Below are 60,948 nucleotides of genomic sequence, written 5' to 3'. Positions count from 1 at the left end.
TGTTATCAAACATGTAAAACCTTAATAAGCCCCTGAGCACCACTGCTGTAACCCACACGGATTGCCGGTTCCTCCCCCTCCATTACGGCCAGGTTGAAGCCAATGACGTTGCTAAAGTAAAACAAATCAAGCAGGGAAGAGGGGAATCAGGTACTGACTGTGTTCCTGTAAGTTACTAGAGCAACGGCGTGGCTTTGGAGACAGCTTAACAGCTGTTTTCCTCCACAAGGGAGAATCTCTCCGGCGGAGAACCGCTTTCATGCTTCGTCCTGATGTTGTAAATTGAGCCGGAGGTGACTGGGGAGCAGAGCGGGGATGATCCTATGGGATCTTTTCGCTGCTGGTGTTGGATTTCCTGGGTGGGAGGAGGAAGAGGAGGAGGGGGAAGGAGATCGCTGCTGAGAGAGGCCTGCCTAAAACCCACGCTACTTTATACAGTCTTTTCTCTCGCGGCGCCCTTCGCACATTTCCTAGCCCCATTTCACAGAAAGATACTCTCTGAGGGCAGGTAAGCTCGGGCTTTGTTTGCTCTGTGAAGCTCTCTAGGAAGGGCACTGGGGAGGAGAGGAAAAGGAGGACTGGAGAGGGGTGGGGCTACGAGCGAGGCTTAGTTCTAGCCGGTTCTCGCTTTCTCTCCCGCGTGCGTACTTATTTGCTTTCCGCTGCTCCGTTCAGCATCGGCAGCTGTTGCTCTTTGTTGTTGAGGGCAAACATCCAAACTTAGAGTTAGGAACCGGTCCGGAAGGAACTCAAATGCGCTCTCCCTATTTATTTGTTGCTCTAGCCCAATCTAGCTGAGCTGGCTTTCTCTGAGAATTATTGTTACTCTCAATCAGAGTTTAAAGCACTGGAGAATTTGGCACTATTGGGGAGATTGAGGTTGTAGCGGGAAGAGGAGAAGCGAGTCGAGCATTCCTCCAACCTTTAGCTTATAAAGCAGCCTGCCAAAAAAGATGACGGCTCGGCTGCTTGTGGCTTTCTCCCTCCCTCCTTCCTTCCCCGCCCCCCGGGCTGTGCACTTGGAGCCTAGGGGAAGCTCAAGTGCTGTGAAGGGCGCCGGGGCCTGCCACGTCCGCGCCCCTCCTGGGGCTCTGGTACGTCATCACGTTTGGAAATCCCGAGCCGACTTGCCAAAGGAGCAAAGGCAGAAGCAGAGGGGCTGCTGGGGGCGGGCTCGCCCCTTGCGGCGAGCGACCGTATAGAGTCATGTTTAATAGGGTTGCCCGAAAAGCAGAACATTAGCAAGTACTGCTTTTCCAGCGTGGAGTAGCAGATGGGGGGGGGGAGTTTCATCTCCAAACCTGTTATGGTAAAACCACTGTAGTAGGAAGCTGCGGAGAGTGGGACCTGTGAACGCAAATGCCTAAACATCCAGGAGGGGTGTGTGCGCACATTCCTTGTATTGGCGAAATACCTCCGCAGGCCGTTAGATAAATAATATAAGATTGCCAGGCAGTCTGCCTTTTCGAGGCTTTCATGTATTGTGTCTCCTCTTAGCTCATTACAAGCCCATTATTTGCGACGGTTAGGTAGGACTCGGAGGTCAAAACTGGTTTGGTGGCCGAATCTGATGCTATTCACTCCTGTGGCAGCGCAAAAAAAAAAAAAAAAAAAAAAAGCACTCTTGTAGACTCTGGTTGGGTGGCTCTGACAAATTTACAGGGATTCTCTTTTTTGTGGGGGAAAGGGTTGAAATGCATTGTGTGCCTGAGCACAGAGTGCAGAGAAAAAACACCACAGTACCCAGAAGCCCTTGGAATATCTCGCCATCACCGTCCCAGTTATATTGATGGGCATTTTCCTAGCATATGAAGCGAGTTCCCAGGGTTCCATAACACTTCCAGCCTCAGAGGGAAGATACCTCTAAATACCCAATGCAGGGGAGCAACAGCAGGAGAGCAGGCATGCTCTTGCCTGTAGGCTTCCCAGAGGCATCTGGTGAGCCACTGTGGGAAACAGGATGCTGGACTAGATAGGCCTTGGGCCTGATCCAGCAGGGTTCTTATGTTTACACTTTAGCAGTGTGTTCTAATATCACCAGAAAGGAAAACCCAGGATGGGATGTGTCGATTTGCAGTTAGGAACAGACTTGATACTGTATTTAATGTCTGGAATCTACCATGGACACAGAGCATTTTTAGATCCCACCCCCAAAGGTGCCTAAAAACCTCTTAATGAGCAGTTTCCTTTGTGAGTGGTTGCCATTCACACCTATGGGGGAATGGCTGCTTTTGGGGACAGTGAGTGATGCAGTCCTTACTGATAGGGATGTTGGCTGCAATGTAGAGGAGATTGAAGATGCACAGAGATATATTGCACCCTTAAGAGTGCTTGCAATAGACAAGCCCTCCCTCTGTGCACATGCTCTGCTCTTCCTTTTCGAGTCTCTCTCTCAAGCAGTTTTCAGAGCTCCATCATGCTCTAGCATGGCCAATTAAACAGAACTGGGGCTATGCAACTGTCAGTGTGGAACTGTGCACATCGGAAGCTTGATTCTCAGTGGCTTGAATTATCACCTACACCCTGCCCTATAGGGGAAAACAAAACACTTCATTTGGCGACACTGTTGCAATATAAGCAACAGAAATGTATTCAAAAGTGCTATCACTCGGTAGATGATCGTTTGCTTTCTACCTTGGCACTTCATGTCTGTCATTCCCTGCAAGGATGCTACAATGGTGTGGAGGGCAATGTGCTTCTGTGTTCATAGCACACAGAGAAGCACTAGCTCCTCCGCTGCAAAGCGGGGGGGGGGGGTGTTGTCTTGCTATATGCAAATCCTTCCTCCATATATGCCATGTTTTTGAAATGGCAGGCATTTTGCTAATTAAGAAATAAGGCATGTCCTTGTGTGCAGATGGATGGGATTAAAAGTGTGCTCAATATACATATTTAGTGTAAGATTAAAAAGAAAGACACTTTAATTGCATGGATTATAGTGGCAGTGGTGATGCTGCAGATCATAACTATATTCTGGTATTCAGTTTGCCCTTTTAGCTTGTAAGTCTAAATATTGCCTGGGTTTGGCGTTTTATGTTAGTGCTTCTGTTTGAATCGTGACACAGAAGTCTTGAATTGGAACCAATAACTGAGCATTAAGCTGTCTTGTTTGTTTTTGCATTGTTTCCTAGCAATAGTGTTGATAAAAGGAAAGGCCTTCTCCCTCATATAATATATTTAGAGCCCATGCTAGGCCTCTGTTACTAGGTCCAGGCTACCTGGCACATTTCTCTTTCTAGCAAGGCAAATTTCATCCAAGGATTATGATGCAACAAGACAAATCTAGCAATTTCAGTGTATTTAGGGATACAAGAAGCAGATTGTTGTAGCCCTTCCAAATGATGAATATTTTAGGTATCATGTATTATATAGTCATGATAGCCAGCAGTCCTGAGTTAGAAGTGAGCCTGTACAATATAGAACTACCAATAAAATGACCATTTCTTTGAGGGCATAGAAGTCAACATAGGAAGGGGAAAACGAAGCACATAAATGGTTTGAATCAGTTGATACTCAGCAAGCCAGATGCTAGCACTAAAAGCCTATGGACCTTACTGCTTCTCTCCTGTGAGTTTCACTATTGACCTTAGTACAGGCCTGCTCAACTTTGGCCTCCCATCTGTTTTTGGACTACAACTCCCATAATCCCCACCCACAGTGGCCAATAGCCAGGGATTATGGGAGTTGTAGGCCAACATCTGCAGGAGGGCCAAAGTTCAGCAGCCCTGCATTAGTACATGACATATGAACAGCCCTGCTGGTTCAGGCCCAAAGTATATCTAGTCCAGCATCCTGTTTCATACAGGGGCCCACCAGATACCCTAGGGAAGCCCACAGGCAAGAGGTGGATGAGGGCATGCCCTCTCTCTTGATGTTGCTCCCCTGCAACTGGTATTTAGAGGTATTTAACCTCTGCTTTAACTGGAATTTACTTTAACTGTGATTTAGAATTTGAATGATTAATAAATGACATCTGCATGCTATAATAATTTCATTTGTGATTCCAGTTTTGAGCAGTGATTTTGTTAGAATAATATAGCAGAGTTCAGTTTTTCTGACACTTACTCAGAAATATTATTACTCAGTTGTCTTGACAATTGTTTGCTCACACTGGAGCCTCAAGTAAATACACACAAAGCAGAAAATGAATTATTTAATCACTTACAGTGTTCTGCTTAGCCATGGTACATTTGTGCTACTGTAGGCAGAACTTTGGAGTCCTGTTACCATCACATAAGACACACCTAGTAACAACACTGTTGTTCAACACAACTGTCTGTTAGGAATATGCAAGGAGTCTTAAAATTATAGAGATATTGTGCTGATCAGAAAACATGGTAGGTATCATTCTACAAACAGTTTTTTCCAGGTCAGTTTGTAATGGGTGTATAACGTTACGGTGGTAATATAATATTAAAAGCAAACATAACAAGGGGACAGTATCAGAAGCATTTATTTTAAAACTTCAGTTATTCTTTGATGTGGAACTTTCTATAATGATATATCAAACTGTTGTGGAACTTTCTATATTGATATATCAAACTGTATTGAACAATAGCATAAATGCTATACAACTTTAGGTAGAGGTTTTCATTTTTGTGCATAATAGAATCTAGCAATACCTCTGGCTACTGTTTAGAATAGGAGGTTGAGTTGACAGTCATTTTGTCTGGAATAACACATTTAAATATATTTTAATCTCGCATAAAATCAAATTGTAAAGTAATGAACTCCATTGTTAAGTGGCTACTGAATGTTGTTAAGCACTTGCATCTGATGTGGAACTCAAGGAGACTTTAAAATGTGGCCTTCTTCAAAGTGTTAAACATGTTAAATTGCAATTTGTGTCCAGTGTTGTGGAACTCTTTCTATAATGAGATATCAAATGTTATTTATTTATTATTTATTAAAAGATTTAATATACCGCCCAATCCACAGACCCAAGGCGGTGTACATAGCAAGAACATCATCTGAGATTTTTAAAAAACTTAAATTAAAGGGCAAACACCATCAGAGAAGAAATGTCTTCAACAAGAATTTAAAGGCTGAAAGGGAGGAGGCAGACCGAATATTCTTATTGAACAATATTCTACACATTTGGGTTTACCTTTAATTATAGAAATTTTCTGTGGCAGATATTTAACTATCAGTTTGTTTTAGCTCTAATTCATTGTTCCCTCTTTTGTTTTTTAGCCTTTTACGTACAATATTTATTACCCATCACCACTACCTGCATCCAGACCTTATAGGTCAGGTATGCCAGGGTCAGTGTTTCCTGTTAATTTCCCAAGCAGTGGAGATCTCTTTGGCAACATGCTAGCCAATCCTAGTGGAATTCCAGCCTTTAAATTCCAGTTGCGCAGAGATACTATTGACTGGAGACGGTTCAGTGCTATTGATGTGGAACGGGTGGCCCGCGAGCTGGATCTTGCCACCCTCCAGGAAAATATCAATAGTATCACCTTTTGCAACCTGGATGCAGAGAAGTGCCCCTACTGTCAGCAGCCAGTAGATCCTGTCCTCTTAAAAGTCCTTAAGATGGCCCAGCTGACCATTGAATACTTGCTGCACTCTCAGGAGTACCTGAGCATGAACCTGGCACTCCAAGAGGAACAGCACCAGACTGCCCTTGAAGATCTCAAGCGTCTCAAACATGACTTGGAGAAGCAAGTGGAAGAGCTAAAGAGTGTTAAAGAAGAGAGCAGAAGACGAAAAAAGATGATTGCCACCCAGCAGCTGCTCTTGCAAGCTGGGGCCAATAACTATCACAAGGTGAATTCTAAAGGGGGAAAGGAAATGTGATGTGTTTTTGTGTGTGCTTTAATTTTTTTAAAAAATTTTTGCTGCTACATAGAGAGCCGAGTCTCATGATCAGTGAAGCCCGGTTTGTACAGCTAAGCAGGGAGAGCGGGCTAAGCCCACTCTCCCCACAGACGAGCAGGGCGGGAGCCCTGGGTGGCCAGATCAGCCACCCACACAACTGCCAGCTCCGCGATGGAGCAAGCGGGGGATGGGGAGTTTGGGGGCCGCATGGCCCCCGGAAGCTCCAGTAAGCCCTGCGCAAGCACACAGGGCATACTGGGGAGACCCCCAGCCGGGAGGTTGCTTTTCAGCCTCCCGCTGGGGGTCTACTCATGAGTAGCTGTGGCACGGAGCCATGCCACGGCTACTCATGATACCAAAAACTGGGTTTGCAGAGCACTCGCTCCGCAAACCCGGTTTAAGGGGCGAACTACATGAGTGGGTTACCCGCTCAGGAACCACTGGGCTCGCAGCCGAGCCTGGTGGTTCTCACGACTGTAGAAAATCGGGCTAGTGGAGGCTAGCCCAATTTTCTACAATCGCGCGAATAGCCTCATATTCTAACATATCACTGATGAAAAAAGGGAAACTGTTGGGTATTATAACATTTTATATTCTCATACCTTGCTGCCTGAGCACAGTCCCTCATAACCACCACTACGTGTTCCTGAATACCTCTTATACACTATATTTGTTTACTCTATAGTAGCCTGTCCTGCACTTGCTTCTGAAGCAGCAGTGCTAATAAACTGAGCTTTAACAGCTCCCCCTTTTAAATTTAAGAATGAATTACTTAATCTCATGATGAGTCCGGTTCTTCTTATGGAATGACTGGACCTCAAACACATTTAACAACGGATGAGTTATTTATTTAATATATTTGTATACTGCCCATTCCCGAAGTTCCTTGGAAGTTTACAACAATAAAACACACCAAGAAATATAACAGTTAGAATTTATAAAATATCAAGTTAAAATACCTATAAAAACTACCAAATAGCTAAAAAGCTTGGCTGAAGAGATGTGCCTTGTTTCCTAAAAGCCAACAGGGAGGGAGCAGTTCTAGTCTCAGCAGGAAGTGTGTTCCATAGCTCTGGAGCAACTACAGAGAAGCCCCATCACTAGACAAACCGGTGGCACCCTCAGACAAACCTCCCCTGAAGATTTTAATAGGTGGTGGGGTTTATAATGAGGAAGGCATTCTCTTAAATACCCTGGGCCTAAGCCAATAAGGGCTTTATAGGTAATAACCAGCACTATGTATTTTTCCCGAAAACCTATTGTTAAAGTAATGAACTACATTGTCGTTTTTTTAAAACCAGAGTGATATGGTCTCTTTGGGATGTCCCAGAGACCAATCTGGCAGCAGCATCCTGCACCAATTTTAGTTTTCAGACTATGTACAGGGGCAGCCCCATGTAGAGTGCATTGTAGTAGTCACTCCTGGAGGTTAACAGCATGCGCACCACTGTCTTAAGGTCACTCACTTCTAGGAAAGGGTGCAGTTAGTGAATCAGCCAAAGCTGATAAAAACACTCATGGCCACTGCCTCCACCTGAGGTATCAGAGAGAGGGTTAATTTAGTCAGGACATCAGCCACTAAAACCAACCAGAGAGAGCTAAAACCTATTTCAGCTTTTTCCCTAGTAAGAAAAGCCAACGGGAGCAAATGCATTTTTCAAAAGGTATTCAAAAGGTGTCAAGTCAAAAGAGAGGAAGCCAACTGAACCACTTGAGGGTAGGGACTTCCACAGGGGGGTGGCCAGTACAAAGAAGGTCCAATCCACTGTGACTGCAAAGTGAGTCTCAGATGGAAGTGGCACACACAGGACGCTCTACCCAGCTCACAGCCAGCATGTAGACATCCCCATGTAATGCCAGGCCCGATGCTATCTAAATGCTAGCCTTTCAGCAGATGTTCCCCAAACAGCCCAGGATTCGGTAATTTTTAGCATGTGGATAGATGATCCTACATTAGGACTAGGGTCGATTAGATAGTCTTTTGGTCCTTTCCAATCCTATGATTCTGTGTAAGGTGGTCAGCTCACATGGGCATACAAAGAGGGAGTATGGGAAGCAAGATGGGAAATTTCTCCTACCCTTCACCTTGATGTGTACACTAAGTGTGTGTTTCATGTTTTCTTCTTTCCCTCTGCCTTGCCCTAGTGCCAGCTCTGTGATAAGACCTTCATGAACTACTCCTTCCTTCAAGCTCACATGCAGCGCAGGCACCCTGAAGCCACCGAGGCTGGTGAGTACTGTGGGTTGCCTGATTTGTTCTCTCTTGAGCTTTCCTGTGAAAGGGATCCAGATCAAGAATGAGTGACTGGAAGAGAAGTTTATTTTCAAAATTGCTTAGTTACTCTTTAATTTCTGGGGTGTCTGTGAGGTTGGAGTTTAGAAAACACTGTGTGGAACTGTGACTAATATATAGCAAATATTACATTTCCTTAAACATGTTTTAAGTAAAAAATCTGAATCATCACATGAAAAAAGCAAAATATTTGGTTCAATACTACTTGGTACTCCCCCCCACCTAAAAATATTTAATTTTAAAATTAAAAGTGTGGAGAAGTGTTGGTGAAGAAAGGTTAAGCTTGAAGCTGTTTGATGTATCAAGTTTTTATTGGCTTTCCATGCACTGTGGTTGATCAGGAATCGGCTTTGCAATCTTTCCATCCAAAGTTTGTCACCTACTCTTAGGTTCGTAAGAAGGATATAGAATCTGTTAATAACGCAGGCATTACATTCCAAGGAAAGCAGAACCAAATGATGACAATAGAGTTGAGCACAACAGAGACCATCACTAATGACCTTCCTTTCTTTTTAGAGAAGGAAAAGAAGAAACAGGTGGTTCTAATGGAAAGAGAAATTGAAGAACTGAAAGTCAAGCTGAAGGACACTCATGCCCAGCTAGAGGCTGAGAGCCAGTCCAGAGTGCAGGTATGACAACATGAATAAGATGGAATGCAAAAACCCCAAGACCTTTTGGGTTGATCAATTATAATCTCTCAGTAGCCATTGTAGAAATAAGTTATGCCAGAAGCAAACATTTTGGTAATGACAGAAGGGGATTTGTACATGAGCGAATGGAATGAAAGAGATTTATTCTTCCGTTTATGTGAGAACTCCTAGAGGGTGTAGTTCAGAAGAAAGAAGGATAAAATGTCTAACCTCAGTTAACAACTGAGCAAAGACGCACCAGCCCTTTAAAGACGTAACTCTCTTATATTTAGCTGCGGGGGAAACTATCCCTATCTAGCCCCAGCATACTATCCTTCCAGTGGCTTTAAGAACTCTTTTTGTTGCTGTCAAAAAGCAGTATATAAATATTCTTAATTAGAACTTAATACTACTACTACTACTACTAATAATAATAATAATAATAATAATAATAATAAATGTTCTCTGAAGTCCCGGTAAGATTCATTTAGCTTTGCAGTAATTTAACAGTAGTATGAATGATCTTCAAGAACAGGCCATAGGCATGAGGCTTCCATAATTTTGTTCCCCAAATCCTTAAGTCAGGGGTTCTCAGACTTGGGTCTACAGATGTTGTTACTGGACTACAACTCCCATTAGCCCCAGCCACAGTGGCTTTGGCCATTGTGGTTGGGGCTATGGGAGCTGTAGTCCAACAACATCTGGGCACTTTCCGGACTGCAAGCTCTACAGCAGTTGGAAGTCCTTCGGCTTGGCAGGATAGTACTTGAAACATAAAGAAAGGCTAGAAGCCATTTGTTGCATCATTCTTGGTAAAGCTGTGGCCGTTTGTATTGACATCCATAACAACATATTTCCAAAGCAGGGACTGTTCATACTGTTTGTGAGATGTGTTCTCCGTGCCCTCCCACTGCCCCATTTTGAGCCAATGGGGTTGCAGAGGGGATGAGGAGCAATGATGCAAAGAAGCCTTATAGAAAAAAAATCTAGGTGGCTTTGCACAAAGCTGCCTGCAGGGGGAGCAAATAAAGAAAAAGCAGGGAAATAGAAACTAAATAGAAAGCAACTAGTTTGACACACGTTATGTGTAGTAAAATATTTTAAAAGCCACTGGCAGAGGCTGAAGGAGGAACAGAAGAAGACAGCTAGTTAATAATAGGCGAAAAGCAAATGAAAATGAGCTTGTACTGTTGCACAAATACCCCAGTGAACAATTTTTAATTTTTTTTTTAAAAAAGATCATTTCAAAAGCTGAGAGGAGACTAAGATATTAACAAATCTGAGGAGCTAGAAAACAAGTTTTTTTAAAAAAAACCTTTAGTAATCTAGCAGAGGCTGAAAGAGAGATGGAAGAACACAACTAATTAAAAATAGGCGAAAAGCAAATAAAAATGAAATTGCATTGCTCCACCATTGCGCAAAAACCAGTGAAACACATTTCAAAATCTGAGAGGAAGTTAAGATATTAACAAATCGTCAAGTTGCTGAATGAACTGTCCATACCACACTACATTACACCACAGAAACAGCAGAACAGCCCTTCAAAAATGGGAAAATACAGCTATTTTTTAACCACATATATGCAATATTATAGCACTGAAATGCAAAGATAAAACCCGAAAGAAGGCATCAGATATGTGAATGGCACCTTGCTGTCAGCGTAGCCACTGTGATGTAAAAACACTGATAGTTCGGAAGCACATTTAGCAGATATGCAGTGAAATTGTTGTAGCATGTAATCTGGAAAGTGCCCTGGACCAAGGATAATATCTGGGTTAGTCCAATAGTCCAAGGATAATATCTGGGTTATGTTACAAAACAAATTGAAAGGCATCCTACTGTCTCAGCCTTCTTTTTTTCTGCCTGGTGTATATCCAGCTTGGATTTCTCATTTCTTTGATAGGAAGCGGAGACTATTCGCCAAAGAGAAGAGGAAGGAAGGAGAACATTTGAGAGATGGAAGGAGGAGGAGAGGATAAAATTTCAAGAGGAAATGGAGAGTCTCAGGCAGCTGTTCCTCACTGAATTCAAGGACATTTCCAGCAGAAATTCCACTTTGGAAGGGGTAAAGGAAAAACATAGCTTACCTTTTTACTTTTGACTTAAGCATGAGATGTTGCCATGTTCTGGAAACTGCTATGCTGCTTTAAATGTCTACCATAAATCAAATTTGAGCAAGAGGGCTTTTCCTTCAAGGGATATTTCTCACAATACAGAAGAAGAAGTTGAGTTCCAGTTGTTAGGAACTAAGCATGGAAGTGAGGAGAGCTTATAAGGGAAGGGTCTGCTTCCTTTGAGGGGCTGGGAATTCTCAGCCATAGATTGCAAGGATGCATACAGACAGCAGTTTTTTGCACTCCTTGCTGTGTGCACTAAACCACAGCTACAAAAGTGGAAGTACGAGATAGCATATAATTTTGCTCAAAGTTTCTCTTTTTATAAGTACTCATTTTGGCTGTGGAAGGCAAACAGACCCTGCTAATCTGAGTCTGGGAGGTCTAGTAGATAGCTGTTAGACACCAGAGTTCAAATCCTACTCAGCGGTGATACTCACTGGGCAGTTGGTATACCTCAGATTGACCTACCTCACAGGATTGCTATGAGGAAAGGAGAGCTAGCATGACTTGTCCCCTTAGCTAAGCAGGGTCCACCCTGGTGGCCTTTGGAAGGGAGACTAGAAGTGTGAGCACTGTAAGACATTCCTGTCAGGGGATGGAGCCGCTCTGGGAAGAGCAGAAGGTTCCAAGTTCCCTCCCTGGCTTCTCTAAGATAGGGATGAGAGAGATTCCTGCCTTCAGCCTTGGAGAAGGCGCTGCCAGTCTGTGAAGACAATACTGAGCTAGATAGACCAGTGGTCTGACTCAGTATATGGCAGCTTCCTAGGTTGATGAAATGTGATGGGGAGAGAGCTGTGTGTGCTGCCCTGAACACTTGGGTGGAAGGGTGGGATAAAGGTGTGATTTAATTAAAAAAAATAACCTCCTTGTGTGCTATTTGGACTAACAAAGAACAGCATGGGGATTGATACAGTTTCTGCCTGGTTTGTAAATGTTGGGTGCAATACAGTGAGGTCATCCACATGACTAGGTCTACCCAGGATAGTGCGGCCCTATGAGTGTTCTCTCTAATTCTTTTCATCTGTGTGCGGAATGAGTTTTGTTCTGGGCGGCCGTATCAAGGCAGTGGGTGTGCACACCTGCATTCAGAGTGGGACCTTCCTGACTCAACCTGAGCGGCATCTAAAATTGACTGAACAAACATCAAAAAACCTGTGAGCTTGCACACACAAGCACACCTTAGAGCAGTAGTTCCCAAACTGGGAGCCTCCAGATGTTGCTGAACTACAACTCCCATCAGCCCCAGCTACAATTTATTGTGCCTGGGGATGATGGGAGCTGTAGTTTAGCAACATTTGGAGGCTCCCAGTTTGGGAACCACTACCTTAGAGGGAACACTGAGCTCTACCCAGGTAGACCTGGTCGTGAGAGCCACAGGGATCGGTCCCAATCCTGGTGCTCAGCCAGGTAGCCTGAGTTCTATACGTGGGCTAAAAGTGAGGTAGGAGGACGTGTGCATGCCCGTGGGTGAGCGGGCTGCTGGCAGCTCCTATTGGGCTGACAGCAGCCATACTCCCCATAGAGTCAGGGGGAAGGAGCTTCCCAGCCTCCAGGCATCCCCACCATGCACCACACTGCTTGTGCGGTGAATTGTGGGCTTCCTGGAGGCCGGACATCCTTTCCCTCAGCTCTCCCACTGCTCCACTTCCTGCCCCAGCACTTGTATGAGCAGCAGAGCTCTAGTTGGGCACCAGATTATGGGGTTCCCTCCCCAGGCCGGGTAGTCCTTACTGTTTGATATCAGAGAAATCTTCCACCTGGAAATACCCTAAGGCAGCGGTTCCCAGCTGTGGTCCTCCACATGTTGCTGAACTACAACTCCCATCATCCCCAGCCACTTTGTGGTTGAGGATGATGGGAGTTGTAATTCAGCAACATCTGGAGGATCACAGGTTGGGAACCCCTGCCCGAAGGTATCATCACAAGACTGTAGTTATTCCCAAGCTATGGCAATTGCTTTTCACAATATTAAGCGTGAATTCTTCTATTGAGTATGAATTTGCTTTTCAACAAAAAGTTCTCAAAGCAAGGTATAGCAAAATGATAAAACCACACAACATATTAAAGAAAAACTATAAATATTAAAGAACACAATTTAACCAGCATCCAGTCAATGCAGCAGCAGAAATTACATCTAGTCCAGAAACTATTTTTGTTGTACTGACATTTTTTTCAGAATAATTATCTAGTTTTGTCCCAGGAAGCTTCCTCAGGTCCAGAAAAAACCAACTTGTACCTTCCCAGCTTAGAACTAAGGGCATCTTAATCACACTATGATGAGATGGGTGGATCAATACAAATCTGAGGGAAGGGTGAGCTGCTTTAGTCTCTGTAAGCAAGTGAAGCAACCCTGGGGGAAAACAAAACTTTTTTCTGAGTATCACTCATCAGTATGGAAAGAAAAGAGCTATGAGGCTGATGATTATATTTGTGGGGGATTTCTATGCTTTATCTTTCCCCCCAGTTAAGATAACACTCAAAACAAGAGAGAATGAAAAACTGCCTAGCCAGAAGCAATGGCTCCATAGAAAGGCCATGCTCACATGGCAGCCTTCCTCAATGCACTCTGCAAGCCTACCTCAGAAATGCCTTGCTCTTTTCTGACTGGTGAGGATGCCCTTGGACAGTGACACGTTGATATGAACCACTTGTTCCTTCTCTAGAAACTTCAGGAATTACAAATCAAGAATACAGTGGCCTCCAATTTGGGAATGTTGCAAGATGATGACTCAAATGACAAACAGCAGTGGAATAAGATGAGGAAGGAACTACAGGAAATGAAGGCAAAGATTGAACAACAGGTGGGGAAATCATACATGGAGCGGTGGGTGTGATCACCCACCCTGTCTGTAAGGTATTCATCTCCTGCTTATATACAATACGCAGGGAGATGCTGTTTAGAGTAAAACCTTCCCCGCCCCCTTTTTTTTTTCGTCTGCTAAACTATGTGTCCCACAAGAATCAAACCATAAAAACTAAGCTGTATAATTATTGCAGAATGGGGTGGGGGTGGGAATCACAGCAGATGGATTGTTGTGAGATAACTGAAGCGGACATCCCTCTTGACTGGAATAGTAATACTTTCCATTCAACAAGTGATTAAGGATGCTTCTGTAGATGAGAACTGTAGAACTCAACATCTAACACCTTCACAGTGAAGCAGCACAGTTTATATTCTACAGTAAATGAAGTGCTAGTATTCTTTGTAGGATTTTCAGGAGATCAGTGGAGCAGAAGGGCATGATGGGATTGAAGGGGATTGATGTTCTTGCTTTGCTATTGTTTGATTTCTATACTGCTTTTCATTAAAATTATCTCAAAGTGGTTTCCCGTATAATTAAAACAATGCGCAGTTAAAAGAAGGTTTAGCATCATAGGTCAGGTTCAACAGAGAATGTGAAGACTGGACGATGTACCCTTTGAATCCCTAGTAACTACTGAATATTTATGTACAACTAGTGTCAAAGAAAGCCAAAATAAGTTTGAATAAGACTGCGGCATTTTTATTTGTCAGAAAACAGAGTGGAAGTGGAAACTGAAGGAACTCCAGAAAGAGCACAAGATGGAGAAGGAAGAAGTAAGTGCACTGCAGAATATTTTGTATAGCTCTCTGCCCCGTTAAGGCTGTGCAAACTTTACATGGTTGTACAGTCAATGCATGTACAGCAGAAGCAGGACTGTGGCTGCAAACTTCACCCCTTTTCCATAAAATATGTTAAGCATAATGCATGAACAGAGCCTGTGTGTATACATTCTGTGCTGTATGTGCCTAGACTCTGTGCATATGTTACACTGAGTGTTTATTGGGGGGGCGAGGGGGGGCAGTACCTGCAGGCAAAATTCCATTCCCCACCCCTGAATAAGCATTAAATGTTACACCAGTGTAATATGTGTGCAGTCCTCTTTGTGTATTGCCAAATGGTAGTATCCAGAACAAGGCCAATTGCTGCACCATATACTTGAAAATAAGAAAAAAAGAATGAGATAATCTTGGTTATTGTCCACAGCAACCTCCAAAAGACAAGGCTTTAATGCATTTCTCTCATTCTCTCCTAGGGCTTAAATTAGAATCCTGAGAAAGAGGGGAGGTCAATGAAAGCTTGTAAAGATACATCTTTATAAATTTGGGATTGTAGGATCACACTGCATACTCTAGTGCAGTCCCATTTAGCTGGGGGTGTAAGTCAGTGCAGAATGTTCAACTCTACCAAGGAAGGCAATGTTCTGTTTATGCAAAATGGTTATTTGCCCCAAACAGCCAAATTCCTTGTTTTCTCCTCCCAGCTGAAGAATGAGAATGACAGACTACAGGCCTCCCTTTCTTCTGACCAGTGGAAGATGGCTGAGCATAGCAAGCAGCAAATGGCATCGTTCGCTTCACAACTCAGGGAACAGGCCAAGGTTATCCAATCACAGAAGAAAACAGTAAGTATAATGTGATCTCTTGGCTATACTCATCTGAGAACTCTGTTTCTCTCTTGTGGCTAAGTCAAGTTCAGTGTGAATTTTGGGTCGTTTTTGAGACCAACGTAGGCTGTTGTAGGTCTGTTCTCCTCTAACAGCCAAACTGCATGAGGCAGATCTTTCTGGACTGGAACCATTTCAGAATACAAATGAGGTTTGAATGTTTCCCCAATATAAAATTGTCATGTCTCAAACTGTGGTGTTGGTTATCAAAAGAGAGCCAGTGTGGTGCAGAGTACTGGACAAACTGGGGATACTGAGCTTCAAATCCTTGGGTAGCCACAAAGCCTACTGGGTGACTTTGGGCCAATCATAATCTGTCTCACAGGATTTTTTGTGAGGATAAAGGGTGCCAGGGGGTGGCGGTCCATGTATGCTGCCGTGACCTCTTTGGAGGAAGAATGAGATAGTAGTTATTTTCTGTAATGGAGATAATCTTTTCATACAATGTGGTTTATGCTGGAGTACTACTGAAATTCAGTTCAGACTGTGCATCCTGCTTCCTAACATAGAGTATGAAATATACATTTGGACCACTGGACCCCTTTACTTGTGGAGCTACTTTTTAAATTGTTTGAAGATATTCTTGATTATGTGAACATCCATAACAAGTCAGCAGTTTTTAGACCATGTAAATAAAAGCTGATCTTTTAATAACTTATTTTGCCTTGCAGATTAAGCTCCTGTCTTCAAGCAAAGCCAGAGGTAATGCCCAATATCTAGGATGAATGAATTTTCATAGTTAACATTAGACACTTCTTTTACTCTTTTGACAAGCTGCATAATATATGGGTAAGTTCAATCAGGCGGATAAGGGAATTCTGTAATGGTTATATCTGACTATTCAGAAGCACACACTGGAGGTAATTATCCAGCTCTTGTTCTAAGGTCATTCTGAACATTTCACCTCTGATTGCAGTGTCCATGGGATTAAAATGGAAACTGAAGCCTAGAAACAAGAGAAACTCCAATTGATTCCATAGTTATGTGCTGTTGTATAGATAGTGACAACTACAGATTGCTTTCTGGGGACTTAAGGTTTCTTGCTGCCCCAGTACAAACTAAATATTGAAGATTAATGATTAATAGTGGTTCTAAAGTTGCAGACTGTTTGCTGATTAAAAGGAGAAATTTGCTTAGAGTGCAACTGTAAGGATGAGTTTCTACAGTCAATCTTTTCATTATGCTGTGAAAGGGACAAAAGTCCTTAATTGTCTCCAGAGATTAAACAGGCAATAAGAATTCTTAGTTCAGGCAGGAGAGCAGCTTGTTCATTCTTCTTTGTTACTGGCAGAGTCTAATAACTTTTATTGACTGGTAGAATGTGCAATCAAATTAATCATTGAATCGCATCAGGACTGCAAAGCAAGACTGAAAAATATTGGATGGATTCCAGACATGCCACTTAAAGTGGTTTTGAGCCTCTCTCACTACTGGTGTGCATGTGTAAAAGCCAGAAGTGCAGATTCAAATGCTATCTATCTATCTATCTATCTATCTATCTATCTATCTATCTATATAAACTGATCTATGGTCATGCAGGAAGGTGTATTTATAACTGCATTTCAACCACCCTCATGTTTTTAATAATCTGTGAACAGAAGTTTTCCAACTGCAGTGCATTTTTAGTCCTGTATCCACCACTTGTTGATGGAGTTATATATATTTGAAAATTGCTTTTAAGAAAAAGTATTTTAGCTTCTATCTGAATGTATCATTATTAACAGGCATAGCATGTGGCTCACTTATCCCAATTGCTCCACTTTTGTTCCCCATGATCATGTTCCCCATCTGCTGCACAGCCACCTCCTTCACCATTCTTTCACCCCCTCACCTGGTCTCAGGTGAAACTGATAAGGTTGATTCTTATCCATTTCAGGTTTTTAAAAAACATGATTGTCTTCAGTGGCAGTGATGTGCACAGACACACCTTTTTGAAGGAAAAAAACATGCTAGTGAAAACACGTCGTCCCCTCGCCCTAACTTTGTCAGTTCCCTTGGAACATAAGAGCAGCCCCGCTGGATCAGGCCCAAGGCCCATCTAGTCCAGCATCCTGTTTCACACAGTTGCCCACCAGATGCTGCTGGAAGCCACAGGCAGGGGTTGAGGGCATGCCCTCTCTCCTGCTGTTACTCCCCTGAAACTAATACTCAGAGGCATCCTATCTTTGAGGCTGGAGGTGGCCTATAGCCCTCCAACTAGCCGATAATAGACCTCCCCTCCATGAAGTTATCCAAACCCCGCCTAAAGCCATCCAGGTTGTTGGCTGCCACCATATCTTGTGGCAGAGAATTCCACAAGTTGATTATGCATTGCGAAGCCAGAGGGTGACAACAGTGATAGTGAGAGGAACAAGCAGGTAATGCAGAAGTGAGGGCCGCATGTTTTCTCCAATCACATCATAATAAGGATGCACCTCGATCTAATCCCAAGTGGTCTGGAGTAGACTACTATTTCTACTCCAGTAGTAGTGGCAGGAATGCTTTCTCCTGTTCAGCTTGTGGGGGATGTCATGATGTTTAAAGCAGTGAAAGTATAACTTTTTTAAAGTGCTTGAAAATGCATGTGCGTCTTCAGGCTTGAAAAATTTTCATTATGGTGGCTGCTGAAATTCAACAATAGCAGAAAACAGATTTGCTACTACACTTCTGCCAACAGGGAATACTACTTTCAACATTCTAACCATCTCAATAAAATCTTCACATTCATCCGTGAACTCTTCAGTGCTTTCATGCCTAGTGATATCTTGGAAAACACACACACATGATTAACACCATAAACACTAAAAGTCCAGTTTCCATAATACATTTTAGATCAAATATACATACAAATGCACATCAAAGATTCAGTATTACTGAATTATTGAGCAATGTAACTATGTTAAGCACTCATTTAACCCTGATGTGTGCAATATGTATGTGCAGTGATTCATCTAATGAATGCACAGCTTCAAGTGTTACAGAAGAAATCTTTTCCCTGGTTCCAAGTGAATATAATAGGCATTGATTTACTTGGAAGGTTTGAAACTGTGTTCAGTTAGACATGGAACACAAGTACAAGAGCTGCCAGTTCCACCAGCTGAAATGTTTAATACTGTGTCCTTTCTAAGTTACTGCTTTTATTTTCCAGAAATTCAGGAGGTGCCTAAGGTAGAAAAGCCAGAAGAGTCTACTGAAGAAGGTAGATGTCACCAATTTCAGTTACTGGTATCAAGCAGGCATTTGATTCTGTAATAGATGCTGTTGTTGCCCAGACAAAACACAGCCTCACCTGGAAACCTTTATAGGTCATCTAAGCTGAGGTGAACCAGTCTTGGTGGGTCATCCACCCTGGATCCTAGGCATACTTTATTGCCAAAGATCACTCCAACCTGCAGCTCCGGTGGCTCACCACACAGAACAGCAGCACACAAATCCATGGCTTTTTGGTTCTAACCCTCCAGGTTCATGATGAGCACTGTGTTATGTATGGTGATTAGTTACTGGCTTTTCTTCAGCAACATACATAGATATGAGCTTTTCATCTAAAAAATAGCAAAGAGTTTTGTGGCACCTTAAAGACGAACACATTTATTATAGCATGAGATTTCCTGTACTAAATTCCACTTCATCAGATGCATAGATATGTTCTTCAGTAGGATGTATGAAATTGCCCTTCTTCAGCAGAGGGAATTTCAGAGGGAGACTCCAGTGTGAGATGGTTGAACTGGAGTTTGTAATGAAATTTCATACTTCGGTTTGAATTGGAATAATGGATTTTTGTCACATTAGAGCTAATTACCTTAGTATTGCTAGGATATTGTTATTGCCAATTGCTGTTGTGAATTGTCACTGTGCTTATCTTGTATACTTTTTAAAAAGCTCTATGTAGACTAGTCAGACTCCTTTTGCATTTCCTGGCCATTTGACTCCACCACTGAACCAAACCATGAAAGATAGAAACATGCCTTTTTCACAGGTAGGTTCCAGACCTTGCCCAGACTACCAGAAAAATTGCACCAAAATGCATTAATGTATTACCCCTGCTAACTTGGCAAAGAGGCACCTTTTAACGTGGTGATTCTCTTTATTTAGCAGGGGGATAGTAACTGGCCCTATCCATCCCCAGCACAGTTCCTCCAGTTACTGGAGGAATTGTGAGCCCTTTGGGGACAGGGATCCATCTTATTTATTTATTATTTCTCTGTGTTAACCACCCTGAGCCATTTTGGGAAGAAATCGAATCAATAATAATAATAATAATAAATAATGATGATGTCCCAGAAAATGAAGAAAGCCTCTCCCATTAGAAAAGCAGAGGTTATGGTTGAACAAACTTTGGCAGGTTTTTTTGTGTATGTTAGCCACAGAAAGCCTGGACTTTTGTGGTACAGGAGGCATGGTGTGTGTGTGTGTGTGTGTGTCACAGGTATTTATGTAAAATACATTTTCCTACTGAAGATCACACTTCACACACATTTTGTTTAACTGCCCTTTCTATGATATTGCCCGTTCCATTCAGATCGCCCCCTATCAAAAGAAACATTTGGATTGGTCTGAGGAACATTTTATTGTTTATTTTTTAGGAGGTAAGCATGAAGAAGTTACTCAGGATTGCTTGCTTTTGTTCGGAGGCATGTAAAATAAGGTGTCTGCAAACTGGTTTTTAAATTTTTACTTATGTTATTGTATTTTACTGTATTGCTCTTTGCTGTAGTGTTTATTTGGTCATTGACCATAAATAAATGAGCAACACTGATGAAGTAGGCTAATTCATGAAAGCTTATGCTACAATAAATGTGTTAGTCCTTAAGGTGCCACAAGACGCTTTCTACTACAGAATAACACAGCTACCTCAGGAAATTGTCACTAAAATGTTGTTTATTATTTATATACTAGTATTTTTAAGCCCGTTAAAATAACGGGCGCTAGTACCTTTTTGTTGTTGTTGTTTCCTTTATTCCTTCTCCCTCTCTTTCGCCCTCCGTTCCATTTTTCTTTCTCTCTCTCTCTTTCACTCCTTCCTTTTCTCTCCCTCTTTCTCTGTTTCCTTTCCTTTCTTTCTTCTCTCTCCCTCTCCGTCTTTTTCCTTTATTCCACCTCTTCTCACTCCCATCTTTCTGTTTTCTTTTTCCTTTAACGGGCTCGCTCTTTGGAGCTGGGTGCTCCTCCCTCCCCCCTTTTTTTGTCCCTCTCCCTTATTCCTTTCTCCTTTTTCTTTCTTCTTCCTTCCTTCCTCACTTCTCTCTTTCCCACTTTCTTCCCCCAGTCTTTCCTGCCCTCCCCACTCCCTCTTGCCCTTCCCTTCCCCCTCCCCCTCCCCCACTCCCTCTTCCCCTTCCCCTCTTGCCCTTTCCCTTCCTCCCCCCCTCTTTCCCCTCCTCCTGCCCCACTGCCTCTTGCCCTTCCCACTCCCTCTTGCCCCACTCCCTCTTGCCCTTTCTCCTCCCCCCTGACCCACTCCCTCTTGCCCCCCACTCCCTCTTGCCCCCCACTCCCTCTTGCCCCCCACTCCCTCTTGCCCCACTCCCTCTTGCCCCACTCCCTCTTGCCTTCCCCCTCCCCCACTCCCTCTTGCCCTCCCCCACTCCCTCTTGCCCTCCCCCCTGCCCAGAAGTCTCTTGCGCTCCACCCACCACCCACCCACCCGGCAACTTCACTCACTTGACGAAAGTGGGCCTGGGCCCAGTCTTCCCCTTGCCACCGCCTCCATGGCCATGCTGCCGGTCTGGTCCGGGCCACCCCCGCCTTACATTCCCGGCCGGTCTCCCCGGCCGGGCAAGGGCCCTAAGGTCTCTCAGCCGCCCGGCTTCAGCGGCACGGCCAGGCCTCGGCCATGGCTCCGCCGCCGCCTCAGCCACGCCTCGGCCAGTGTCCCCCGCTGCCGCTTACCCGGCTTCTTTGGGGCGGCCGCTTCTGGCCGCCCAAGATGGCCGCCGGGTGCTGGCGGTCGTGTCTCCCTGGCTCTGTTCTGGGCATGCGCTTCGTGCATGCCCAGAACAGGCCAGGGAGGCACGAATGCACGCTTGGACGGACGGACACCAAGCGTTTTATTAGAGAGGATCACCTTATGGAAATAGTATCTGAAGTAATTCAAACAGCATAAAACTATTAAAAACAATTAAAATAAAATGATCAATCATAATCTATAATTATATGACAGATTCAGTAGAAACTAATTTTATTGGCACTCTTCAGCAATCTTATCTATAAAATCAGCTTCTATATAATGTTGGTCTCATTGGTTTTAGCAATACTAGGAAAATATTTTAAATTCCTGTCCTGAAATAAACATTTAGGTGCAGGAATATGAAAATAAAGGAGCTGTAAGGTACCCACATATGTTAAGGGTTTTCCCCCCAGTTTGGGCTGTTGGTTTCACTGCAGAACTGGAAGATACCCTGGACAGGAAGAAGAGAGTTCTAGAAGCACTGAGGAAGGATCCAAACTTGCTGAAGCAGTTCCGGCCAATTTTGGAAGAGACACTTGAAGAGAAGCTGGAAAGCATGGGACTAAAGCGGGTACGTTCCAAGAGTGGGAGGAGGAGCAGCATTCTTCCCTCTTTATTCATTTGAACCATTCAGAATTCCAATTTGAATTCCATTCCCAGCTGGCTTCGGGGACAGGGGAGATCCCGATAATGCACCATGCACTTGTGCTGTGCATTATGGGAGCTCTGGGGGGTGGGGCAGAGTGATACATCTGGCACCTCAACACTTGGAGCAGCAACAGCCAGCAATCGTCTGGGAGGGTGATCCACCCGCCCAAAGGACAGGACCAGATCATCTGTGGGGAGGTAAGCTTTTTAAGGCTTCCTCCCCACTAGCCCTCTTGCCCTTTTTCTCTGCTTGTGAGAAAGGGCTCAATGGATAGAACTCATCATGGCTTGTCAGCTGAAATGAATGGAAGATATACAATTATTAAATCCCATTGTGAATTTGGTCTATCATCTAAGACAGCAGCAAGAATTTTACCATAGTATGATTTGTGTTACTCAAATGTTTTCCTTTGTAGGGTACAAAAGGTGTCTCAGCTCAAACCTATAAAAATTTGAAAGATGTAATAAAAATGCAGCAACAGCAGAAAGCCAGAAGATTTCCACATTTCCTCACTTTGAGAGACAAACTTGAGGAAGAAGTGAAAGGGAAAGTGAATTGGAGTCAGAAGGCTGATAGTGAGATGTCATTGCCATTCTCTGTAATCTCAGGTAAGACTCTGTGATTATCTTTCTTCACTAAGTGTGATCGAAGCCTCACGTATCAAAATACTTTGTCACTCAATTCCTCAGTTTAGAGTTTGGAGAGGAGAGCTGGTCTTGTGGTAGCAAACATGACTTGTCCCCATAGCTAAGCAGGGTCTGCCCTGGTTGCATATGAATCGGAGATGATGTGTGAGCACTGCAAGATATTCCCCTCAGGGGATGGAGCTGCTCTGGGAAGAGCAGAAGGTTTCAAGTTCCCTCCCTGGCTTCTCCAAGATAGGGCTGAGAGAGGTTCCTGCCTGCAACCTTGGAGAAGCCGCTGCCAGTCTGCAAAGACAATACTGAGCTAGATAGACCAATGGTCTGACTCAGTATATGGCAGTTTCCTATGTTTCCTATGAGATGGAACAGGTATTCAAAAGTGGGGAGATCAAAATGTGACCCAGTTTGAGTTGGGATCAGGCTCTTCTGAGCTTGGCTATTAGCCCCATTTTCCCTGTCAAGATGTGACAGTTCATTTGCAGCCAAGGGGAGGCCCTGTGGGGCCTTATACGTCTTCATGGGAGCCCTCTGCCAACTGTTCCATGAAGTAAGGCGGCTTCTTTTCTTTTCTTTTTGGCTTGGGAAGCAGGAAGACTAGGGGCTGCCATGGCTCAACTGGGCTTTTTCAGGGTTCATATCAGACAACTCCTTGAGGGTCAGCCAGAAAGGGCTTGCAAATTCCTACTTTAGTTTAGTCGCCCTCTCTGACCAATGTACTCTGGTTAAATGTGTCAAACGAAATGAAACTATCATTTCCCCCAGGACAGATAATGACCTTTCCCCTGCTTCCCTAAAGGTTTCCAATCTTCCCTTTTCGCTACAAGTCAGAAGAGCCCACGCTCCCCTGTCCAGGTTACATCTTTTAAGCCCAGGGTGCAACAAATTGAATTACAACCTTATGCCTTGGAGACCCCCAAACCAGCTCCTCGGAGCAAAGTAAGTTCCATGGCTAGCTCAATGGAGACTCCCAGGCTACCTTCTCCAAAGCATGTCAGGAGCAGCCCACCTTCCCCTCAACATTCTGCGGTCCATCACCCCAGGTGAGTATACATTGCATCCTTTCTTAAAAGTATTCACTTCCCTTAGACCTGGCTAGTGGAGTGAGATTTGCAAAATTCTCACTGCTCTAGGAGATCTGCAAATTAGTCTCATAGCATGTTGATCCAAATCTCTGTACAGCTAGGAATATTTATTCTATTACATTTCTTTTCAGCACTTCACCTTTCAGCTCTGAAGAAGATTCTGTGGAAGAACTGAGCTTTACTTCTCCAAAGCTCAGACCTTTCAAGGCAGAACCGGACTCTCCCCGAGTAGCACAGGAAGAAGAGAGTGAGTGGGACTCATCTGATGTAGATTCACCAGAAGGAAAAGGCAGCACAGGGAAAGCTGTAGCTACTCCATCAGGTGAATAATTAATTGCTTGTAGGCAAAGTGAGCAAAGGCAACTCTACAGACACTTAAAAAGCTGAGTTGCTGATCTTGTGGCCACATATCGCCACTGTTGGATCTGTTTTGTTCTCTTGCTTGTCTTGAATGGGAGAAGGAAGATGTCCTCCTTTAGTTGGTCTTTATTATCGCTCAAAGAGCAAATGGGGGTGGTGGGGGGTAGCAGAGGAACAAGGGAGGGGCCGGTAAGTCTTGTCTCCTTTTAAGGTGCCCACTTCCCCCCCTCCCACCAAAATGATTCAGCTGGGGCAGTTTGAAACATTTCGGCACCTTGAAATAGAGGTGCCGAAACACTACGAGCGCATCCCTACAAGATTACTCTAAAATCCAGTCTCATCAATATCAAAAAGGAAGTAGTTCATTAATATAGGAAAGAAAGAATATCCAGAACACAGTCCACAATATGAAAATCAGTCCAAAGAAAATGAAGCCACATAGACTTACTTATGAATATTCAAAATAATGATAGATTCCAAGACCAAGTTTCTTCATATATCCTAGAGACACACCAAATGCATTTTGACCAAAACTGGTCTTCTTCAGTGGGGTATATTTTATATTCTAGGTGTCCTCGTGATGTTTTTCCATAATCTAATAAATAAAAAAATAGATATAGATACCACCACCAGATAGCTAGTACACTCAGTTTCTATTCCTAGTGTCCACAAAGTAAGTTTGGTATTACAGATATGTATATCTATATGTAGAATAGTCTGCATCTCTCTTGCAAAGGATGATAGACTTATCTGTGTATGCATGCAAGGAGTAAACTGTAACCAAGCGTAATCCATATCTATCTATCTGTCTATCTATCTATCTGTCTGTCTATCTATCTATACACACACACACAGAGAGAGAGAGAGAGAGAGAGAGAGAGAGAGAACACCACTAGTTAGCTGGTGGACTATACTTTTATTTCTAATATCTATAAAACAAGCTTGATATTGCAAGTAAGTATATCAGTATGTAGAATTCACATTTATCTGCTAAAGTATAATCAACATTTCTCTACATATAAGCAAATTTATATGTACACATAGAGAAAAGGAGTTTCGCCTTACTCAGTTGTAGCATTATTGCCATTCCTAATTACTCCAACTGTGATTACATATTGTTCATACCTGTTCTTAGTCCTTATCAGTATACTCTTGTACCCTATTATCTAGATTGAAAGGGCAGTCTGTCTATCCATACTAAAAATTATTTTAAATGTTGTCTATTTTTTTTAAGAATTGTCCCTGTATCACAAGAGTTCTCTAGGTTCTGACTTCCTCTGTTTAAATGTAATTTTCCATGTCACATGTTTGGCCAATATTATGCCACCCCATATCCATTATTCAAAGAATACTGGAATAGCTATCATTGTATATGGTTCTCTAAAACATATTACCTGTTTAGTAGTGGCCAAAGACTGTATTCCAACAATTATCTTGGTTCTGACTTTCTCTGTAGCTTGAAATGGCCTACCCTACAGATTTAAATGCAATTGCATCATGTATTAATACTTGCAAAAATGAGATCACAATAAAGCAGATACTTAAAGTACCTCATATACTAATTCTGCAAGCACAGTCTTGCTATTATAAGATATGTTCTTACCTATAGTTCAAAAGGTTGTTCATTACCTATAGTTCAATGGCCAGGAATCAGATTCTCTTGGCTAAAACAAGCCAGTTGATTTCTTCTTTAAAGCTAGGGGTGTCCATGTTGTAAGACTGTAAGGGTGGTTCTTGCATTATTATTTTGTTTAAAGTTTCTCTATAATTAACAGTGCTTCCTCCTGAGGAATATTTGTGTACAGGTGGACCTCACTATATGCAGTACTGCTATTCGCAGTTCTGTGTACCCGCAGTCTTGAAATAGGCACCCAATCCTGGCATATGTGGAAGACAAAGGGTAAGGTTCCACGTATTCACTGTATCAGGGTGGCCGGGGTGGCCTCTGAGGTCATTTCCGGCCTCCATTTTGAGAGTAAGAGCCATTTTGTGGCTCTTAATTTTTTTTTTTTAAAAAAAAACACCTTTCCTGCAACCTTTTGGTGAACAAATAAGAAGTTTTGGACTGGGGCGGTGGGGGGGTATTCCTGGACAGCTGGAGACCCACAGTGCATGGCATGGCACTTTCTTTTGCCATTTCCCCCTAGTTTTTGCCGAGGATTGACCATTCATTTAGCCTCCAACAACTTAACCCCCCACATCCCATTGCCACAATGCCCCACTATCCATGGTTATGATATCCATAGTTGCATTGGAGAATGGAACCCCCACATAAGAACAGCCCTGCTGGATCAGGCCCAAGGCCCATCTAGTCCAGCATCCTGTTCCGCACAGTGGCCCACCAGATGCCACTAGAAGCCACAGGCAGGAGTTGAGGGCATGCCCTCTCTCCTGCTGTTACTCCCCTGCAACAGGTACTCAGAGGCGTCCTGCCTTTGAGGCTGGAGGTAGCCTACAGCCCTCCAAATAGTAGCCGTTGATAGACCTCTCCTCCATGAAGTTATCCAAACCCTTCCTAAAGCCATCCAGGTTGTTGGCTGTCACCACTTCTTGTGGCAGAGAATTCCAGAAGTGGATTATGCGTTTTGTGAAAAAGTACTTCCGTTTGTTGGTCCTAGATTTCCTGGCAATCAATTTCATGGGATGACCCCTGGTTCTAGTGTTATGGGAGAGGGAGAAGAATTTCTCTCTATCCACTTTCTCCACACCATGCATGATTTTACAGACCTCTATCATGTCTCCCCGCAGCCGTCTTTCTTCTAAACTAAACTCCCACTCCCACTCCCCCAGTTTGGAGAGATCCTTTTGGAGCTCCTCACAATCCGTTTTGGATTTCACTACCCGAAAGAGTCTGGTATCATCTGCAAATTTGGCCACCTCACTGCTTACCCCTACTTCTAGATCATTTATGAATAAATTAAAAAGCACCAGTCCCAGTACAGATCCCTAGGGGACCCCACTTCTTACTTCCCTCCATTGTGAAAACTCTCCATTTATACCTACCCTCTGTTTCTTGTCTTTCAGCCAGTTAGCAATCCACACATATACTTGTCCCCTTATCCCATGACTGCTAAGTTTACTCAGGCGTATTTGATGAGGAACTTTGTCAAAAGCTTTTTGGAAGTCCAGGTATACTATGTCAACTGGATCACCTTGATCCACACACTTGTTGACACTCTCAAAGAACTCCAAAAGGTTGGTGAGGCAAGATTTACCTTTGCAGAAGCCATGCTGGTTCACTCCCAGCACGGCCTGTTCTTCTATGTGCTTTACAATTTTATCCTTGAGGATGCTTTCCATCAATTTGCTTGGAACGGACGTTAAGCTAACTGGCCTGTAATTTCCCGGATTGCCCCGGATCCCTTTTTGAAAATTGGTGTTACATTTGCTACTCTCCAGTCCTCTGGTACAGAGCCTGATTTCAGGGATTAGTTATATATTTTAGCAAGGAGGTTGGCAATTTGACATTTGAGTTCTTTGAGGACTCTTGGATGGATGCCATCCGGCCCTGGTGATTTGTTAGTTTTCCGTTTTTCCAGACAGTTTAGAACATCATCTCTTGTCACTTCTATCTGACTCAGTTCTTTAGCCTCCATCTCCAAAAAGCCTGGTTCAGGAACAGGTATATATGCTCAGCATCCTCTGCCGTGAAGACAGACGCAAAAAACTCATTCAGCTTCTCTGCAACCTCCATATCCTCCTTAATAATCCCTTTCACTCCCTCATTGTCTAATGGTCCAACTGCCTCCCTGGCAGGCTTCCTGCTTCTGATGTATTTAAAGAAGTTTTTGTTATTCCCCTTGATACTTTTGGCTAAATGTTCCTCAAACTCTCTTTTTGCCTCCCTTATTGTCACCTTGCATTTCCTTTGCCATAGTTTGTGTTCCTTTCTGTTCTCTTCATTTGGACAGGCCTTCCAATATCAGAAGGAAGTCGTCTTCTCTTTTATGGCTTCCTTGATGGTACCCATTAGCCATGCTGGCATCCTCCTGGACTTAGTGGTACCTTTCCTCCTCTGGGGTATACAGTCTAACTGGGCTTCTAGTATTGTGGCTTTGAGTAAACTCCATGCACTCTGGATTGAAGTGACTCTCCTGGTTTTCCCTTTCAGCTTTCTTTTCACCATACTCCTCATTTTGGAGAAGTTTCCTCTTCTAAAATTCAAAACGTCTGTGCTAGACTTCCTTGGTGATTCTCTCCCTGCATGTATGCTGAATTTGATGGCACTATGGTCACTGTTCCCTAAAGGGTCGATGATACTGACATCACACACCATGTCCTGGGTGCCCCTCAGAATTAAGTCCAAGGTCACCTTCTCTCTGCTTGTTTCCAAGACCAACTGTTCTAGGGCACAGTCATTTAGCGTATCTAGAAATCTGACCTCTTTGTCATGACCTGACTGTGAATTTAGATTCTATCCCTTCTTTAACATACAGTGCTACTCCATCTCCAAGGTGCCCCCTCCCTGCCCTTTCTATAGAGTTTATACCCAGGGATAACAGTGTCCCACTGGTTCTCACTGTTCCACCATGTTTGTTATGCCCACTATATCTATTTCTGCATTAGCAACCAAGCACTCCAACTCACCCATCTTGGCTCAGAGGCTTCTGGCATTGCCATATAAGTACCTATATGCTGAACCTCTCACCCTATCTTTCTTTTGACTCTTTGACCAGCTGGCACAGGGTCCCATCTGCTCTTTTTGCGATTCTGCTCTGTCCCCTTCTGTGTTATCTGAATCCTTTGCACTCTCACACTTTAAAGGATGGCTTTTGCCAAACGGGATACTGCCTAGCTCCCATCGGAGATAACAGGGTTCATTTATATAATGAAATTACATCAATGGTCACTAACAAAAAAATGGGATGAGGGGGGCTTAACATCCTGAATAAATTCAGGAAGTCTGTTGTGCCTTTCAGATAAATAGGGATCTCAGACGCAATTGGTCTTAAAAATGATCCTAAAAATATAGAGATGAGTTCCAAAATGGAGCCACATCCAGAGATTATAGGCCTGCCTGGAACTGGAAAACACATTTTTGTATATTTTGGATTGAATATGAAATAAAGGCATCTTCTGTAGTGATTCCAATAAAAAATCAAATGTTGATTTGGAGATCCATCCTTCACCAACTCTTCCTTTAATATATTTGAAATTAATTTCTGTACTTCATTTGTAGGATCTACAGGACTGATTTTGTAATGAGCAGAGTCATCCAGTTGTCTATTAACTTCTCTAATATATTCCTCCTTATGCAGAATCACCAGAGCTCCCCCTTTATCTGCCGGTTTGAAGACTTTTTTTCCCTAGGTTATCTAGTGCCTACAAATTATGTTAAATTAATTAACATAATTTGTTAAATTATGCCAGGCATTCAAACTAAGGATGTGCATGAGCCACAGTTTGAGCACAGTTTGGGAGCTTTAAGAAAGAGGAAAGAAGGTCCTTCCCTGCTTTCTGCCAACCCATACAGTTTCTTGCTGAGGCGGTGTGCATCCCAAGAATCCCTGCACAGCACTGCACAGGAGTCTGCGATAAGGACTTGCTCTCCTCTTTCTTAAAGATTCTGAACTGTGGTTCATGCACATCCCTAATTTAAACTATGTTCTTCTAACTCCAGAACTACCTTTGTGACCACCTCTTGAAAAACCTTTGTTGCAGTTCTATCCATGGTTTTAAAGGCATCATGTCTAGGGGTAGGAACAAGCGAAAGTCTTTTTTCAAGAGCCTTTCTTTCTGTCTTAGATAATGGATAGCTTGATAAATTAATTACTGTACTGCCCTTGGAATTTTCTGCTTGTAAAATATTTTGTATTCTGTCAACTTGCTTAGATTGCTGTGTTTCCTGTTCCTGGACTGTCTTAAGAAGAAAGAATGGAGACATTTTAAAAGAGGTCTCAAACATAGGGACACACAGGGACCTGTGCACATAGGGACACCTCAGTGGCGTAGTTTGTGATGATGTCATCCACCCTAGTTCAAGATAGCAGACGTGTACATGTTTGAGGTGCAAGTGGGCTAACTTGTGAACCATCTAACCAATTTAAACCAAATTTGCTACAGGTGGAGGGACACATAGGGACAGCTCAAGGAGCATAGTTTGTAATGATATCATGTACCCTGACGCATGAACATTTGAGGTGCAAGAGGGCTAACTTGTCAGGATGGTCATTATCAATTAAGATGAAAGGAAAGTAGACAAATTAGTTCTTACCAGAACAGCTTGTTGATATTGATGAGATCAGAATTTGGATATATCTTGCTTTTAACCATAGAAGTCTATTATATAGTCAATGTGTATGTTTTCATGATTTTTAAGCTAATTTATTTTGAGTGGTTATATGGTATATTTTAATGGTATATGCTTTATACGTAATTATTATTTTGACTATTTATAATTTTTAATAAATGTGTCAGTTTAGATTTATTGCAGAATTTTTATAGTAATATTATTGGATTCTTTGTAGACCATTGTTCCTTTTTTAAAAAAAATCCAATTATATCGGTCTGTGCTGTCTATATTCTGATTCTAACAGATTCTGTGCTTTATGCAGAGACGCGGGTACAGTCCATAGCTAAAACTCTGGAGAGGACACTGAATGCATCCAGAAGAAAGCCTGCTGGTGGAGTGAAACTCTTTTCTACCCAAACCAAAGAAGCTCCTAACCCCAGCCACTCCACTAAAAGACTTCAGGTTCTATCTCCAACATGCATTAGTTCGGAAAATCAGACAGATAGTAGATAGTATTTTTGTCTTCTAAAGCTAATCCATAATACACACAAGTACCGTTTTTGCCCATGCATTGTTTGCTAAGTGCTGTTTTGAAGAATAGTATATAAGCTTTGTGTTGTCAGTATTTCAAAAGCAACAATAGGCAGTTGGTACTTAGAGGCTGTTTTAAAAGAAGAGTTTAAAATCCTACTCAAGCCCATTTAACCTCCCATGGCACTCCATAATTATCATTTATAAAGTGTCTAGACATAAACTGTATTATGTACATGGACAAAGATCTTCTGTATTCAAGGGATTATACTTATAGGGCATAATCCACCAGAAAGTTCTCCTGCATAAGTACCCACACATTGAAATAGGTACTCTTTCATGATTGCTACTAATCTCCGAAGGGTTTATGCAGGAGAACTTCTCAGTGGGCCGTGCTAAGCACCCCTTTCTGGAAAACCCACTTTAGTACAAAATGACTCTCATCCTAACTGCTCTTGCTGTCCCACTATAATTGATGATAGATGGCATTACCCATTACTCCAATTCAGCAAAAGATAGAATATAGCTCTAAATTAGGACCACTCCAAGAGGTGTCTTTGCAGTTCTAGAAGGGTTCTCAGAGGGGCAGGTAGTTCACCCATTGCAAACTTAGGTATTGCAGCCATCTGCTTGTTCTCATAGTGTTTGCTGATATCTGTTCTCTTCTCCCCTGATACAGTTTGTCGATGAAGACAGTGACTTTGACATTTCTTCCTTTGAAGAAATCACCCAGCACTTGGACAACAAGTCAAAGAATCAGCAAGCTGTGAAGAGTAGTGGAGAATTGACTCAAGCTCAGTATACCAGCATCTGGAACTCCAGCAGCACAAGGGCTGGTGCCTGGTGATTTTTGTCAGCCCATAGAACTCATTTGGGGTGGAACAGCACCCAGCGGCCAGCTGAAGAAAAGAAACCTGGAGCACACAGACAAAATAAAGGAAAGCCACACTTTCCGAAGGGACCAAAGTCATGTCCAAATATCTCAAGTCTTCTGCATGTTTTTCCATAGAACTACTCAAATGAGGCATTGTTTGCTATAATGTTTTCTGCCTTCTGCAGTCCCTCATATGGTGAGCTTCACAAAAACAAGACTGGATTATTATTTTGCTAGGAGTCTGAGCCTCCCTGAGAGCAAAAACAAATTCATGGAGGGCAGGTCTTATCAATGAGGAGGAGGGCTAGTCTTGCGGTAGCGAGCATGAAATATCCCCTTTTGTTAAATAGGGTCTACCCTGGTTTGCAGTTGGATGGGTAACTATATGTTAGCACTGCTTGTGCTCACATATACATATTCCCTTTAGGGCAGGGTTTCTCAACGTGTGGGTCCCCAGATGTTATTGGACTTCAACTCCCATAATCCCCAGCCCCAGTGGCCTTTGGTTTGGAATTATGGGAGTTGAAGTCCAATTACATCTGGGGAGCCACACGTTGAGAAACTCTGCTTTAGGGGATGGGGATGTAGCCCATTGGTAGAGTATTTGCTTGCATGCAGAAGGTCCCAGGTTCACTCCCTGGCATCTCCAGGTAGGGCTGGGAGAAACTCCTATCTGAAACTTTTGAGAACTGCTTCCTGTCAATATAGACAATACTGAACTAGATGGGCCGGTCATCTTCCTATGTAATGACTCCAAGCCACGTTGCCTGTATTCCAGTTCTGAGGTGATATGCCTCTAGAAAGCACTCATGAGAGGACTATTTGCCTATCTGTGCTTCTCGTGGCTTCCCAGAAGCATCTGACTGGCCACTGTGGGGAACAGAATGTTGTACTAGATTGGCCTTCAGTACAGTTCAGCACAGCACATACTGAAGCACAGCTCATTTCTGTATGATTATATATAGAAATCATAACCTTGTATCCCAGTGGTCTTTGGTGGAAATGGTTCTTCAAACACAGATTGTCCTTTCCATTTGGATAGGGGTTTGTAGCTTAATTCTTCAGTACAGAGACTACAGAAAATAACCCATGAAATTGATTGGCTTTTCTCACAAGCTCCATAGAGTTCTGTATTAAAAGATAGCATAGTTCCAGCATTATTATTTTGCTTTGTTTCTTTCTATAAGCTCCTAATGGCTGTTGTTGTTGTTATTAATTTGATTGATTAATTAATTAATTAATTTGAGTTGCAGGCTTGTTTCCCAGAAACATGGTGGTAGGAAATGGTTTGAAAATCAACTACCCCATCTCGGTAGTTGGCTGGGATTTGAGTAATCATAGAAGCCAGGGGATGAATTGTGACAGGATATTATGGGCCTGATGAAATAGTCAGTTTGCTGAGCTGAAAGTAAGTATTCTTGATAGCTACATGGGAGACTCTTTGAAAGGTTTCTTAATGAACGTTCCTAATACTGTATAGGTTCTTTCTACAGTCAAATATCGAATATACTGGGTAAAAGGAAAGAGAATGCGCAAACTAGATAGCATGTGGGCATTGCATTATTTATATAGGTAGTTTCACTGAGGTCCAGTTGGATTGGGACAGTGTGGCACTGGTGGGAAGATTATCTGTGTGTTTTCCCTAATGGTAGAAATAGCAGTTGATGATTATTTACATCAGGAGTATGTTGTAGGGCAGCACCATAATTCCAATCCAATCCCTATCCCCAGCTGCTTGTCAAAGAGAGGAGAAGGCTTCATGAGAGTTTTTTTTAACATCTCCTATAGTTTTGCCCTAAGTAGTTATAATATTATGAGGAGTGATCGAAAAAACTACTGCATAGAGCTGGCCACTTGATGGCACCATAACTCAAGAAACATGCATCATTTATTTGAGAGACTGCAAATAGTGCCGTGGTTTGTGGTTTTTTGTTTCTGGTGTGTGTGTGGGTGGGGGGTTAACTAGAGCAGGGTTTTTCAAGTTGGAACCTTCAGGAGACCCAGTGTAGTAGGACTGAAAGATCCTCTAAATTTGTCTAAAACAAATTCCACAGTGCCAAAGATCAGGGTTCATCAGAAGAATCCCCCCCCCACCAAAAAATAACATTTTTTTCTTGTTGAGGATACTGTTATAAAAATGTGCTCAGTCCCAAACTTTTATGAATATTTTGTCTGTATTTGCGGTCTTTGCAATTTAGCATGCTGTCAGACTGTAAGCAGTTCTGGACTTCTCAGGCCCTGCTGAACTGGAAAAACAGAAATAGCCAGCTGTATGCATAAATCCCTGGAGTTTGGACCTTGGATGAAATTTTGAAGCAGTGTAAATAAGAGGAAAATAGTGTTTACTCTAAAATGGCACACTTGAATAGGTTCTACTAATATAAGACAAGAAATTAAATGTTTAAATGTTATGCATTGTTAAAATGTCATCTTCTGGTCGTTATCATAGAGTGAAAACATGAGAGCAAGATTCTGTTCTGGAAAGATGCTGGAGATTTTCAGGCACAGAGCATTCACTCTACATGGAGATTCATGTCTATAAATGATGCAGACTGCATCATTATAGGATTTTCTGGTTTTAGGAAGGGAAGAGTATTTTTTCAAAAAAATATCATATGTTTTTACTACAGTGTTTGCTTTTCTGATTGAAAAATTGTTTGCACATACATTTGTGTATTTGTCAATATAAACTAGCTCTACCCGACTCAGAGGCCATAGAACCATCAACTTTGCTGAAGAGGAGGAGACAGCAGAGCAAAAAAATCATCATTGCCATCTCCACCTGCTTCTGCTTTTCTAGATGGAAATGTTATATTTGTATGATGCCTTGGAGTCTTTGGATGAAAAGTGGTGTATAAATTTTATTCTGATTTAGAAATATTGTTTGGTGGAAAGTGAAAGGGTGAAAAATTGCAAGAAAAAATGAATGGTATGGAAAATGCCTCTTTCGGATTCTTTACCAAAATGAGTTAGGATTTCAACACTTTTCATGATGTTTGTTTCTTCCCTTTGTTGTGTTACTACAGAATTTATATAGTGCTGTATAAAAATTGTCTACTTTTATCTTTGTAAATCTGTAAAGTTTTATATTTGTATAAAAGTTTAAAGAAACTGTATAAACTATTTACCTATAATAATATATGTTATGCCATGAATAAAATTCAAACTTAAAACTTTTGGTTTAAGAGGAGAGCTATGGTTCTTTCCATTTTCACTCATACTCAAAGTGGAAATTGCAAGTAAATGTGATCACCTTACGTGATCACATGTAAGAATCAAAGGCTTTATACAGTACACTCATATTATGCTGGCTTTACAGATTAGGCTTCATGCACCCATAATTTGCCTTGGTCTTTCAGCTCAACATTAGGTTGGGGAGGGATGCATCCAGGCAGGAAATCAACAGGTGTTGCTTCCCCAATCACTTCCTAGAAATGTCCCTGATGAATTTCTGCCTGATGCATCTCTTCAAGGCACAGTGCTTCCCCAAAACGCCACCTACTATAATAAATTTATAGGCAAAACTCAACATCACCACAATCACTTCCTACAAATATATCCAATGGATTTATTTATTCTATGGGCTCCCAGAAGCCTCTCTGCTTATATCTGAGACTATAGGCTTATAGTTCTCACTTTTAATATGCTCAGCAGTCTCATGGGATTGTGGGCTCCCCATTTGTTGACATATTGGGGACCAGTTACTTAGCAGGCAGTGGGATGGTCACCTCCAGATTCATCAGCTGCCAAATGAATAGAAAGGGAATTAGCCTTGCATCTTTCCCTATATTTGGGGATGTCTGAGTAGACTTTCTATTCAGTAGAATGTCTAGACAGACTTTCATGTTAACCCCCTCTCAAAGTCTTTCTGTCCTAAGATTGACCCCTTTACTTCCCCTCCTCTGCAGATGCCTCAAACAAGCTAAATCACCTCAACAGGAAAGTCAGATAAGGCACAGTGAATGCAACTCCCTTCCTATAACAAAAGCACTAAGTGGACAATAGGATGGTTTTCCTTCCGACCTGAGAGATAGATACCACACTTGCACTCAATTTACATGCAGGTTGCTATTGACCCACTCAAATCATTGTGCTTTACTCAAGCACACAGCAAACACAGACAGTGAATCCTTTTGAGATTCAGCAGAGTTGCCCTTCCCAGTAAAGAAGAGCAGGTGGAATGTTGCCTTGGGACACATTTTAGGCTATAATTGTCCCTGGTTTCTTGAACCAGTGTGTTTCATTTGGTTAGTACCCTGTGGAGTAACCAGCAGCTTGGACACTAGACTTGGCACCTGCCATAACTCCTGGCCATGTCTTGCTCTGCATGCCATCCACACTTCAAGCCTCCAGACCGGCCTTCCTCACTGGCTTGCTCTATCCAGCCCATCTTGCTGCTACTAGAAGCTGGCTGCATGAAAACAGACACCTTTTGGATTTACTCTTGCTAGTGCCTACCCCCCCCCCCCCAGCTGCTTTTGGTTCTTCATCACCAGCTTCCATCCCTGAGGAGAGGTCCTTCAGTTGCACCTGAGTCATGAGGGTCCAATCAACACTAAAAGGTTGTATGAGAATCACTGCTCTCCCTATCCCTGCTTTCTCTCTTAAATCCAAATCCTGTTTCTCTCAAGCCTCCTTTCTCTAGCCAGCCTGGAAGTCATTTTATTATTTATTTTATTATTATTTACTTATTATTTATTCAAATTTTTATACCGCCCTTCCAGAATGGCTCAGGGTGATTTACAATTAAAACAAAAATATTAAACATTAAATTTTATGTTTAAAATTAAACATTTCAATTCAGACACTAAGCTAAATTTCCTCTTTGCAGTTAACTGGTTAATCTTGTAATGTATATTTGGTAGTAATATTGCTTTAATCAACTTTCAGTGGAATCACTGTACCCTGAACCCCAAATAAAACCTTTCTTGTTTTTGAACTTCAACTTCTCTGTCAGTTCATTTTCCCATAACCAAAGCTTTGCACAAAAATTATTCTGACATGGGACTGCTCCACTTTAGCTTGCTAATTCCCCACACAAAGCCCAAATGCATTTAGGGGTGTTCGCCAATCACCCCGGAACAGTTCCATCTACAGTCTGCATTCCTAGGAGGTACCATGCTTTCTCAAAATGCGATGAACTATAATCAATGTCCAGGTAAAAGGTCAATATCTGTAGCAGTTTCTTTGAGGACTTCTCCAGCAAATCTGTCTCTCCTCCATTCACACTAATGGAAATCCAGTGTTTTCTTGACTCTCAAATTGAATGGAAGAAAGATTGCCAGGTTTAAACTCTTGTTGTTGTTGTTCATAGTGGTATCTTTGGTTGCCAATAAAGTTCAAGAAGATGGGGATAATCGCCTGCATGTATGACATTTCCTCCCCACAAACAGCAAACATTAAGATGCTTTTGGGAAGGACATGAAATTGTTTCCTAACCATTTTCCCCACCCCTTATTCTTGTATTCTCTCTTTTTCAGGCACCATGTTCAGAACTGGCAAGCAGGGGTGTGCACAGAACCGCCTGGCCCAGTTCGGTTCGAGGCCGGACCGGCCTCAAATGGAACCGGGCAAGTTCGGTCCGGCCCCCCATTGAACACCCCCCGCCCCGCCAGTTCAGTCCCAGACTGGTCCACGAATTATTATTTTTTTAAATTTAAACATTAATGAAGTACCTGTAGCCCCTTTGGGGACTTGCTGAAGCCGCGCGGGGGGGGGTGTCCATGCGGGTTCCCTCTCCCCCCGCCGGCCTTCTTCATCACTGCAGTGGTGATGAGGAAGACCAGCGGGGGGAGAGGGAACCCGCATGGACACCCCCCCCCCCGCAGCCTCCTCAAGTCCCCCAAAGGGGCTACAGGTACTTCATTAACTTTTAATTTATTTATTTTTAAAGTTCGCAGACCTGCCAGACCAGACCTGGCAGTCCAGTTCCAGTCCGACGGAACTGGGGTGGTGGTTTGGTTGAACCGCGAACCCCCGAGCCAGGCCACTGGACTGCCAGACCTGTCCGCACATCCCTACTGGCAAGTCACTCTCCAGAACTCGCCAGGGTTTGCCCCTCCTCCCAACTGTGTATGCAAATTCTTCCATCAGAATACATGATATGCACCCTTAGACAATTACAAATCATTATGGAGATGCTGAACACTTAATAACCTGAAAGATACTTGATGTTTTTCAAACAAGCCGAAGGCACTAGTCCTACATGGCAGGGATGTGCACGAATCACAATTTGCAGTGAAACAGCGATTTGCAGCACATCCCCCACACCTTTAAAAGGGTGGAGAGAACTTCCTGTTTTGGTGGTGCTTCCTCCACCTATCATTGCACACTGGTGGCACTCCCCCCAGCTGCTCTCACCTGACACTTGCATGCACATAGCCTTTGTGCGGAGGAAATCCCTAACCTCTCCTAACAGTTTTGGCAGAAGCCATCATCCAAATTTTGGGACGTTTAGATACCATAACAGGAGAATTAGATAAGCTCAGGCATGCCTTTGATGTGTTCATAAGATGAGGTAACTGAGGGGAGAAAATCCCAACTAAAACCCAGAAAACTACTCCCAGCAATGTCCAGGCAGGTCCTCAGCTCCAGATGGGACCTCTGCCAAAACTGTTAAGAGAGGTCAGGAGAGGAGATTTCTTTGTCTGCGCCAGCTACAATGGAAGTGCACAGGTATGGGAGCACTGCTAATTAATATTGTCAGAGATTTCCTAAATAGGGGATTTAACCCTAACCCTACTCCGCCATGGGTAGTTGTTTGTTGTTTGAGCTCTTCCTGTTCCTTTTTCATTTCGTTTCATTGTTTCTTCTTTTTTGCTTTGGTTTGCCAAGGTTGAGATTTGTGTTGGGATGTGTGTTAATTCTGCTTGAAAATTTCAGCTCCAATAAGAAGTCCGATTTTAAGTCAAGAGCTCATGAATAGTGCTGCTAGCCTGTCGCCATCTTAGATCCTCTCACTTTTCCAGGGATTTGCACCAAATCTGAAGGGTGGTGGTGCTGTCACCTACTTGATGTGTATTCATTATCATGTTGGATGGATATTATAGATTTTATGAACTGCTACAATACTTCTCTCCAGACCTTTTTAAAAAAATAATAATAATCGTAAGTTAAAACATAAAAAGAGGGAATTGCAGACACTTCATCGTAGATTCATCAGCTTCCATGTTCTATATCCCACTGTTTAAAATCCACACTCTTATATCCAAGACCATGTTTTATGAAAAATAGCATGTCCAGGGTTTATAATGGTAGAATGATGTTTTTAAGCCGCACCTTAACCATACAGGCACTTTCCATGCAGAAGGTCCCTGTTTCAATTCCTGGCATCTCCAGGTAGGACTGGAAAAGACTCCTGCCTGAAGCCCTAGAGAGCTGCTGCCAGTCAGTATAAAAAATACTGAACTAGATGGACCAGTGGTCTGACTCTGTATAAAACAGCTCCTTGTGTGCCACAGTTTTACTAATTGCTGAGGTTGTACACACAGGGTACAACTTACCCAAGGTTAGAGAGGGCTGGCAGGGACGCATTTATAATCTCTACCAGGCCTTCTACAACAACCTCCCTATATTGAAGTCAGAGTCTTGGCTGTCAGGGTCCATGGTGGACTCCCCACCTCTGGTCCTTTTGAGCCAGTAAGATATGAGAGATTGGTTTGGGAAATCCTCCCTTTGCTACCCCAATGCCTTAGGAAGTTCATCAATGTCCCCTATGTCTCTTCTTCCAATTCACACTAAACCTGTCAGTTGAGACCTATTTATGACATAAAAGATTTAAGGCCAGGTGGGATCAGTTATTGAATCCCTACTATAAGATCACGCAGAATAAGTGGGGGGTGGGGGACAGACGCCCTTCCTGTAGCCATTTTAAGATGAGAACCAATCACTCCCATTTAGGACAACTGGCTAAGTCTGCACTGTCATAAGTTGTCAGTATAGCCAGGAATGGCTGCTTTGAAAAGATGTGGCTGTCTTAAGCAGATGCAGCCACACTGCCCATGATTGGTCTCCTTTTATTTCTGCTTCTCCCGCCCCTTTTGGTGTTTTTAATCACTTTAAAATGTACTGAGGAACCTAACCCCAAGATTCCCATAAGCACAAGGTTTCCAATATCACAGTTTCGATATTCACAACTGTAGGTGGGAATGTAACCCCTGTGGAAAAAATGAGGGGTGTGTGTGTGTGTGAAAACAAGCAAACGAATGAATGAATGAATGAATGAATGAATGAATAAAAGAATAAAAGAAATGTACAAAATGACAAGGTATGTCATATTATTCTATAATTTACCAATGGAATCTCACAACACTTGCACATATTCTGAGGATTAGAAATAAGGCAGAAATAAACCTTGCATGGCAACGTTTTGAATTTAGCCACATGGTGGTGCTTTTTAACTGTTTCCATTATTTTAATGTGTGACAGGCAATTTAATACAGTGTACCCATGTGGTTGTATAGCTTCTATATAAAAGAAACAACCATAAAGAGTATATGATCATTTCTAATATCATCCTAATAAAAGTTTCTAATTTCAGATGTGTGTGAGCCTAGAGCAGAATGTCCAGTAATTACCCACATTTAATAAGAGGGAGATAGATTCACAAAGTATTGATTGATTGATTGATTGATTGTATGCTGTGGAGCTGGAAATGGGGCAAACAAAAGGGCTGTTCACACAAGCTCCCACCCACAATGCACACACTTTCAGAGAATATGTGAGGACGAATCACAATCTCACTAACTGGCCATACTGCTGGCAGCTGCACATTGAGTAGTTGTGTGGAAAGGGGTATATGTGTGTAGCTGCTCTACACACTCCGGGATGCTAATTGCCCAGATTCCTGATTTCATGTAGGAGCCCTGTGTATGTACAGCCCCTTCCACACAAATGTTCAATGTGCAGCCACTGAGGGCGAGGCAGCAATGGAGGGCAATGGCAGCAGGCATGATCTTGCTCCCCCCCACCCCCAAGTTCACTGAATATCTAGTGGCTGCACATTGAACATTTGTGTGGAAGGGGTTGTACATACACAGGGCTCCTCCTACATGAAATCAGGAATCTGGGCAATTAGCATCCCTGAGTGCGTAGAGGTATGGGTGTGTATGAATAGCCTAAGGAGGTGCAGCACCACAAGTAATCATTCAATCATTCACTAACAGATATAGATATAAATATAGATATGGGTATAGATATAGATAGATACTCTGCCTATCCATAATGGAACGTTTAAGGTGGTTGAGAATCATCATAAAACAGCCACCAATAAAACATAAAACTGTTTTGCAAGTAATATTGAAGCCACTGCACAATATAATAGATGTGGAAACCTTCCACTTATAATAGAAGTGGAAACCTACACACATCCTCATCCATTGTTTTTGTGCCTAAGGAATGTAAAAAAATACATAAAATATTAATCTTCTGTGTCCACTCATATATATATATATATATATATATATATATATATATATATATATATATATTCCTGCTAATCATACACAATACTCCTGCACAACTCATTCACATGCTGTTTTTATGAACTTACTCTCTTCTCTGTTGAACCCCTTTCCACCAACAGTGCATGGCCCGATTGGTTCCTCAGCCTTGTAAGATAACTGGTTGTTGTAAGTAGGAGCACAGAATGCTTATAAACATTCCACAATACCTCAGTAACTTAGTCAATGGCTAAGGTGTGCTCATTTCAGTCCAATTAAACCAGATCTCTTACAGCCAACAGCTCAAGTTGCAAAGAATGTATCCTGTCTTTAACTAAAGTTGCTCATTTTGATTATAAATTGCTAATACTACTATTTTTCTTCAAATGTACATGTTCTGTGTTTTGATATGCTATATCATTGATCTCTCTACAACTAAGTACCATTCAAGATTGTTATTATTACTATTATTTATTATTATTATTTATTATTATTATTATTATTATTATTATTAATAATAATAAATAATAGTGGGTCCATCTACTGTAGCTCCAGAGCATGATGTGAAGAATCTGACACATATATGAATCTCCCAAATGTTGGTGATTCGCATCCACAAACTACTCTTCTGTGTATACATTTCCCCGGGAATGTGGTACAGTATTAATTAAGCATCACTAAGGGTTGCAATATCCATCCCTTCAGATCAAAACAAATAAGCGTGACACCTCTGAACACTAATTTCCAAGCCAGAAAACAATACATAACAGATGTTAAAGAGATCGTGCTACACTATGGTTGATTAGAGCAAAATGCCAGATATTATCATTGGCTATCTCTGTTGCCTGCTGATGAACAAGATATGTTTTGACTAAGAATGCAACTCAATAAGTGTCAGTCGTTCTGGGTTTCATAGTTAGTTATTATATGGGAACTAATGCAAACAGCATTTGGAGTTTAACATCTGAATAAGGGCGAGCTTTGTGGACTGTACCAGTTTTAGACATCCCCCATATGGCTTTGTTCATCACTTAAGCACCCACATGCTTCTTAACCTACTAAAAGAATATTGGTAGTCAATTAATCTGTCATGTGGCCCACTCATAATCACATGTGATATGCTCTTCTAGTATCTAAAAAGAGATTATTTGGGCAACTTTTCCAAAGCAGGCTTTAGGAGGGAGGTGAAACTGCCAGGAGCAGAAAGGTTCCACTGCCCATATATTGTCTGTGTGCTTCTTATATGCACCAACTGGTCAGTAACAAGTTGTTCTAGAAAGAACTAAAACGCCTGCTTTCCTTTCATTATAATCTTAATTGATAATTACCATCCTCACAAGTTAGCCCACTTCAGACTTCAGCCTTAAAAGTTCACATGTCCACCATCTTGAATTGGGGTGGATGACATCATCACAAGCAATGCTGTTGAGCCATCCCTATGTGTCTCTACACTTACAGCAGATTTGGTTCAAATCGATTAGGCGGTTCACAAGTTAGCCCACTTGCTCCTCAAACATTCATGCATCTGGCATCTTGATTCAGTGTGGATGACATCATTACAAATTGCACCCTTGAGCAGTCGCTATGTGTCGCTACAGCTGCAGCAAATTTGGTTAAAACTGGTTCACAAGTTAGCACACTTGAGCCTCAAATGTTCACACATCAACCGTCTTAAATTGGGTGGATGATATCATCACAAACGATGCCGTTGAGCTCCCCTTATGTGTCCCTACTGCTCTAGCAAATTTGGTTCAAATCAGTTAGGTGGTTCACAAGTTAGCCCTCTTGCGCTTCGAATGTGTATATGTCCGCCATCTTGAATCAGGGTGGATGATATTATCACAAACTACAACGTTGAGGTGTACCTACAACTGTACCCAATTTGGTTCATGTTGGTTCAGGCATTGTGAAGTTGAAAAGGACACACACACACACATCCAGAATGCCAGGTGATCTCATAAGCTTACTTTCCTTAAGAAAAGTAGGCTAATAAAATGGTCATGAACAAGACTATCTTATTATTATTTTTTTTTCTATATAAACCACACTGAGAACCTTTTCACTGAAAAATGGTATGCAAATGACAACTGTCCATGTCCCATGGCCCTTTTCTATTTAGTCCCTACTTTGGTCTCTTCAAGATACCTTGTTTAAGTTTTGTTAGTATGGTTTGCTACTGTTGTCAATCTTCCAGGTCCAACACTTCATTGTAAACTGCCCTGAGCCATTTTGGAAGGGCGGTATATAAACTGAATAAATAAATACGTACATACATAAACAAACACCTTCTCTAGAGCCTCTAGAAGTGGAGGTTGCAATCTTATGCAAACATACCTGGGAGTTAGCTCTACTGAACCATAGAATTCACTACTAAGTAAACATGCATAAACAACTGTCCCTGTCCAACACCAGCACAGTGTCCTTCCAGTGGTTGTCACTGGTGTCTACCTTTTGTTTCTGTTTAGATTGTGATACTTTTTGGGACAGAGAACCATCTTACTTTCTTGTTTTTCTATATAAACCGCATTGAGAATTTTGAAAAGCAGTATAAAAATATTCTTAGTAATTGTTGTGCTGCCCATCTCTGTGTAGAGGGTGAATGCATCTTGTCTCTAGTGCACATGCAGGCGAATGCAACACATGAACACTAAGACACCTTAAATGCACAGCCCGCTATTTCACACACTGCAGCTGCAGAGTTCTGTTTCAGACTGCTGATAGGGTAGCACTACAGACCACTGCATTTCCCTAGAGTGTCTCAAAAAAGCTCCTTGGCTTTTAAAATGATGCTGGAAAGGCTATTGTAGAGTGAATACATGCCATAATCAGCCATCAACAATGTGTAATATTAGAGGGATGCAGCTCATGAGAATTGGGGTATTTCAAGTGTGTCCCTGTTCTGAGATTTGGCGGGGTGTAACTTCTTCCCTGCCCACAGAGGCAGAGGCAGCTTGCCAGCCTGAAACTTTCAGTCTCTTGCCAGCTGCAATTGTAAGGTATGGGCAGAAGAAAGTGAACAAGACCGTGGTGGAGCAACTGAATCTCCTGCTCCTACACTCTCCTGTAGATGGGACTTCTAGCCAATCTAGCAGCTGGCTACTGCCCTAACTTCTGACCAGGGCTCTTAAGGTGCTTCTCTGTAATATATGTTGCCTTAGTGAAAGCCCCCGAAGAGGAGACATTCACCCAGAGTGCTGTTCAAATTTACTCAGAGTGCTGAGTAAATGTTCCCGTCACCCAATCGTATTCTGAAGAGCACTCAGAATGGGTAAAGTCATCAGAAATCTCTCCCCTCTGTGCTCATCTGCAACATGAGAGTCCACTCAACTTTCATGTTGATATGTGTAGATAGTTCTGTATCGTTTTGTGCTTGCCACTTGCCTGAGTACTAAGAGAGTCTGGGTGAAGCTGTACAGCATCACTTAATCTGGGAGGAGGGACTACGGAAGATTTGTGGTGCCTTTTGTAATCAGTTCTTTATTTGCGAGTGTTCCAATAGAGCAGATGGAAGTAAACAGGCATATAAACAAGAAATAGACAGCAACACAAGTCTTCCCCACTGCAACTTCCTATGGGTTTCTGACCGCTTGGCTCTATTGATTTGGCAACTGTCACACCACACTAGTAGGGGGAAGGGACCTGCATTCAGGGGCCGTCCTTTCATGAGGCAAGGTGAGGCAGTTACCTCAGGGGGCAGATAATTGGAGGGTCAGCAGGGTGGCAAGATGCCTCCCACTGTCACCACTAAAGTACATCTTTGGGATCAAACTGACTCTTGCAAGCTTTGCAAGGAGTGCCTTTCCTCACACTCCTTGCAAAACTTGCAAGAAGAAAAAGGAGAGAAGAGGAGGCTGTCGACAGCCTTCCCTACTAGGGATGTGCACAGAAGCGGTGGGGGCTTAAAGGGTGGTGGAGGGTACTCTTACCCCTCCTTCTGCATTTCCCCCACTAGTGCAGCACTTTTAAATGGTCCAGTGAGGTGGCAGCGTGCCTCCCTGCCACCCCATCCCTTCATCGGACAGGAAGTGGCCAGAAGTACTGTGAGCAAGTGAGCACGACGTGCGCACATGGTACTTCCGGTCGTTTCCGGTCCAACAAGGGGATGGAGTGGCAGGGGAGATACACTGCTGCCACCCTGCCAGACCATTTGAAAGTGCAGCGCCAGTGGGAGAAATGTGGTGGGAGGGGTAAGAGCACCCTCCTCCACCCTTAAAGGTATCCCTCCTCCGCCTTCAAACCATTGGTCATTTGAACCTGTTCAGAGGCCCATAGAAGGGCCTCCAAACAGGTTCAAGCACATCTCTATTCCCTACTTCCTGCCCCACATGCACTTTCACAGCTTGAAAGGTTGGGTTTTGAAAGAGGGCCAGCCCCCACCAGGGGCAGAGGGCAATTTCACCTCAGGCACTACAATATTGATTTAGTCTTGATTTTAAATGTTAAATTGATTTTAAATGGTTTTTATTTGTTGTAAACCACGCTGATCCATTTTGGAGGGGTGGTATAGAAATCAAACAAACAAACAAACAAACAAATATTAAATATCTTCCCCTGCCTGCATTAGAGTCATCAGCTGACCATCAATGTGTATTAGGCTGTGTAGAGAGATGGCCATCTCTTCCCTTTACACAAAAGAATATTGTAGCTGTAGCAGACTTGCCAGGTTCCAAGCTGGGGATTCATTCTGTTCCTTTAAAGTCCCCAGTGCAATGGAACATAAGGAAGCCATGGCTTTTCCCACTGGTTTCTTCTGCAGTGCTGTTTCTCACCCTTTCTCCCACCTGCTATCTGGCATACCTGGAGTCTGGCAAGGGAATGAGAGGAGGACAGGAATGGGAAAGAAACAGATGAGAAAAGCCACAAGTGCCTCATCTTCATCTGCATCATGGAATTTAAAGGTACAGGTTAGATATCCATATTATACTATATCAACTCTAGCTTTAGTAGTAATGCCATTAATCAGATAACTGTAGCATTGGAGAAGGCCTTATACTATCTGCCTTCTGGTGTCAGAATCTGGGTGTTCTTGTGATTTAAATTTCCTTATTAAAAATTAAGATTTTTCAAAAATGATGAATTCAAGGAGTGCTGTCTGTGATCCAGAATTCAAAAGGGCTTGTTTTAAAGCCTGGAGTTGATATGCTGCACATTACAATTATTCCATGTTCTTGATGTACTCTGCATTAATAACACATCAGAGAAATGGAAGGGAAGCAAAGGGATTACAGAATTCAAGAGAATAACTGAAAAGAACTATAAATGTGAAAATCCATAGGAGACAATGTCAAAAAAGAAGTGCACATTGAAAGGAGGGAACTTACTTTTAATCGAGTTTAAATGGAGAAACAGGTGCCCTGATAATTCCTTTACACAAAGATTTGTTTGTAATGGCATTAGAAAACAAATTTAGCTCTCCCACAAGAGAAATAGAAAGGAACAAAAGCTTAATCCAAAATGAATTTCCCTCTTTCTGCAAAGATGAGATTCCAAAACAACCATGAGACAATGAAATCCTATTACCAGCACATGCCATTGGGATTGGGGTGGGCCAGGACTGTGGGCAAACACATTTAATGCAAATTGAAGATGCTAATATGTGGTGTGACTTGTAGCATATTTTCCATTCAGTGATGCATCAAAATACAAAATGCCGGAAATGGGAACCTCTGGGCCTGATCCTCAGCTGGTGTAAGCTGGCAGAGCTCCCAATACTCATGAGTGATAAAAGGCAAAGCCATATTGGCACACGGGCTCTTCTTTCTGACCATAAAATGTGGGAGGGGATGCTAAAAAATGAATCAAAGCAGATACTTCTTCAAACAACACACAATAGAAAACCAAAGGACAAGACAAGATTCCAAATTTTGGGCTAGCCCTAGGATAAATAATGCCCTGCTATGGGCAGATCTACCATCAGGCAACCAAGATCAGTGGACACGGGCCACCAAATGGGATCAAGGCTGGGGAGCAGCGACACACTGCCTATCTCTCTCCCGATTGCTGCTGGCAGCAAAAAGTCAATGCAGGTTGCTGGGTGGTGATGTCATTAGCCTATACACCAGCTTTTTTACCCTGCCACAACAGAGCCAGGCCAGCAGCTGTGAAGGATAGGAGAGAGGAGGATGGGCAGGCGGAGGCTAGCAGCAGAAGTGGCAATGAGGGGAGCTGCCAAAATTCCTAGCCGTAGGCTGCCGCCCACATGGTGATGTTAGTGTGCACTGGGGAAGGAGTGCCTTGAGCACCCCCATCCCTCTGTGGTTAGTTTATTAGTATTGCCAAATTTTGTGGCTTGTGCAGGATTGCAAGACCTAGTAGCCTAACATAAAAGGTAACTGATGGAAGTTCATCTATGTTGTTAGTACCCAAACAATCTGTAGAACTTTGAATAAAGGCTCTCCCCCGCTTCCTAGCTCACCACTGACAGTCCACTCAACAAACTGATCACCAATCTCAGTCCAGCACCACCTTTAGGTAAGCCCTGGTTGACTGCCCAGCTTCCCCTTCTTGAAGGGCAGCCCAAGGTCAGCCCATGTTCAGGAAAATGTACTAAAAACAGGGTGTGTTTGACATTCTTAAGGAGTAAATTTTCACTGCTTGCTTTCAGAATGTATACACTGGCCCTGAAATTGGATTTTTATAGGTTTTTTGTGAAATACCTTTCTGTGATTTTGCAGACAATTTTTTTTCAACTAAGAAGATCAGGGGCCTGGAGCACCTTCCTTATGAGGCAAGGCTACCACACCTTGGGCTTTTTAGTCTGGAAAAGAGATGACTACTGGGAGATATGATAGAGGTGTATAAAATTATGCATGGAATAGAGAGAGTGGACAGAGAAAACATTTTCTCCCTCTCTTACAACACTAGAACTAGGGGTCATCCCATGAAACTAAAGTTTGGGAAATTTAGGACCAACAAAAGGAAGTACTTCTTCACACATTGCATAATTAACTTATGGAATTCTCTGCCATGGGATGTGGTGATGGTCACTAGTTTGGATAGCTTTAAAAGGGGCTTAGACAAAGTCATGGAGGACAGGTCTATCAATGGCTACTAGTCTGGTGGCTATTGGCCACTTCCAGCCTCAGAGGCAAGATGCCACTAAATACCAGTTGAAGGGGAGCAGCAGCAGGAGAGGGCGGGAAAGCCCTCGTCCCTTGTCTGTTGGCTTCTCAGAGGCATCTGGTGGGCTACTATGTGAAACAGGATGCTGGATTAGATACGCCTTGACCTGATCCAGTAGGGCTGTTCTTCAGGTAGAAATATTCCCTAAAAATTGATTTGAACGTGAAAATATTCCATTTTCTTTATCATGGTCAGTGCCACTGTTTCATCTATCTATTCCAACACCATTCTTTATACTGGTCTCTGCTTTTTTCATCTTTCTGTATTACATAGGTGAGATCCCAGCCAGTCAGGCATCATATAGTCAGCCTGATCATATACAGTTATACCTAGTCTGCTCAGCTTGAGCCCTCCTGCAGATGTTGGCCTACAACTCCCATAATCGCTGGCCATTGGCTACTGTGGCTGAGGAATATGGGAGCTGTAGTCCAGAAAAAGCAGCGGGGGGGGCGGAGTTGAGCAGGCCTGAACAACAGACAATCAAATTCAGCTCTATGCTAATTTTACTGAGGGCAAACAAATGGAGAATACAGATCATGATTTCCAAGTGGTAACTTGTTCTGTCCTGGTTGCCCGCAAGGCAAGGCAAGGTAAGGCCAGTCTGCAAGGCCACAGAAACCTTAGAAAACATGTTTATAGGCATTGTCAAAAATAATCAAAAATAGGGCATTTTTGACATTGCCACAATTTCTCCTGGAAAAGAGTGATATTTATTAGCAGCCCTAGATATTTATTAGCAATAATACTCTCTAGGTACTTATTAAGTAGGCAATTGTGTATTAGTGATAATGGATGAGGAGGGAGGTGGCAGTTAGGGATGTGCGAATTGATTCAGATTCGTATCAATTTGACCTGAATCTGGTCAATTCAGGTGATTCGAGCTCGAAATGTATCTGCCCAGACACCCCGGGCCAAATTTGAGTTCAAATTGAATCATGCCAGATTTGATTCAAATTGATATGAGATCTGGATTCCTCCTATGAATTTCCTCCAGAGTCTCAGCTTTCAGAATCTAAGCATTTCAAAAATTCTTAAAATATAAACTGAGTATGCCAGTGGCTTGCGGGTTGCGGGGGGGGGGGAGGAGAGTTGGCACATGGGATGCCACTAATTCCCCAAACCCACCTGCAAAACATTGGGGTCAAAATGAACAGAAGAAATGAAGGTGTGAAATGAATTCATTGAGGAAAATTTAGTATACACCAAAGAATCCAAACACTTGAAAAATAGTGACCGCACATTTTGCTCCACAACTCCACTTCTACAAGGGCTAGAGATTAGCTTTTTTTTTTTTTTAAATTAAAGCTGGGGATCCATGTTAGGGTTAGGATAGGGCAACTCCAAATCCCCATTATTATGGTGGAAATATACAAAATCAGTTTAATTTTATTTATTTATTTTTTTAAAAAACCCATTAAAAATCAACCAAGTGCCCCACTGCCTTCAAAATTAGGTGGCAGGTGGCACCCATGGGGACCTACCCACCACACAAATATGGTGCCACTAGGACCTTTAGAAGTTGGCTAAATTAATCTGAATCCAAATCACATTTAATCTAACTTGAATCAAATCTGATCGGATTCGAGTTTGCAGATTTGAGTTCAAATTGAATTTGGCTGATTTCATTTGACCTTGAATCAAATAACAAAAAAAATTGATGTGTGTACATCCCTAGAGGCAGTGGCATTCAGGAAGAAAAGTACAACTGCAGTGATTCTTACACTTCAAATGAAGGTGTGCCCTTCAGTTGGAAATATCAAACCAAGAGAAAAAAGCTTTCATTGTTGGTTCTGCTAGCTTCACCATTTTTTTGCATCCTTTTCTAACTGGCTATTAGAAAATGACCATACCAAAACCTCCTTAAAATCCTAATCGATTTGATAAGGCTCATTGTTTAAGTTTCAAGCTCCAGAGTAATGACATCCAAGAAGATGTAATGGCATCACTGTAATGTTCTCATTCCACCATCCATATGTAATTATTTTACCATCTTATTTTACCAACTCATGACCTAGTATCCGTTTGTGTGTACATGGAACGCTTCCCTTTCCCAGCCCAGTCTCTCTATGATTCATTCCATAGGAAGAGGCTATTCTCACAGTCCTAGTGAAGAAATATTTCAGCATATTTCCTGATTACTGCTTTAGATGCTGTAGAACTTGCCTTTCCTTCCACAATAGCCTGACTCGCCACACACATGACAAAACAGCAATGGTATAACTGATAATTGAATACTGCACACTGAACTAACTATACGTACTGCTGATTATTTTTACTGTGGTGTGTCTAAAATGATGGAATACTAGCAATGCCATTCTCTAAGTACATACATTTTGGTGCTACCTAGAGTGCAGAGAAGGGGGTTCCTTGACTTTTTTTTAACCACAGAAAGACAAGAACCCTCCACCTTGGTGGTGTAGCCAGCATACAGATGCACAGCTCCAGTACATCTCTCTTGATATAATTCACTAAATGGGAAACAGCCACAACTAGACTTACCACAAAGCAACCTGGAGCATTAGGCCTACTTCAAGCTTCCATCTCTGTGCTGTTAAAAGAATAACTCTGGTGTAAAGAGATGTCACATTAGCATGAAAATTCGACTTTTCATCGCAAGTGCAAAAACCATCTGCAGGAGACAGGAGGATTGTGAAGGTCTGCACTTTTCTGCATTGCCCCCTCTCCTAATGGGAGGGCAATAAGTGGCAAGAGACCATGATGGGCATTGGACATCCCTCTTGATCATCATGCACTATACGCCTCAATCTTTACCCCTCTTGCCTTTATCCTCCACTTGCACCACCTTTTCCATTCTATTGGTTGATCTTTAATGACAGACTTGACTTCTGTTGGCAGGGGAGCAATAGCTCCTCTGGCAGCCATTGCCTTAGCTGCCCTGATGTCAGAGCAGAACTAGTCCGCCTTACTCCAATCACTTGAATGCTTAGGGATGCATTTCAGAATCTAAATGCTGTGAACATCCCCTGTAAAATTAAAGCCCCTAATCTATGGTACCTTTCAGTGACATCCTGCAGATCCAGACTAAACAATCTTGGAGTCAATTTGTCAGAAAGTAACAGACAGCACTTGCTAGATATAAGGTAGGGTATTCTTTCTAGGGATGTGTGAACCAGTTCGATGGTTTGGGGGTTTGATGGTTCAGTTCGATGTTTTGATGGTTCGATGGTTCGGGGTTGAACCAACCCTCCCCCACTGTTCAGACCAGGACCGAACCTCCCTCCCAACAGTTCACTAATGTTTTTTTCCAGGGAAATTTTTTTTTAACCATCCCTGCGGGGGGGGGATGTCTGCGGAGGTTCCCCCTCATCCCGCTGGCCTTCAAAATGCCCATTTTGGGCCAGTTTTTCAGCCTGTTTGGGTCTCGGTAAAATGGTGCAGCGATCAAAATGGCAGCCACCACGCATACACAAATGGCCTCTGCGAGGCCTGGGCCCAGTGCCTTACAGAGACCATTTGCGCATGTGTGGCAGCCGCCATTTTGGGCAATGCACCAAACTATGGAAGCCTGTAGTTTGGTGCGGCAGCCAAAATGGCAACTGCTGCACACGTGCAAATGGTCTCTGCAAGGCACTGGGCCCAGGCCTCACAGAGGCCATTTGTGTATGCGTGGTGGCCGCTATTTTGGCTGCCATGACGATCTACAGAGGCCCAAATGGCCGGAACGGCCAGAGGAGGTGATTTCAGAGGCAGGTAGGGGAGAGGGGACCTCAGTGGACCCCCCCCCCCATCACCCCAAGGAACTCCCCTGGAGGGGAGAAAAGGTTAAAAAAATTCTGAGAAAAAAATATTTGTGAACCCCCCCGGACAGGACCACACTGGGGCGGGGGGGGAGTTTCAGGGGTGCCGGACTGAACTGGTCCTGTCAGGTTCGAGTCCAGTTCAGACTTGAACTGAACTGGGCCAGCCAGTTCTGTGCACACCCCTAATTCTTTCTGTTATTTTTCTGTATCTGGAACAGAATATTGTGCATTACCTTTGGAACAATAAACTGAGGACATGATTAAGCACACAAAGAGATCACCATATAGCCTTTCCTTCCTTCATCTTTTTCGTGTGTGTGTGTGTGTGTGTGTGTGTGTGTGTGTGTGTGTGTGTGTGTTGGAAAGTGCCATCATAGCACATCAGTTATGCCCCCCCCACCCAGATTTGGGAGCAGCAGAGAGTATTTTGCATCAGGCTTACCTAAAAACCTTTTGAGACAAAGGATGAGTTGTAGCTGAAATGCCTGCTGCTAAATCACTGCTATACCTTAAGGCAGACTCCATTTCAGAACACCATGAGCCAGTCTTTTTGGCAGAGGTTAATATTCACAGACAATTATGCTATACTGATTTGCAGTCAGTGTGTAAATCTGCCCAACTGTTTAACAAAATTTTTGTGTGATTTCATTTTCCCTTTTTCCATTTCTTTTTTTCTAAATGTAAGGCTGGATCTACCAATGAAGCCCATATAGAGAATATAAATGACAGTGGCAATTAAGAAATAATCAAATGGCACCAGCATCTACCTTTGGAAACAGAAAAAAGCGAACCAAAATAAAACACAGACCCTGAAAAATAAAGGCAAGGGATGACGATATCAAGTTTGTTCAGCTGGAATATCTCACCAGGAGAGCTCGGCTCTCATAACATTTGGGCCAGAACCATGTCATAAATCTTTGGGCCATAAATCTTTGGGTCATTAACCCAGAGCCTCATCCATCTCTGCTTAACTATAGAAGAGGAATAACCTTGTCACTACAGAAAGGGAGATAGAGGCTTTTAATTGCATATGGATTACAGGAGAGCTCTTATCTTATATTCCAATTAGTAGCTCGAGACAAAGCTCTTTGGTTCCCTTGGTCAAAGTCAGTACCAGCCTATAACACTCCATACTTTATACATACCTGAGAAGTCCCTGTAGAAAAAGACTGATTATTAAGTTCTATTGTAGACCATGCTACTTGCCATTCTGAATATGCTTCCATACAGCACAATCCTAAGAAGACTCGTCACTGCAGTGGTGCAGTCAGAAGTTAGTATTGTTGCAAAGCGGGCATCACCATCAGCATAGGGCTGTAGCTCAGTGGTAGAGCACCTGCTTTGCATGCAGAAGGTCCCAGGTTCAATCCCTGTGTTCTCAAGGTAGGGCTGGGAAAGACTTCTGCCTGAAACCACGGAGAGCCACTGTCTGTCAGAGTTGATGATTTTGACTTAGATGTACCAGTGGTATGACTCTGTATAATGCAGCTTCCTATGTTCTAATGAGAAAAGCAGACCCATCCAAGTTTGTCACAGTTGCTGTTGAAAACCCTATAAATGTACTTCAAGGGTGCATGGAAACCCCCAGGAGGAATTTCATGGTGGAATCTACAGTACTACGGTACTTTAGTGACAGACTGTTGGATGCAGGAAACCCCTATGTCCCTGTTCAAATCAATGCTTAGTTATAAAATCCCTGCTGGGTTACAAAGCTCACTGTAGTCAGTCTTGGGTAAGTAAGTGGCTGACCTGCTGTGCAGTCCCACATAATGTCAGCCAAAGTTTCCCCATTGTCGCGAATGGTGAAACTTGCGGAAACACTGGTTGTGCAGCTGCCTGTTCTGCATAGCCTAACACTCCCTTTGAAGTCTGCAAGAGCCCTGTAGTGCAGTGTAACACTTCCATAATGCTGTGCATCATGGCAGTCAATGAGTCCATTATCACAACGCAAGCTACCTGAATAGGATAGAGTTAACTCAGGCAGCTTGTGAAATCTGAGCTACCAGGAGGCCTCCTGACCCAGCTGCTCCAGACCTGGGCAGCCCAAATAGGCAACCCAGGTAAAAAATAAGGTAGGAGGAAAATGGAGCCCATCCTACCTCACTTTGTGGTCGTCTGGAGCAGGGATTCTCAATGTTGGGTCCCCAGATGTTATTGGACTTCAACTCCCATAATCCACAACAAAAGGCCGCTGGGGATTATGGGAGTTGAAGTCCAATAACATCTGGGGACCCAACATTGAGAATCCCTGGCCTGGAGCATCACAGTGGTAAAAACAGCTGCCGGGAGTGGAGGCCATAAAGAGGGGGGAAAGTGAGGCCAGGGAGAGGAGTGCTGCTGCACTGCCACAAGCTGCCTCTCTGCTGCTTGTGTGGTGCATTGTGGGATACGAGAGGACCTCCTCCTCCTGATCTCACTTTGGGTGTCTGTCACCATGCTGGTCGTGTGGGCATGTGAGCAGTGGTGCCAGGAGGAGGCTTCAATCATCTTGGTGAAGGCAAGTAGGATTCTACTTTCCCTCCAGCCCAACCCACTTTGGTCACGTGATCAGCCTCAGTGTCTTTCAGTCCAACCTACTTTATAGGATCATTGATTGTGGGGCTAAAAACCCACTCTGAGCTCCTTGGATGAAGGGTGAGCTATAAGGATGGGGTATTGTATTTTAATGCTAATTATAAATTTAACTGCTAATTGTTTATCGTACCTTGAGTTCCAATTTTTGGAAGAAAGGCAGTAATCAATCCATCAATATCACAAGTGAACAGATTTGTTCATTAGGTTTTGTTACTAACATATAAGGCTGTTCTAGTATTGTTACATTGTAGTTTGTTTTTGGAAACATTTGCTCCCTGTTGAGAATGCTGTGCAGTTTTCCATGGAAATCTCTAACTATCAAGCTGTGAGAGTATAATTCTGCTTTCATGTTGCGTTGGCAGCCATCAAGCTCAGTAGGGATGTGCATCCCTCCGAACCGGTCCGGATGGGCACGGGGGGGGTGGGGTTGTAGCTTTAAGGGTGGGGGGGGTAGTACGTTGCGTTGGCAACCTTGAGCCTCATGTGCGCACGCTCCGTACACATCACACGTCGACGTGTGACGTGAACGGAGTGCGCACGTGGCGGCGGCAAGTGCACACACGCGCCAGAACGGGCACATGCGTGTAGCATACTTGAGTTCTGGAAGGCTAACGATGGGGCCAGGGGAGGCAGGGAGGAACGCTGCCGCCCCAGAAACTTTTGCAAAAACAACAGCGCCGGAGGGGGAAGAGCGGCAGGGGGTAAGTTCTACCCCCCTGCCCTTAAATTTACAACCCCCCTCTGTGCTGAGCCACCGGACCGGCTTGGAACCGGACCGGTTCGGAGGCCTCCAGCATGGCCTCCGAACCGGTCCAGACACACTTCTAAAGCTCAGTAGAAATTAAAGTGGGTGCTGGCAACCTATGAGCAACTCAACTTGCACGTTGCTCTGACTAAAGAGCTAAGCGAGTGTCAGCAGTTGAATAAAACTGGATGAATGTTCCTAGGTGGAGAAATACTTCATTTGAAAATGGAAGTTCTTACCAATCGTTGGCTATTGCACAATTTTGCAGCACCATCTGCTGGCCATCTGCTACCACTCCATGATAAGAATCAAGCCTTTTGAGACTATTCTCAACATGGACTGGCAGCAAAATGGCCAGCGGATGGTGCTGTGAAATTGCACGGTGACCATAAACAGCATCTGAATGCCTGTTTTATAGCTGCTTCCTTCATGCACACAAACAAAACTTATGTAGATTTAACTAAAGGTTTATTCAGCAACAGCTACATTTTCTCCTTCTCCTTTCCCTCCCTTTTCCTTTCTGACTCCACTCTCTACCACCACAGACTCTCTACAGGATCCACATGGGGACAAACATCCAAACAACAAAACACAAAAGACAACTGTATAGAATACAACACATCCCTCACCTTTATAACAACATTGAATTGAATTAATTTAAAATTTAGTAACAGTCTTGAAGTCTTTTAGGTGCTCTCCTGTCATGCACACTTCTCTTAAGTCTTGGGTTCTCTAGCATAGGAATTATTTGTTCTTCAGGTACTGAAGGTTGTTCATCACTTTCATCAGCCTCATCTGTGAGGTCAAATCTAGAGGCAAGGTGAAAATTCCTCTTCAGTTCCTCTCTTGAGATCAGAATTCTTCCCTCTTGTCTCATAGTATGCATGCTGGGAAGTCTCAAAATGTTCCATTTCTTTCCATCAACCAATATGACAGAATCTCCTTGAATTTTGATTATTTGTTTTGGTCCAGAATATCAGAAACATACTCTTCTTACTTTATAAGGTAGCTGTACTTGAACAAAGTCCCCCACCTGAAATGTTTGCTATTTTGCACATCATTTTGGTTCTACATCCAGAATTTTATTTTTATTTATTTATTTTGCTTCTCCCTTACCTGATCATGAATCTCTGCATCCCCAGAGATGGCACGGAAAGCCCTATCAGTTGTTGCCATTGGGTAAGTTTGGTGGTAACTTTGCATCCTCTCAGTAGTTCAAAAGGTGATTTTCCAGTAGTAGAATGAGGAGTAGTTTTATAAGCAAATAAAGTTTCACTGATTTCCTCTTTCCAGGGTTGTTGTTGCATAGAAGCCAGTTGTAAACTTTCTTCCACTAATCTGTTCATTCTTTACACTAAGCCATTCCCTCGAGGATGGTACAAGGAAATAGTCCTGTGTGTCCCCCCACCCCCACCCCATGGTTATACAAATATTGTTCCATTTCAAATGAGGTAAGCTGTGTCCTTATCAGTCACTTGTTCTTTAGGAAGACCTTCCCTCACAAAAACTGCAGCCATGAACTGGATCACCTTGTTTGTGGTAATATAGTCAGCAAATAATAATATTGCCAGCAAAAACTATTCCAAGTGGCCAGAAACATCTGGCCACTTGGAATAGTAACCCACCATCACTATAACTACTCTTTGTTTTATGGGTTGGTTATCAAAAGGCCCAATTAAAACCAGAGCATGTTTTTCCTGGGGACCATTGGGATACCCTACTGGAGTCAAGAGGGTGGTAAAGGTATTCTGCAATTTGTCAGACACAGCACAAACCATACAGTGCCTGATTACAAGTTCTATACCTGGCTACCAAAAACTTTATCTGATTTGCCTTTTAGTCAAGCTCATGTCCAAGTGGACATTTTGGGCAATTTTGATCACTTTTGCTTCTAAGACGTTTGGCACCACCAAACAATCAGTCCTTAGCACCAGCTCATTGAGAAGAGTCAGCTCACTCGCTACAGGCATGTATGGTTGAAGATGTTCAGGTACCCTGTGTTTACATGGCCATCCATTTGTTATGTAAGATTTAAGTTCAGTAAACACTTCATCAGCACTGAGGGCCTCTTTCCATTAAGAAGACATGATCACTCCATAAGTGGATGAAGCTATTTGTGCAATTACTACTCATTCATCCTTACCTTCTAGGATTTCTTCTTGGCCTGGAAGTAGAAGTCGAGATAAACAATCTGTAGTTGTATTCCAAATGCCTGGAAGATATTCCACCTGGAAATCAAAGTCCATTAGTCTTGCGATCCATTTGGTTATTCTTGGGGTTGCTCTACTTGATTCCTAAGTAGTAAATAAAGGAAATAGGGGTTCATGATCAGACTATAAAGTGAATTTTCTGTCCCACAAGTAAGTGCCTCACTGCCCAGAAACATGTTAGAGCTTCTTTTTCAATGAAAGAATACATCTTCTCTGAAGCAATAAGCACTCTTCAAGCAAAGGTAACTGTAACTTCTCTGTTCCCTTTTTGCTGGGTCAAGACAGCACTCAAACCATATTCAGAAGCATCAGTGGTTACAATAGTGTGCCTGTTAGCTTCAAAAGAAGTGAGATCAGGGCTTTCAGCAATGGCCGATTTGATAGTCTGAAAACTAGCCTCACAGGATGCATCCCAGCTAAATGCTGCATTCTTTTAAAAAGAAGATGCAATGGAGGCAAATTGTCTAATAAATTTAGAGTAACTAGCTGAACTCGCACAGAGCATCTCTGTGTTAAGTTTACTTACTTTTTGGAGTTTAGTTGGGAGAATTTGTTTGGTTGTTTATTCCGTTTCTGCTGTTTATACAGTGTATTTCTGCAGTCCTTTCTGCGCATCAGTACACTTTATTCTAGGTTTTCTTTGTGGGGTGGGCAGGTGCATCAAGTTTTTGCACAGGAGTGTTTTTGTCATTGCTGCTTTGTTGATGTTCATGTTTTTTCTTATAGCTGATGTTGGCTTGGGTTTCTCTGTGTCTTAGCTTGTTAGTGTATAGTCACTAACAATTGTTTTGCTGCTCTGTTTGTATGATTTGTCTGTAGTCATTTCTGCATTGCCGGGCACAGTGTCTCTAGTAAGTGTGGGTCATTTTAGAGTTGTGTCAGGCAGTCAAAGCATTTTCACTTCTTCTTTTTGGTTGGGGCAAAGGTGTTGCTCTTCCTGCTTGTTTGATGATTTATGCTGGGTTTTCTGTGTTACTTAGTCTGTGAATGTGTGGTTTTTGTGGCTTTGTTTGGCTAGTCTTCATATTGTGCTTGTGTCTGTGTTATCTTTCTGCAGTTCTCTTTGCACAGCCCCCCCCACAACTCTCTTGCTTGCTTTCTCCACCCCCACAACTCTCTCACTTGCTCTCACCCTCCACAACTCTCTCTCTCCCCCCACCACAACTCTCTCATTCTCTCTCTCCCCCAACAACTCTCTCGCTCGCTCTCCCCCCACCACAATTCTCTCTCTCACTCTCCCCCCCCCCCGCAGTTGTTTGTGCTCACAGTTCCCAGCATTGTAGGCAATGCTGGCCCACACAGTCCCCTTTTTTGGTGGGATGACTGGGAGCTGTGGCTCCCTTTAATTTTTTTTATATGAGGGGGTCAGGAAGACTGGGTTTTTTGGGTGGGAACTGCCAGCAGCTGGTCCATGCAGTCCCGTGGTGTTTTTTTTTTTAAGGGGTTACTAGGAGCTTAGGATTTTTTGTTTTTGTTGGTGTGGGGTGTGGAAGACTGGCTGTTGGGTTTTTTTGGGGGGTGGGGGGCCTGGAACCATGGCATTGGTTTTTTTCTTTGGGGGGCAGGAAGGTCAGCAGCGTGCCCTCACAGTCCAAACGGTTTTTAACGGCCCCTTACCCTAGCCAGTGTTGTCATCTCCCTCATCTCCCTGATTCTCCCAGCGATTTTGGGCTTCATTTGACATTCATTTACCCGCCAGCCGCTCCTCTTTGTGGTCAGTTTCCGCTGCCTTTCTTTTGTTCCTTTCCTTTTCCTTTCCTTTTTGTTCCCCGCGTCTGCCGATTCCACCTGCCTCCCTCACTCGCTGCCGCTCCATTTGTTTGCTCTGTTTGCTGTTCCCCGAGTCCCGCCCCAGCTGCCCTTCTTCCTCTGTTCCTGAATATGCCAGCTGATTCCCACCAGCCTCCCTTCTTCCTCTGTCTCTGTTCCCCGAGTTTGCCAGAGTTTGCCGGTCCTCGAATCCCACCAGCTTCCCTTGCTGCTGCTGCCTCTCAAGGCAATGGCTTCAGGCATCTGCACAGCTCTGGACGCCTCCACACGAAGTCCTCAAGATAGTCCATAAGCAAATTATATATATAGATACTCACAGAGCCCTAAAAATGAGCAAAGTGCATCCTTGTTGTGTGGCTTCCTGAATAGCTTTCACTAAGTCTGTTTTGGGATGTATGCTAATCTGAGGTATTGTGTGTTCCAAGTACGTCACTGAGTGTGTGTGCGAAACTGACATTTTTCTGCATAGATAGTGAGCCCTTTCTCACCCTCAGAGAGTGTGGAGAGTTGGGGGCCAGGATACATGGTCCCAGCCCCTGGAAATCCCATAATGCAGCGTGTGTGGTGCATTGAGGCAAACCCCGCAGCAATGGGTGGGTGCCCATCACTGCTACAGTGCTGGCTAAAAGCAGCCAGCACTGCACATGATTTAAAAATGGGGCTAAGGCAGCACATTCTCCCTTAATCCCATGTAAGAGACTGGCTCCTTAGGTGGGTTAGTTGCCGTGGTGCCACTGGCAGCCAGTCAGCTCCCGTGGGTTCATCCTTCACACACACAGCCAAGAGTGGACTTGGCTGTCTTAGCCTGATCTTGGCTGTGTGTGTGAACAGCCTCAGTAAGTCCGTGTTGTCAGAGTTTTCTTAAGACTTCTGTCAGTTTAGCATCATGCTCCTCAATGGTTTTGCCATACACTAAACTGTCATCCGGTAGAGATGTCATCTGTAGTCTCATAAACTGCATGCGCCATTCATTGAAATACTGAAGCTGCAAAGGCTAATCCAAAGGGCAGTCTTTTGTATTGAAAAAGACCCTCAGGGGCAATAAGGGCAGTGTATTTGCAAGAACTCTTGAGCAGAGGAATTTGATAAGCCAAAGACATGTCCAACATTGTGAACACTGAGACCTCTTTCAGAGTAAGCAGCATTTCATTGATACTGGGTAATGGATGACAACCCACGACCATGTTGGAGTTTACATCTCTTAAATCTATGCACATTAGAAGTGTACCATTTGATCTCTACACAAGAACAATGAGAAAGTCCCATTCTGTTGAAAACCCTATAAATGTACTTCAAAGGGCTCAACAGGCTCTATGATGTCAGCATGCTGTAGTCTAAAGAGTTCCTCTCTAAGTGGTTATTGCAATGTTATGGGTACATTCCTCACTTTGTGTTGTACTGGTATTGCATTTGCCTTCATCCAAATTTTATGTTTGAAGTGTATGGCTGTGTCAAGAGTATCAGCAAAAACATCTGAGAAACCAGCAATCATATCAGCATATGGATGTGCAATCATCTGTAATATGGGATCTACGCTATTTGGGTCTAACACTATCCATGGATCTTTCTGATGTTTCCAGCCCAATACTGAGACTCCTTTTTGTGAAACATACACTTTCCCTTCTGCAGTATGTCCTTTGTATTCCAGGGCCATTGGGATGTGCAAACCGGCTCGACCTGGCTGGCTTGGGTCCAATTT

General features: G+C 43.0%; 1 protein-coding gene across 2 annotated transcripts; it reads left to right on the top strand.

The window, feature by feature from the left end:
• Positions 1–258: 258 nt before the first annotated feature.
• DZIP1L (DAZ interacting zinc finger protein 1 like) lies at positions 259–34,803 on the top strand. Of its 2 annotated transcripts, none has more exons than XM_053304566.1 (16): positions 259–508; positions 5,578–5,772; positions 7,969–8,053; positions 8,633–8,745; positions 10,649–10,810; positions 13,526–13,663; positions 14,377–14,439; positions 15,147–15,287; positions 16,001–16,031; positions 18,457–18,507; positions 21,693–21,826; positions 22,320–22,512; positions 23,345–23,588; positions 23,762–23,952; positions 30,545–30,684; positions 31,433–34,803. In XM_053304566.1, exons 2-16 carry the CDS (start codon positions 5,590–5,592, stop codon positions 31,598–31,600), a joined length of 2,037 nt encoding a protein of 678 aa, XP_053160541.1. In that variant the 5' UTR covers positions 259–508; positions 5,578–5,589; the 3' UTR covers positions 31,601–34,803. The 2 variants fall into 2 exon arrangements, with proteins under 2 accessions (XP_053160541.1, XP_053160540.1); XM_053304565.1 differs by having other exon boundaries at positions 5,194–5,772.
• Positions 34,804–60,948: the final 26,145 nt, after the last annotated feature.

This window comes from Hemicordylus capensis, chromosome 3, assembly GCF_027244095.1.
Source record: "Hemicordylus capensis ecotype Gifberg chromosome 3, rHemCap1.1.pri, whole genome shotgun sequence".
Taxonomy (NCBI): Eukaryota; Metazoa; Chordata; class Lepidosauria; order Squamata; family Cordylidae; genus Hemicordylus; species Hemicordylus capensis.
This window is presented reverse-complemented; position numbering and strand designations above follow the sequence as displayed.

Excerpts from the sequence above, each read along its gene's own strand:
- DZIP1L (XM_053304565.1), top strand. The coding sequence starts at position 5,257 with ATGCCAGGGTCAGTGTTTCCTGTTAATTTCCCAAGCAGTGGAGATCTC. Across the intron at positions 8,746-10,648 it reads AGAGCCAGTCCAGAGTGCAG|GAAGCGGAGACTATTCGCCA; the intron begins GTATGACAACAT and ends TTTCTTTGATAG. Across the intron at positions 13,664-14,376 it reads AGGCAAAGATTGAACAACAG|AAAACAGAGTGGAAGTGGAA; the intron begins GTGGGGAAATCA and ends TTTATTTGTCAG.